The sequence below is a fragment of the Petaurus breviceps genome, unplaced genomic scaffold, assembly GCF_028583685.1.
Source record: "Petaurus breviceps papuanus isolate PSGF00001 unplaced genomic scaffold, PetGlider_PUasm1.0 176, whole genome shotgun sequence".
NCBI lineage: Eukaryota > Metazoa > Chordata > Mammalia > Diprotodontia > Petauridae > Petaurus > Petaurus breviceps.
Window position 1 is genome coordinate 16,212,540 of NW_027185771.1, and position 59,744 is coordinate 16,272,283.

Here is a 59,744-nt window from a genome sequence, read left to right on the forward strand (position 1 = left end):
AATACCTTAGGTGCCTGTCAGGAAAGATGACTAGGACTAGATCCGGAGAAGATGGACTTAAAATGCGAATGCTCTGGTGTGGAAAGAAGACCTTTGAAAGAAAAGCTTCCCAATAGAATCTTGGTCTTGCTTAGAATCAGTTTTAGAGAGCAGTTCTGTTCCTCCATAAGCACCCTCTGATGTAGATTTGGTTCTTTATCCTTTACCACAGTGAAGTCCATTTGCTATCCAAAACAACCTTATAGATTGCATTGACTTATGTGTATGAATGGAATAGGGTTTTAAATTCTAGGATATTCTGAATTACAATCTGGGGTCTCCATGGAAGCCTGGGGAGGTAGTTAGGTGATCTGTATATAAAAGGAAACATTTACATAGTAAGTAATTACATTGTAGTTACAAAACTCCTTATCTCTTTTTGGTGATACAAGCTGGAAATAGAAATTTGCATACAGTTTTGGGCCTGTTTTGTGGTTTCTTTGGTGTTGATCTACTATTCATTTGTAATTTAGAGATTAAGAAGGAAGGTGCAGCAGGATGTCAGGTGACCTGCCCCTCATATGTTTCAGAAGCACAGCTTTTAGCTCCAAGGCTTGCCTATCCCTTAGACCCTACTGGGTCTGAGGTAGAAAAATTAAGGTAAATTCAAGAATGAGAGATGCTAATGAGAGTTACTAAGGGATAATTGAGACTTAAAGTTACAGGCCCTCAAACCCTTAAGGTGGATGTTAGGAAAAGGACCTCTTAAACCCCTCCCTCTGTCTGCTTTCAGAAGCAGTATTAGTCTGCATGAACCTTGTCTTTACCATTTGTATTTTGTATCTTTTGACCATTGCTAAATGTCAGTGGCTACTTTGTGTCTTCAGACAAACTTGGGAGGGAGGCGTTCTTCTATTCTAGATGCTAGAGATGTTTTCTTTGTGATGAATAAAGAAAAGACTTTTACAGAATATTTTCCTGGTAAGCAAACAGGGCTCAGCCATTGCTGCATCTTTGCCTTGATCTCCCTTTCTCCACTTCCTTTGAATATGAGGAATAACTCTTTAACAAGGCCTGAATCAATTGTTGGCAGAGTAGACCAAGCAGAGCCCCATGTAAGAAGCAGTGTGATAGAGAGGACAGAGTACTGGACTTGGAGGCAAAAAGACTTGGGTTCTAATCTTACCTTAGATACTTACTAGCTGTGTGGCCTTGGCCAGGTACTTTAACCTTTTTCACTCTAGTTTCCTCTTTGCCAACCATTTGCTTCCCGCAGGGCTGCCCAACTAAAGCAGCAAAGTGCTCTAGGGAAAGACAGAAGGCAGAATGTTCTAGGTAAGTGAAGTCACTATTGCATGACCACCCTTTCTCTCAGGCTGTGATGGAGACAGTCCAGAACCCTGAGCCCAAAAATCTTGGGAATAACCCAGTGCCCTCAGCCATCATCCCCAGAAGCCACTCTTATGGAGAGGATTTGCAGGGGCTGCAGCCACAGTCCAGAAGAAAGATACTTGCTATCAAAGGCCTTGACTCTGTCAAATCATTCAGCATCAGAAATGGATGCCATTCTGTCAGTGGAAATGACATCAAAGAAGAGGCATTAATATCTGCTTTGTTGCTGTATCTCTCCCTAATTTAGACCTGAAACCTTCCATATGTTGCAATAATAATAATAACTAACAATAATTTGTGTGGACAGCTAGGTGGTAGAGTGGATAGAGTACCAGGCCTGGAATTAGGAAATCCTGAGTTCAAATCTGGCCTTAGACACTGACTATGACCCTGAGCAAGTCACTTCATCCTGTTTGCCTCAGTTTACTTATCTGTAAAATGAACCTGAGAAGGAAGTGGTAAACCAATCCAGTATCTTTGCCAAGAAAACTCCAAATGGAGTCATGAAAAGTTGAACACAAAAAACAACAAAACATTTGTGTAGCCTGGCCTGTGATGTGCCAAGCATGTATTAAGTGCTTTACAAATATTTAATCCTCATAACAACCCTGGGAGGGAGGTGCTACCATTATCCCCATTTTGCAGTTGAAACTGAGTTGCTCAAGGTCACACAATTTGAACTGGGTCTTGACTCCAGGGTCACACTCCAGCCACTTAGTTCCTCCTATTAGAATGTGAGCTCCTTGAGAGCAGGGACTGTTTCATCTTTCTGTTTCCAGATTTGTACATAGAAAGTGATTTATTCAAACATTCTTCCATAAGGTGAAGGGAATGGGCTTGATGATCTCTAAGAGCCATTTCTGTTTTATAGCTGTGATCCTTTGAGTTCAGTAAGTGCTTCATTCCATCCTATCCTTCACACCGAGATCCTACTTCGATATCTCATTGAGGCATGAAGATAGCCTTGGATTCTCAGAATGTCTGTAGTTGATTGTAAATTCTGGCAAGTTCTAGTGAGCTGAAATAATTATTGTGTAAGTCTAAGGCCTTGGACTGTTTTGAATAACTTAGTTCAGTTGAGAGAGGCTCGTTATTGAATGAAGGTTGACCCCCTAGATGATTACTATTTTTTAACCACAGCCTCTGATGAAAACAATCTACCAAGGTATTGCAGGGTACTAGTGTTAGGGGTGTGGTGTGGTAGGGTGTGGTCATCAATCAGCAGGCTTTCATTAAAGCTTTTGTTTGTGCGCCAGGTACCATACTAAAGACCAGAGTTACTGAGATAGACGAAATAGTTCCTTCAATTAAAAAGTTTGTATTCTATCACAGGAGAGAGCTTCATCTTGGAAGTATTGAGGAAACCAAGACCTGATAATGTAAGCCCTGTAAATCAGTTAGAAAACTCCTAGAAACAGCTGCCAAATTCAGTCTTTTTTTTTTTTTTTTCAGAACATTTTGAAGGCCCGATTGGGACCTCTGGTATTCTCTACTTATTTACTTCTTTCCTTTGCTCAGGCTAAAATAACTCGTCTCTCTTTTTTCGTTTGATCCTTATAACAACCCTGTAAAGTGGGCAGAACAGATTATTCCCACTTTACAAGGGAGTAAACCGAGAATATTGGTTTTTAATATTGACTATCTAAACTTGGGGGGAGGAAGTACTCTGCATACAGTAGGCACTTAATAAATGTTGGATGAAAGACCCAAGACCACACTGCTGCTTAGTGGCAAACTCTAGCTTAGGACTGCACGTATGTACAGCAGTGAGTATTAGGAGAGACCTGGGTTCATGTCATCTCTGTCACTCAGTTAGGGGGTGAACACAGACAAGTCATGTAGTGCTCTGAGCCTTGCTTCATTTTCCTCAGGTAAAAAATAAGGATGATAGTACCCGGGGGACTTAGCTCATAGGTTGTTGTAAGACTTGAGTGCTGTCGTTCCTCATTTCTCATCACACAACTCTGGGACTTCTCAGACTTTCTACTATGCCTCAGGAAGCTCATTATTGGGAAAATATCATCCTGCAAGATCTCATCAGCTGTGGAATTCTGCCTCATCCCTGCCCTCTGATGGGGGTGGAGCCAGGAACGCCAAAACCTCTGTTTAAGGAGGGAGCTCAGCTCAGAACATCTTAGGGGGCTGAACCACTCAGATGTCTCTAAATTAACTCTGCCTGTGTCTCATTCCTGCTTTTTCAGTTTCTTTTTGTTGTCTTCTCCCATTAGATCGAAAGCTCCTTGAGAACAGGGACTGTTTTCTTCATTTGTAACCGCCGCACTTAGCACAGGGCCTGGCATTTGATAGTCACTTTGTGAATGTTGATTGACTTTACACTGCCAGTCATGGAGAGTGGAGATAGAATGTCATGTGCCAGGGATAAGCAAGCAAAATTGGCTAAATTACAGAGGATATGAAGAGGAGGAATATGTAATCATCTAAGATATGCTGGAGCTTAATATGATGGGTTGTAAGTGCCAAACAGGAGTTTCTATTTTAACCTAAAGGCAATAGGGAGCCATGGACACTTCTTGAGCAGATAGTGATGTGGTCCGATCTCAAATTTTTAAGTAGCTGTATGAAGAAAGGTGATTTAGAGAGGGGAGAAACTGAATGTAGGGAGACCAGTTAGGAGGCTATTATAGGAGTTTGGGCATGGGCCTGAACTAGAATGGTTATAGTTTTTGTAGAGAAGAAGGAATGAATGTAAGACATGTTTCTAATCAATATCTATCATGTATATCTGTCTTTTATACAGCCTTCATCATGGTATAGACCCTCATCCCTTCTTTGGACCATTGAAAATAGTCTGATAACTGATCCCCCTGTTCAAGTCTCTTCCCACTCTATCCTATCCTTTGCTCAAAGCCAAAGTGATTTACCTAAAGTTTAGGTCTGATCATGTTACCTCCTGTACTCAGTAAGCTCTAATGCCTTCCTGTTATCTTCAAGACCAAATGTAAAATCTCTGGTATTTAAAACCCTTTACAATCTAGACCCTTTCAACTTTTCAGTCTTTCTGCACTGACTTCTCTTTATGAATTCTGTGACAACTATATTCTCCTAATTGCTTTTCCTCACACAACTTTTTTTTGGAGGGGGGAAGGCAGGGCAATTGGGGTTAAGTGACTTGCCCAAGGTTACATGACTAGTAAGTATTAAGTGGATTTGAGGCTGGATTTGAACTCAGGTTCTACTGTTTCCAGGGCTGGTGCTCTATTCACTGCCCCACCTAGCCGCTCCCCTCACACACAACTTGTTTGGAAGGCTTTCCTTCCTCATCTCCCAGTTCCTGACTTTTCTGGTTTCCTTCAAAGACCTAGCTCAGATCTCACCTGCATCTTTCCTGGTTCCCCCTCAGCCTTTGCTCTGATATTACATTCTACTTACACTGTTTGTGTTGTCTCCTCTGTTAGCATATGAGCTCCGTGAGGGCAGGGACAGTGTCTTTGCCTGTCTTAGTATCCCCAGAACTTAGCCCAATGTCTGGCACTTAGTAGATACTTAATACATGTTGTGTTGACTGACTAAAGAGATGAGATTGACAAAGACTGATTTTGTATGGGAGATGAGGGAAATTAAAGAGTTGAGTATGCCTTCCTCCTGAGTTGTAGACCTATGTGACTAGCAGAATGGTGATATCCTCATTAGAAATGGAAAAGTTAGGAAGAAGGATGGTTTGGGGGGGAAGATAACGAATTCTATTTTGGACATAGTGATTTTGGTAAATCTCTGGGGCATATAGGTGGTGTCAGAAAAAAAAAACCCAGGCATTTACTGAGTACCTTCTGTATGCTAGGGCTGTGCCAAATGCTTTACAAGTATCTCATTTGATCTTCACAAGAACTCAAGGAGGTGCTATTATTATCTCTATTTTCCAGTTAAAGAAATTGAGGTTGATGGAGGTTAAGGGTCACACAGCTAATAAGTGAAAGGATTGAATTCTTCCTGACTTAAGAGGTATAGGACTTGATTTCAGATGGGGACTGGTTGTAGATTTAGAGGTTATTTACCTAGAGACAAATATTGAATCCATGGGAGCCATTGAGATAACAGAGAAAGAATGTAAGAGAGGAGTGCATAGCGAAATCTACTAAAGCAGACTGAAAAGAATCATACTGACAGAAACATGAGGTAGCCTCTCCCAGCTCCAGCCCCAGAGCCGATAACATGGCTAAACGTACCAAGAAGGTCGGAATTGTTGGTAAATATGGAACACGTTATGGTGCATCCCTCAGGAAAGTGGTGAAGAAAATTGAAATTAGCCAGCATGCCAAGTATACCTGCTCCTTCTGTGGCAAGACCAAAATGAAGAGATGGGCTGTGGGTATCTGGCACTGTGGATCCTGTATGAAAACAGTAGCTGGTGGTCCATGGACCTACAATACCACCTCTGCAGTCACAGTCAAATCTGCCATCAGAAGACTGAAGGAATTGAAAGACCAGTAAAATCTTATCAAATATCTGTAGCCCATAGTCCAACAATAAATGGGTTAATTTATTGAATAAAAATCACTTTGGTTTTTAGTAATCAAAAAAAAAAAAGAAACATGAGGTAATTCCACAAAAACCCAAGTGAGAGAGAATATTTTGCAGATAGGAGTGGTTAGCAGTATCAAGTGCTGCAGAGAGGTAGAGAAGGATAAGGACTGAGAATAAAAAGATCATTGGTGACCTTACAAGAAGTTTCCCTTGAGTTTTGGGGATAGAAGCAATATGACAAAGGTTTAAGAAGAATGGTGGGTAAGAAAATGGAAACAAGAATATTTACAAAGCTGTGAATTAACCAGATAAACAGCAGGAAATACAATATTTAAGAAACCCTATCTTAGAAAAAGAAATTAAGCCAAAAATGAACTCCCACAGGGGAAAAAAACAAAACAAAACAAAATGTAGGACTAGTTGGACCAAATAGCAAATTCTACCAAACATTTAAAGATTTATTTACTATGTAAATTGGAAAAAAAAAAAAAGAAAGGGTCCTACCAAAATCCTGCTGACACAAATTCAGTCTTAATACCAAAACTAGAAAGAATCCTAACAAAATGAAAACTATAGACCAATACTCCTTTTTAAAGTTTTTTCTTTTTAAAATTTTATCAAATGCTTTATTAACTTCTAGTTTACATTGTTTGTTTCTGCAACATTTTGAGTTACAAATTTTCTCCCCGTTTTTCCCCTACCCACCACCCCAAAATAGTGATCCCACTGGATATCCCCTCCTCCAGTCTACTCTCTCCCACATCTTCCCCCATCCCCCCTCCGATTTTCCAGTAGGGCATGGTGGATCTCTATGCCCCAGTGCCTGTATATCTTATTTCCCAGTTACATGTAAAATAATATTAATTATATATATTTTAAACATTTGGTTTTAAAACGTTGAATTCCAGATTCATTCCCTTCCTCCCTTGTCACCCACCCTTACTGGAAAGATAAGCAATTCAGTATAGGTTGTACATGTGTAGCTATGCAAAACATTTACATATTATAAAAGACTGACTATATTTCCCTCCCTCCTATCCTACTTCCCACTTGTTCTATTCTCTACTTTGATCCTGTCCTTTTTCAAAAGTGGGTTCTTCCAACTTCCCTCCCCCCTCCAGCCTGCCCTCTATTCCATTCATCCCCCCCTCATCGCCTTTCCCCCTGCTCTTCTGTAGGGTGACATACCCTATTTAGTGTGTATGTCATTCCCTCCCTAAGCCAAATTCAATGAGAATAAGGTTGACCCATTTCCTTTTACCTTCCTGCTCTTCCTTTCCATTGTAACCATTTCCCCTTGCCTCTTCTGTGTGAGATAGTTTAACAGCAAGGACCTCAGCATCCCCAGGATGGCTGCCAACACAGGTTCTTAGATCTGCTTTAATAAAGGAAAGCAACTCAGAATGGGTTAACAGTCTTGCTTTAATCAATCAAACATCATTTACCTAGTTCAGGGGAAAAAGGTCAGCACCCTGAACTTCAGAGTACACAGACAGAAACATTTCAAGCAGACAGGCCTCTGTCCAGCCATTACATCCATACCAAATCACAGTTACCAAAGAGGGAAACATCAACATCTGGGTTTTTCAAAGCTGGGGGGCTTGACAATGGCTTCCCAGAGTCTTGTCTGGTCAAGTCACACAACACTTCTCAAAGTGAGCCCCAAAACAAAGTCTCACATCAAGGTTTATATAGCCTTCTCCAGGCTCAGAGAATGTAACGACCCTCTTGACCCACTGCCCAATCACAAAGCACCAAGGTGTGAGTGTTCCTGAAAAATAAGTCTCCCACCACAGGTTCCAGGTACACTTGACCTAGGAGCAGGGAAGATCTTAAAATTTACATTCCTATAACAGATAAAGTTTACCCCATTCTATGTCTCCCCATCTCTCATTATATTCCTCTCACCTCTAAATAGCACCTTTTAAGTATCATCCCTTCCTATTAAATTGGTTCTGTGCCCTCTTTCTATGTATACCTGTACACATTCACATATGTAGTCATATGCCCATACACCCTCCTATATAGACATATGTTTGTATACATATGTATAATGTATATACAAATATACATTATATACACACACACACATATTTCTGTTCCCTTCAACTTCTCATACTGAGAAAAGTTTCATCAGTTACAGTTATCGTTTTTATCCTATTAATGTAGGAATGTAAATAGTTCTACTTTGATAAGTTCCTCATGATTTCCCTGTTTACCTTCTCATGCTTCTCTTGCTTCTTGTATCTGAATGTCAAATTTTCTAATGAACTCTGGTATTTTCATTAAGAATGCTTGAAAGTCCTTTATTCCATTGAATGACCATATTTTCCCCTGAAACATGATACTCAGTTTTGCTGGGTAGGTGATTCTTGGTTTTAATCCCAGCTCCTTTGAGAATATCATATTCCAAGTCCTTCAATCCCTCAGTGTAGAAGCTGCCAGATCCTGTGTTATCCTGATTGTGTTTCCACAATATTCAAATTGTTTCTTCCTGGCTGCTTGTAATATTTTCTCCTTGATCTGGGAATTTTGGAACCTGGCTATAATATTCCTAGGAGTTTACTTTTGGGGATCTTTTTCAGGAGGTGACCAGTGGATTCTTTCAACCTCTATTTAGCCCTCTGGTTCTAAGACATCAGGGCAGTTTTTCTTGAGAATTTCTTGAAGGATGATTTCTAGGCTCTTTTTTTGATCATGGCTTTCAGGTAGTCCAGTAATTTTTAAATTATCTCCCCTGGATCTATTTTCCAGGTCAGTGGGTTTCCCAGTGAGATATTTCACATTGCCTTCTATTCTTTTTTTCATTTCTTTGGATCTGTTTAATAGTATCTTGATTTTTCATAAAGTCACTAGCTTCCATTTGCTCCAATCTAATTCTGAAGGAATGATTCTCTTCAGTGAGCTTTTAAGATTCTTTTTCCATCTGGCAAATTCAGCTTTTTAAGGCATTCTTTTCCTCATTGCCTTTTTGACCCTCTTTTGCCATCTGAGTTAGTCTGTTTTTATAAGGTGTTATTTTCTTCAGTCAGGTTGTTGACTCTCATTTTGTAATTTTCTTGCATTATTCTCATTTCTCTTCCCAGTTTTTCCTCCACTTCTCTTATTTGGTTTTCAACATTCTTCTTAAGGTCCTCTATGGCTTGTAACCAGCTCATATTTTTCTTAGAAATTTTTGGTGTGGGGTGGCCAGGTAGCACAGCGAGTAAGAGCACTGGCTCCAGTGTTGAGAGAGACCTGGAGATCGAATCCCGGGCTCAGACACTTAGCACCCACCCAGAAACACCTGGCCGTGTAACCTTGAGCAAGTTACTTAACCCCAATTGCTTAGGGGCGGCCAGGTGGCTCAGCGAGTAAGAGCACCGGCTCCAGTGTCGGGATGACCTGGATCAAATCTGGGCTCAGATACTCAGCACCACACCCAGAAATAATAACTGGCCGTGTAACCTTGAGCAAGTTACTTAACCCCAATTGCTTTAAAAAAAAAAAAAAGAAATTTTTGGTGCAGGAGTTCTGACTTGGCTGTCTTCCTCCTGTTCCATGCTTTAATTCTTTTTGTCCCCAAAATAGGAGTATAAAGTTGGATTGCTCTCCTTGCTTTGCTTCCTTTGCTTGCTCATGTTGGCACTGAATTACTTGACTTTTGAGCTTTTTGCCACAGTAGGACTCTGCTACCAGACAGTGGATCTTTGTCCCAATCACTGGGATTTTCTTAGCTGCCGTAGCTGTTAGTTGAGTGCCCTCTCCGAGCCTCCACATGCTCTGGCAAGCTGGTCATGCAGCCTGGGACGTCCACCCTCTCACTTTGTCATTGGCACGTATGTGTTGATAATTCTGGAAACTGCCACTGCTGCTGGTGATCTGAGGGCCCTCCAGCCGACAGCTCCAGATCAATATTCCTAATGAATATTGATACGAAAAATTTTAAATATCACTGGAGAGACTCAAGCAACATAACACAAAGTTATACACTAAGACCAGACTGTATTTATATTAGGAATGCAAGATTGGTTCAATATTAAGAAAACTACAAACATAATTGACTATATTATTACCAAAAGTCATACAATTATATCAGAGAACAGGAAAAACCTTCCCATCCATGTTAAAAAAAACACTAGAAAACAGGAATAAGCAGAGCTTTTCTTAAAAAGATATGTAGGAGGGCAGCCAGGTAGCACAGCGAGATGGAGCACTGGCCCCAGTGTCAGGATGACCTGGGGATCGAATCCGGGCTCAGACACTTAGCACCCACCCCGAAACACCTGGCCGTGTAACCTTGAGCAAGTTACTTAACCCCAATTGCTTAGGGGTGGCCAGGTGGCTCAGCAAGTAAGAGCACTGGCCCCAGTGTCAGGAAGACCTGGGGATCGAATCTGGGCTCAGATACTCAGCACCACATCCGAAATAGCTGGCTGTCTAACCTTGAGCAAGTTACTTAACCCCAATTGCTGTATTAAAAAAAAAAGATCCGTAGGGGTGGCCAGGTGGCACAGTAAGAGCACCGGCCCCAGAGTCAGGACGACCTGGGATCAAATCTGGGCTTTGATACTTAGCACCACACCCAGAAATAACTGGCTGTGTAAACTTGAGCAAGTTACTTAACCCCAATTGCTTATTAAAAAAAAAAAAAGATACTTAACATTTATCTAAAACCAAGAGCCAGCATTATTATAATGGGAATAAGCTAGAGGCCTTTCCAATAAAATCAGGGGTAAAGCAAGGCTATCTGTTCTCACCATTGCTAATCAATATATTGCTAGAATTGCTTGCTATCACAGTAAGACAAGAAAAAGAAATTGAAGGAATAAACATCAGCAAGAAGGAAAGAAAATCACTTTTTGCACGTACTAGGATGGTTTACTTAGAAAACAGAATCAACTGAAAAACTACTTGAAACAAGCAAACTTCTTTCAAAAATTAAAACAAGCAAAGTTGCAAAATATATGATAAACACTAATTAGCATTTCTGACTATTACCAATAAAATCAAGAGAGAAGAAAGAGAAAACTTCCATTTAAGAGAACTACAGACAGTTTAAAACTTTTAGAAGTCTGCATGCCAAGATGCACTTGGGAACTATATGAACAACAGTTACAGAACAATATTAATTGCTCATGGTTGGCTGAACCAATAAAAAAAGACAATACTACTTAATTTACTCATAGAGTGCAAATACCATTTGAACTGCTAAAAGATTATAGAGCTAGGGGAAAATAGTAAAATTCTTCTGGAGGAATAAAAGATCAAAAATGTCAAGGGAATTTTCTTTTGAAATGTCAGCAAAGGGACCTAGCAGTACCAGATCTTAAACTATACTACAAAATTATAATCATTAAAACAATTTCATACTGAGTAAGAAATAGAAATATTGATTTTTGGAACAGTTTAGGGGGACACTATACAGATGCAAATAATCATAGCAAGCTGATATTTAATAAACTTAAAGATCCCAACTTTGGGGGCAAGAACTCACTTCAACAAAAATTACTGGGAAAACTGGAAAGCAGTCTGACAGAAACTAGGTATAAACTGATATTATACACCATATACCAAGATAAACTGCAAATGTATGTGATTTAGACATAATGACATAAAATTAGAAGAGCATGGAAGAAATTACTGTTGGATCTATGAATAGGGGTAAAGTTCATGACCAAATAAGTGCTAGAGAGGTAACAGGAGGTAAGGTGGACAGTTTTGATTAATAAAATTTGAGAGCTTTTGTATAAATAAAGCCAATGCAACTAAAAGTAGAAGAGAAGTAGGAAATTGGTGGTGGTGGTGGGAATCTGCCGCAAATTTTTTCTGATAAACGTTTTGATTCTAAGATATATAGAGAATAGACCAATAAGAATAAGAGCTATTTCCCATATCACAGGATATGAACAGATAGTTTTCAGAAGAAATTCAAGCTTTCCACCCCCCCAAAAAAAATTTGAACCTGTGATTCCTTTAAAAATTCATTTTTTAATTTTTTAAAATTGAGTTCCAAATTCTCTCCCTCCTGCCCCTTCCCCACACATTGAGACAGCGTCAGTTATACATGTGAAGTTATGCAAAATATTTCCATATCATCTGTTGATATGTGTGTGCACATATATACACACATATATGCATAAAAATTGAAAAGGGTATGTTTTAATCTGCACTCAGTTCATCAGTTCTCTTTCTAGAGGTGGGAAAATGGGGGACCATTTTTCATCATGGGTCCTTTGGAATTGTCCCATGGAATCATTTTCCTAATCAGAGTAGCTAAGGCTACAGCCATCCTTACAATACTACTATTACTGTGTACAATATTCTCCTGGTTCTGCTCACTTTATTCTACATCAGTTGCTATGAGTCTTCCCAAGTTTTTCTGAAACCATCCTACTTGTCATTTCTTTCGGCACAAAAGAATTTCATCACAATCCTACTCCACAAGTTGTTCAACCATTTCCCAATTGATGGGCACCCACTTAATTTCTGATTCTTTGTCAACACAAAAAGTATCCTTTCCCCTTTTCTTTGATCTCTCCTTAGGACACAGACCTAGCAATGTATTGTTGGTCAAAAGGAGATGGACAGTTTTATAAACCTTTAGGGCATAGTTCCAAATTGTTCTCCAGAATGGTCAGACCAGTTCTCAACTCCACCGACAGTGCTTTAATGTCCTTATTTTTCCACATCCCTTCCAGGACATATCCTTTTCTTTAATGTTAGATAATCTGATAGGTATGAGGTGGTAATTTGTATTTCTTTAGTAGTGATTTGAGCATTTTTCATATTGATAGCCTGAATTTCTTCTGCTGAAAACTGCCCTGTTTATATCCTTTGGCCATTTATTACCTGTGGAATGGCTCTTCTTTTTATAAATTTGGCTCTCTTCCCTGTATAGTTGAGAAATAAGACCTTATCAGAGAAACTTGCTATTTGAAAAATTCCCTCTCGGGAGGCAAGATGTCAGAATAGAAACAGGACTTCCTCAAGGCTCTGGCTTTCACCTCCCCCCTCCCAATTCATGTAAAAGGTTACTCTAAAGCAACTTTGGAGCTATAGAACCCACAAAATGACACAGAGAAGCTAACCTCCTGCTGAGGTTAGCTTGGCAGGCTGGCAGGTAGCGGCCAGTGAAGTGCTCTGGGAGCTGACCCCAGCCCTATCAAGCCTGAGGTTTTAGCCCCAGGGTGGGCCTGACCAGCCACCAGCTTGAGGGACTTCAGATCACCAGCAGATGTGGCGGTTTCCAGAATTATCAACACATGCTAAGGACAAAGTGAGAGGTCAGTGCAGTGTGGACTTTGGAATCTAGTAGTTGGGAGTGTGATCAGCTTTTGCTCTGGAGGCAAGAAGTGGCTGAGGCACTGGACTGTGCAGCCGCAGCCAAGTGGCTGCTTCAGCTCCTGGCCAGCAGATTGTAGGGGGACCAAGTGACCAGTCTGAGGGGTAATCACTTTTGCTTCAACCTGCTTGGATATGGATTGTGGTCTAGGGTGGAGGTCCTGGGGTGTGCGACCAGCTTGCCAGAGTGTATGGAGGCTTCAGAGAGGGCACCCAACTAATGATACCTTCGGCAGCTGAGAAAACCCCAGCATTTGGTACGAAACTCCACTGTCTGGTGGCAGAAAGCCCAAAAGTCAAGTAATTGAGTGCCAACATGAGCAAGCAAAGGAAGCAGAACAAACAGAGCAACCCAACTTTACACTCGTATTTTGGGGACAAAAAGATCAAAGCATGGAACAGGAGGAAGACAATGAAGTCAGAACCCCTGCACCAAAAGCTTCCAAGAAAAATACGAGCTGGTTACAGCCCATAGAGGACCTTAAGAAGGATTTTGAAAAGTAAATAAGAGAAGTGGAGGAAAAATTGGGAAGAGAAATGAGAATGAGGCAAGAAAATTATGAAATGAGAGTCAACAACCTGACTGAAGAAAATAACACCTTAAAAAATAGACTAACTCAAATGGCAAAAGAGGATCAAAAAGGCAATGAGGAAAAGAATGCCTTAAAAAGCTGAATTTGCCAGATGGAAAAAGAATCTTAAATGCTCACTGAAGAGAATCATCCCTTCAGAATTAGATTGAAGCAAATGGAAGCTAGTGACTTTATGAGAAATCAAGATACTATTAAACAGATCCAAACAAATGAAAAAATAGAAGGCAATGTGAAATATCTCACTGGGAAACCCACTGACCTGGAAAATAGATCCAGGGGAGATAATTTAAAAATTATTGGACTACCTGAAAGCCATGATCAAAAAAAGAGCCTAGAAATCATCCTTCAAGAAATTCTCAAGGAAAACTGCCCTGATGTTTTAGAACCAGAGGGCTAAATAGAAGTTGAAAGAATCCACTGGTCACCTCCTGAAAAAGATCCCCAAAAGTAAACTCCTAGGAATATTATAGCCAGGTTCCAAAATTCCCAGATCAAGGAGAAAATATTACAAGCAGCCAGGAAGAAACAATTTGAATATTGTGGAAACACAAATCAGGATAACACAGGATCTGGCAGCTTCTACACTGAGGGATTGAAGGGCTTGGAATATGATATTCCATACGTCAGAGGAGCTGGGATTAAAACCAAGAATCACCTACCCAGCAAAACTGAGTATCATGTTTCAGGGGAAAATATGGTTATTCAGTGGAATAGAGGACTTTCAAGCATTCTTGATGAAAAAACCAGAGTTGAATAGAAAATTTGACATTCAGATACAAGAAGCAAGAGAAGCATGAGAAGGTAAACAGGGAAAAGAAATCATAAGGAACTTATAAAAGTTGAACTATTTACATCTCTACAAGGAAAAATTATAATTGTAACTGATGAAACTTTTCTCAGTATGAGAATAGTTTAAGGGAATAGAAATATATACGTATGTATATATGTGTATATACGTATACATACATATATGTCTATATGGGCATATGGATGCATATATGAATGTGTGTATATATGTGTTTTTTTTAAAGCAATTGGGTTTAACTAACTTGCTCAAGGTTACATAGCCACTTATTTTGTGTGCATGCTAAGTATCGGAGGCCGGAACCGATCCCAGGTCTCCTGACTCCGGGGCTGGCGCTCTTACTGCGGCGCTTGGCTACCCTATATATATATATGTTTACAGGTATACATAGAGGGAACTGAACCAATTTAATAGGAAGGGATGATACTTAAAAGGTGAAATTAAGAGGTGAGAGAGGAATATAATGAAAGGAGATGGGGAGAGACAGAATGGGGTAAACTATCTCACATAGAAGAGGCAAGGGAAAATGGTTACAATGGAGGGGAAGAACAGGAAGGCGAAAGGGAATGGGTCAACCTTATTCTCATTGAATTTGGCTTAGGGAGGGAGTGACATACACACTAAATAGGGTATCTCACTGTACAGGAGAGTAGGGAGAAGGGGATGAGAGGGGGGGTGATGGAAGGGAGGGCAGGCTGGGGGGAGGGAAGTTGGAAGCACCCACTTTTGAAAAGGGACAGGATCAAAGCAGAGAATAGAACAAGTGGGAGGTGGGATAGGAGGGAGGGAAATATAGTGAGTCTTTTACAATATATCCACTATGGAAATGTTTTACATAGCTACACATGTACTACCTATACTGAATTGCTTATTTTCCCAGTAAGGGTGGGTGACAAGGGAGGAAGGGAATGAATCTAGAATTCAAAGTTTTAAAACCAAATTTTTAAATATATATATATATATATATATATATATATATATATATATATATATAATTAATATTATTTTACATGTAACTGGGAAATAAGATATACAGGCACTGGGGCATAGAGATCCACCATGTCCTACTGGAAAATCGGAGGGGGGATAGGGGAAGATATAGGAGAGAGCAGATTGGAGGAGGGGATATCCAATGGGATTGCTATTTTGGGGTGGTGTGTAGGGGGAAAATGGGGAGAAAATTTGTAACTCAAAATCTTGCAGAAATGAATGTTGTAAACCAGAAGTTAATAAAGCATTTGATTTAAAAATAAAATTCCCCCTCTCCAGTTTCTTGCTTTCCTTCCAGTTTTGACTGCATTAGTTTTGTTTGTGCAAAACCTTTTAAATGCCATCTAATCAAAATTATCCATTTTCCTGTGATCCTTCCTATCTCTTGCTTGGTCATATACTCTTCCTTTATCCATAAAAGAAATCCAGGTTTTCCATAGCATTTTTTTTTTTTTTTGCCTTTTGGAAGGCAATTGTGGTTAAGTAACTTTCCCAAGGTTACACAGCTAGCTTTTTTGTGTTTAGTGTCTGATCCCAGATCCGAACTCAGGTCCTCCTGACTCCATGGCTGGCACTTTACTCACTGCGCCACCTAGCTGCCCTGACCATAGCATATTTTTTTTTTTAAGCAATCGGGGTTAAGTAACTTGCTCAAGGTTACACGGCCAGTTATTTCTGGGTGTGGTGCTGAGTGTCTGAGCCCGGGATTCGATCTCCAGGTCGTCCCAACACTGGAGCCGGTGCTCGTACTCGCTGAGCCACCTGGCCGCCCCTAAGCAATTGGGGTTAAGTAACTTGCTCAAAGTTACATGGTCAGGTGTTTCTGGGTGGGTGCTAAGTGTCTGAGCCCGGGATTCGATCTCCAGGTCTCAACACTGGAGCCGGTGCTCTTACTTGCTGTGCTACCTGGCTGCCTCATAGCATATTTTTTAAAATGTTCTTAATCACTAATTGGGAAATGCACATTAAAAAACTCTGAAGTACCATCTTACATCCGTCGTATTGGTAAAGTTAACCAAATAAAAAATGGAATAACAAATGCTGATGAGACTATGGGGAAACAGGTATATTGATGTACTATTAATGGAGCAGTGAACTGGTCTAGCCATTCTGAAAAGACATTTGGAATTATGCCCCGCCCTCAACTCTTGAACAGTGCATATCCTTTTACCCTGCAATACCACTAGAACGTCTATAACCCAAAGAGATCAACGAAATAAGAAGTCAGATCTGAAAATAAAATAATTTGATAAAAAAAATTAAGCAGAGGTAAGTGTAGACAAAATATATGGAGAAATATTCATAGCAGATCTTTTGTAGTGGCAAAGAATTGGAAATTGAGGGAAATTCCATCAATTGGGGAATAACTAAACAAGTTAGGGTATATGAATACCATGGAATAGTATTGTGCTATAAGAAATGATGAACAGGATGGTTTCAGAAAAACCTGGAAAGACTTGTATGAACTGATGCAAAGTGAAGTGAGCTGAGCCAGGAAAACAATGTCAACAGTAACAGCAGTACTATTAGGATGATTAACTGTGAAAGACTTAGCCACATGGATCAAGATGAGGATGCAAGACAATTCCAGAGCACCCACGATGAAAAGCGCTATCCACCTCTGGAGAAAGAACTAATAGGCTCCGAGTGCGGATTTAACATACTCTTCCGTATTTTTCACCTCTGTTTTGTAGCACGACTGACATGGAGATGTTTTGCACAACTTTGCATGTATAACTGATATCCAGTTGCTTGCCATCTCAGGGAGGGGGGAGAGTAAGGAAAAAAGAAGAAAATGTGTAACTCAATTTTTGAAAATGAATGTTAAGATTTTTTTATATGTAATTGGGGAATATTTAATGAAATTAAAATATATTGAAAATATGATGAAGGGAATGGTTTCAGAAAAACCTGAGAAGATTCATATAAACTGATTTGAAATGAAGTGAGCAGAACCAAGGGAAGAGTGTATACATTAACAATATTAGAAAGATAAGCAGCTTTGAAAGACTTCAGAACTCTGATCAATACAATGGACCAACCACAATCCTAGAAGATTCCTGATGGAACATGCTATGCACTTCCAGATAGAGTAGTGATAGACTCCATTCAAATTACGGCATTAAAAAAACATGACTGGGGCGACCAGGTGGCTCAGTGAGTAAGAGCACCGGCCCAACGGTCGGGATGACCTGGGATCGAATCTGGGCTCTGACACTTAGCACCACACCCAGAAATAACTGGCCATGTAACCTTGAGCAAGTTACTTAACCCCAATTGCTTAAAAAAAATTAAAATTAAAAAAAAAACATGACTAATGTAGGTATTTGTTTTGCTTGACTGCACGTGGATTTGTTTTTTCTTGCCTTTTCAATAGGGGGAGGGAGAGAAGTCATATCTGAAAAAATAATTAATGATTGAATTAAAATTTTTTAAAAAACGAGAGGTAAGAAGTGTTGGTGACCCTAGTGGTTTAATGGGGGAAAGGAAGAGATATAGAATGGTAACTTAATAGCCCATTTTGGGAAAAAATTAATGAGGAAAGTATTGAATACATCAGAAATAAGAGGACATTCTCAGGGTAGTTTGAAAAGCAGAATGGAAGGATTGGAAATATAGGATTGTAAGACATTGAAAAGATGGCACACAAAGCCATAAGAGTTGATCGAAGTTCTTTAGGAATGAATGGAGAGAACTTACTATTTACTGTTACTATTATTTATTATTAGTATTATTGAGTATTTAAGAGTACTCAGTGAATGAACATGAAGATCCAAAAGTAGAAATGATAATATTTAAATTGAGCTATCAGTTTTACAAAGTTCTTTCCTTACAACCTTTCAGGGTAGTTAAGTGTAATTGTCTTTCTTCTTTTTTTTTTTTTTTAAAGCAATTGGGGTTAAGTAACTTGCTCGAGGTAACATGGCCAGTTATTTTGTGTGGGTGCTACGTATCTGAGGCTGGAACTGATCCTGGGTCTCCCAACTCCGGGGCCGGTGCTCTTACTCATTGCGCCACCTGACCGCCCCATTTGTCTTTATTCTATAGATCAGGAAATGGAGGCATTGGCAAGTTAAATCAGGTGCACAAGGTCACATAGCTGGTAGATGTCAGAGCCAGGACTTGAACTGGTTTTTTGACATTACACCAGCATTCTCTTTCAGGCAGTTGGGAAGCAGGAATAAGACTGTGCAGTGTCACAGAAACCAAGGGAGGACAGAGTTTCAAGAAGTAGGTCACCTCTAGGATTTTGCAAAAAGGATAAATAGGGCAAGGACTGAAATAAAGCTCTTGGAACTGCTGCTTCATCTGCAGAGTGAGGGGATTGCACTAGATCTTCAGGGTCTCTTCCAGTTTTCAGTCCTCTGATCTGACTAGTGAGGAGGTTATGGTGATCTTCTGACTGGCTGTGGCTGCTCCCTGTTGGCTAGTCCCACTTTAATAATAAATGATAGTATTTACGACTAAATAAAATGTAAGAAAGGGTATTGGAAATCATGTAGCCCCATGCCTGTCTTTTACAGGAGAGGAAATTTTGAGGCCTCAAGAGATTTAGTGACTTGTCTGGCCACATGGTGAATAGCAGAGCTAGAAGCTGAATGCCAGGCTGCTGATGCTCAGCCCCTCTTCTCTGCCAGGTTACAGTGCCTCTCCTGCTTCTGGCCCGCACACTTATTTTCCTCATTCCTGTACCCCATGCATTAACTGACCCACTGAGGTTTCCACTCACCCTCTGTTAGGTATTATTGCTCCTCAGACAGATGTCCTCCAGAAATGACCTCATCTCCATGTTCTCTGGTAGTGACTTCTTCCTGGAAATACCCCTGTTTTCTTGAGAGGGTCCATGACCTCCTAGTAGAAGGCTCCCTGAGCAACAAGGCTTCTTCACCTGGGTCCTTGCTTTACTCATTTTTTCTCTCTCAGATTGACTCAAGTCAACAGTGACCTTAGAGGACCCAGGCTTGCTTCTGGGTTAATATGTCAGACCAATAATTTTTGGTTTTTGGCCATGGATATTGCAAAGTGTAACCTTCATTACTAGGCCACTAAGGGGTCAATTTGCATTCCTAATGACTGACATTTATAGAGTTTTGTCATTTACCAGGCACTTTGCATATGCAGTGTATAGAGCTGGGCTTGGGGTTAGGAAGACTGAGTTCAAATTCAGATATAGACAGCATTTGGGTGGCCCTTACCTCTTCCTCAGTTTCTTCATCTGTCAAATGGGGATAATAATATAGCAAAGCATGAAAAGAGCCCTCCACACCCTAGAGTGCCTAGTACAGTGCTGTGCATTCTAGGCACTAAGAAATGTATCTGGTGACTGATTTGAAAGCAGACAGGAAAAAAAAACAACCAGATAATCCCTATCTATTCATTCTCCCTTTAGCTCCTCCAGAGGTGATTAGATTAGGTCCTGGAAGAGCAGCTCCCAGGATTACAGGGATCAAATGATACAGTAATTGTATAGCACTCAGCACAGTACATAGTTAAGTGCTGCATAAATGTTAGGTGTTATTATCATTATTTGATCCCTAAAAGGTATATAGTCTGCCCATTTTGGGTCCTGAGGTGACTTACCTAGCTGCTTATGCAACTGTTACAGGTATTTGGAGCCCTTCCTGACCCCACCTGTCATCCTAGGTGGGTAAACTGCTGTTTGTTTTATATGTTTAGTGACCCCATTTGGGCTCTTAGTGGTTTGCCTATCTCCTCCAGCTTATATAACAGATGAGGAAACTGAGGCAAACAAGGTAAAGTGACTTGTCCATGGTTACATCCCTGTGTTTTGAGGCCACATGTGAACTCAGGTCTGTCTTCCTGACTCCAGGCCCAGCACACTGCACTGCATTTCCAGGGTCTAGAGCTGCTGTTCCAGGACCTTGACTCCCCTTCCTCACTTACATTTCCTGGCTTCCCTCAAAGGAGGCCTTTCCAGTTCTCCCAGCGGCTCAGTCCCTCTCCTCTTAGATCATCTTCCATATACTCTGTATCTTATATCTGAGTAGATAGTTGCCATTGGACTGTGAGCTCCTTTTGAGGGCAGAGACTATTTTCTCATTCTTTGTATTCTCAGTGCATAGCACAGTGTGCTTGGCATATAATGAGCGCTTAATAAATGCCTGTTGATTGATTGACTGAAATAGCTGGGTGTGGAAATGGCAAACTCATTGGATTGGTAGCCAAGTCTTTCATTCACCTGCTGACATCAGGCAACATAAGAACTACCCATGCTATTCCTCTTTATGAATTTTGTTGGGCAAAAGGGAAGAGCATGCCATATCTCTCCTTTCTGGAAACAAATTGACTTTCCAATCAAGAGATTCTGGGTGGAATCAGAGGACTGTCTCCTTGATTAATCTGCTGTGATGGGGACACATTAAAGCAGTAGGTCACATTTTTCAGCAGGGTTCTTTTGGCTTAAATGTCATCAATCTTATTAGCTGGTGACTGGAACTTGATTTGATACCTGATTTCAGGTGCCTGGGGTGGAGGTGAGGGTGAGAGATGAGTAGGAGTTGTCCGGTGGGCCTCTCACAGGGCAGTGCAGGAAAGGCAAGCCGGAGTCTGGAAAGAGCATTTGATTAGCCTTCAGAACTCTGGCCAGTGGCCAATTGTGACCTCAGAGCCCCGATGGGGAGGTGCCTGTGGCCTCTCAGCAGAGAGTCGAGGAACCATATGTGCAATACGAGGCTGACATTTTTAGAGGTGACCAATGTTTTGATTTATTTTACTTGACTGTACTTGTTACAAGGGAGGGAGCTGTTGGGATCTTTGGAAAGTTATAGTAATGTAAAAAAAAAATACAGTAAAACTTAAAAAAAAAAAACCCAAAAACCAAATGTTCACTTAACAACCCCGCCACCAATAATAGCTAACATTTATATAGCACTTGTGTGCCAGGCACTGTGCTAAGCCCTTCACATTTGTTATCTCATTTGATCCTCACAACAACCTTATTGATAACAAAACCTTATTGAACTGCTATTTTAGGGACATGGACTCTATTTCTAGGGTTTTGCTGGACCAAGGTAGAAAAAATTGCCTTGAGCCTGGGGTGCAGGAGGTAGATCTGCAGTCCAGAGCTGTCAGGGCCTTACCCCAAGGCCCACTGTGCTCAGAGCAGCCCTGGCCCCTGTGGGCAATGAGACGTTTTACGTGCTTTGGGATCGTTCTCTGTTTTGTGGTTTAGCACACATTCATGAATTCACTGCACTCCTGAGTTTATTTTTCTCTCATGCCTCATTGCCAGTGCTCATTTACATATGCCCCTGCTGTGCTTCTTCCTCCCACATACACATAAGTCAAGTCTAACTTTCTCTTGTTCCCAGCTACCCTTGCTCCTAACCGCTCAGACCTTCTTCTAGCCCTCTTTTCCCCAACTCTATCCTGCTTCCTCCATAGCATTTATGGGCAGCTAGGAGGTGCCGCAGGTAGATGGGTGGACTTGGAATTAGGGAGCCCTGAATTCAAATCCAAGTTCAGACACTTACCAGCTGTTTGACCTGGGAAAGTCACTTAACCTCTGCCTGCCTCAGTTTCCTCATCCAAAAAATTAGGATGATAATAATAGCATCTCCCTCTCAGGATTGTTGTGAGAATCAAATACAATCATGTTCATAAAGTATTTTGCAAACCTTAAATCTATAAATGCTGGGTATTATTACTATGAATTTTGAACTAGAAGAGATTTCAGAAATTGTCTAGTCCAGCACCTACTTCATCTCTGCCATTTTACACAGTAGGTAGGTGACTTACCCAAAGTCACAAGGTGGCAATTAGCAGAGGCAAGATTTGAGTCCAGGTCCTCTGACTCCAAATCCTATACTCTTTTCTTAACTTTTAGCCTCTTCCCTACCTCCACCCCCTTATGCCACTTCAGTGATTGCTTTTCCCATCTTTTCTGTGCTTTGCCAAGACCCCCTGGTGAGGGGGAGAAGGATTGAGTAGTCTTGCCCCTCCCCACCTCTTTGGAGGTGTTGGGAGCTGCAATTCCCAGGAAAGAGTTCTGGCTTACACTGGAGCTGATATCAGCCTTAGGGTTGAATTGGTACGCTAGAACAGCCAGAAATGGTCCCTTCTTCCTCCAGTTTCCTAGCCCCTCACCCTTAGTGATTCCCACACTCTCCCATACCCCAAGATGGAAGGTAGTTTTTTCCTGATACTTCCACAGATCCCCAAACTCACTGGTCCCTTTTCTAGGAGCTTCTAGACTGAGAGACAACCCCCAGTCTTGGGCTAGCAAATCTAGTCTGGTGGTCCCTTAATATTTAGTGTTTCTATTCTGAGGAGTTTCGACTTCATACCATCATGGTTTTAAATGTTCATTATTCTTTTGAGGTGCTTCTTGCCATTACCAACATCCACTTTTCTCTGCCTTCCCTCACCCCTTCCCCAGCCCATTACCACTAGTCTCAGTTATACACACATACGCTTTCCATGGCCACTGAGGGTACTGAGAGAAGACTCCTCAAAGGTAGACTAAAAACCTGAAGGACCCACCCATCACAGACTTCATGTTGGCTCCCCCGTGACCTCATTTCCCTGCCTCAGCTAGACTCGTTGAACCCAGGGACCACTCTTGCATCCTGACAACAGGTGCTTCCTGTGAAGGTTCCTGTTGCCATATTATTCTATTCAACTTCCCCAGCAAGTGGTTAGGGTCAAAGCCAGCCCCCACCCCTTTCACTCCCTCCAACTTTTCCACCACAATTCTTTTGAGTTTGGAGAGGATCAGAATGTACTGGAGGGGTCCCCATGAGGGACATTATCACACAAAGAGGTTACCCTGATGATGAGTCTGGAGTAGAAAGGGTATTGAACGCTGGAAACAAGTCATTTACAGTAAACACACAGTATGCATGTGTATATTTGCTATTAGTACATGCAGATTTTTCAGCTGGTCTCTTTCATTGTAAAGGCAGGGGAGGAGATGTCTTATAATATTACAACATGTAAAGGAAGAGAGAATGGAATGCTCTGAGTATGTAAGGGAACCCTCCTCCCCAAATGTCTTCCTTCTTCCCCCATGACAGATGGGGTAGACCTAAGACAAACCCAGGAGTGAATAAAATATGGAATGATTTGGGATTAGGTATTAGGAGGAATTGTGGTTTGAGCCCTGAGGTCAGAGGGCTCATTGGGCTGTTATTTCCCAGGTCTTCCTAAGTGCTGCTGGATCTTTGAAGTGAACTGGCACATTCTCCTTTCTGGCCTCTGTTGCCTCAGCTACACCCCCTTCCAGCCCAATTTCTGTAACTCCAGGTCTCTGGAGCTCTCACCTCCCCACTGCCATTACAATGCTATCCTTCCCCAAACCTCCCTTTGTAATCCTTTCAGGGCCTCCACTGGACCTGGAGCTGGGAGCTCTAGATAAAGGAATACCTTGGCTGCCACTTCACCAAGTACTCAGGTGGAACTTTGGTAACATAAAAAGGGTTAACTGCAGAGACACCATAGTTCTAGGCTCTTCATAGGAACTGGGAGCTCCATTCCTCTCTGCCCCTGTAAGAATCTAGCTTTTGTTTTTTATTCAAAAAAATCTTTTTGAGTTTGGCCTTCCCTGTCTTGCATTGGCTTGAAGTGCTGTGATCACTCATGAGCCTGACTCCACCACTAATTGGTACAGAAGATAGAGCTGGGCCAGTCTGCTTCTGGCTAGCAGCCTGGTGGCCTTCTGCTCTTGGGAGAGGGGGAGTTATATTGGTGGGCCACCATCCCTGGCCTTTAGTTCTCTGTTGTCCCCCTTCCCTCACACATCTCTGACATTCAGTCTTTGGTATTCTCATGATGGAAACTGGAGCTGGAGCAGACATCAACTTGTCCAACCTCAACGTTTTGCTGCGGAATCTAAGATCCAGAGGAGTAAAAGCAGTTACCTAAGGTCATAGAGTAAGTAGCAAAGGCTGGATTTGAACCCAGGTCCTTATGACTTGAAATAAAGTATGTTTCCACTATACAGCCTTCTGTTATCTCCATCTCCCCATAGTCCTAATCTTTGGCCTCCCCCACTCCCTCTATCAGTTCCCTCATAAACACAGCTCCTTCTCTTAGTGAGAAGGGAAATCCTAATGAGACTCTTAGGCTCAGGCTCTTCTCACCTGATCCTCCCCGGGGCTGCGAGGCCCTTCCCTTGCTCTGAGTTTTCCTGTCATCTCTGCCTGGCTCAGACACAGACTTTGGCGCCCTCTGGAGGAAGCTCAGATGTTCTAACCTGCTTCTGTCCTCACCTGCTTCAGTACCCAGACCCATTTCAGCTTGTTTTCTCCCCCCTTTTTGGTTTCTTGAGGCTCTCCTTTATCCTTTAGTCTCTACCTTGCCCCTTCCCTGCCACCCCCATCCCTACCACTTCCAGTATTTTCCCCATCCTCTCAAGAGTCCTCCAGCCTCCTGGGATCCAGCCTTGTCCAGGGTCCTGAGCTCCCAATACTGGCTGCACTAAAGAATCTGGAGGCTCAGGCCGAGCCTCCAAACAAGTTCAAAGACAAATTGCAAGCAAAATTAAAGACCCATAGTCTGTGACCACCCTTCCCACTAGCTTGCTGGGCTGAGGGAAGGAGGAGAGCTCAGATCTCCATGCCTGTTTATACAATTATTTTATGAGTGCTTGTTAGCACATCATACTTCTGGAGGCATCAGGTTCTAAAGGAAGCAGCCCTGGACGTGGAGTCAAAGGATTCCTGATCAGACAATACGGTTGGACAAGGTTGGCCAAGATGATCTTTGTTGGCTCACATGATCTGGGTTCAGGTTCCTTCTCTTGAAAAATACTAGCTGTGTAATCTTGGGTAAATTAATCTCTGAGCCTCTGTTTTCCCATTTGCAAAATGTGGATGCAATACCTATCTCAAAGGTTGTGTGTGTATGAGAGGGGGGGCAGAGAGAGAGAGAGAGGGAGGGGTAAAGAGAGAAAGGGAGAGAGATAGGGAGGGAGAAAGTGAGAGAGAGGGAGAGAGAGAGAGAGAGGGAGGGAGGGAGAGAGAGAGGGAGAGAGTATGTGAGAAATGCCTTGCTAACTATACTGTTAGTTTTTATCGGGTATACACTCTTCTGCCTGTATCAACACACTTTTGATGCATAGGCAGAAATGCATGCCAGGGTCCTCAGTGAAATAGTGACACAATACGGCTGAAGCCAAGGACATAGATTCTCCAAGTCTCGTCTCTCCCTTGATGAGTTTAGAGTTGGAGGATGGGCGAGACAGGGTGATCCACAATGACAGTGACAAGGCTGCTCAGCATAGGAAAGAGATTTTGCCTTTTATTTTCTGCAAAACTCTGTAAATAAAATACAAAATCAGACATGAAGGGGAGAGGCAGGGTGACCAGGGACTAGAAGGGGATCCCAGACACCAGTGTGGTGAGGGAAGCCTGATGGAGGCTGGGGAGGCACTTGACTGCAGGTGGCGGTCTCTGCTGGGGGTAGCAGAAGAATATATTAAAGAGATTTATATTTATAGGAATCTGTAGGATGGGAGGGAACCCTGGAACCTGGGTCCTGACACCCAGCCTACCCCTGCCAATGTCAGTTGGGCCCATCAGGTTAGGGGCTCCCAGGGCAGGGCCAGCCCTGAAAGGTGGTAGGAGGGAATAGGCAGTAACTCCTGAGCCCCCTGTGCTCCTGGGACAGAGAGCAGAGAGGGAGCTCAGAATGCAGTGCTGGCCATGCTTCCTGGCCCAAAGATCCGGGGCAGAGCTTCCAGAGACTCTTCCAGCCGTCGGTGAGCTGACTGCCCATCCTCCCCTAGAGAAGGGCACAGTGGGTCAGGGCCAAGCAGTGGCCCCTTGCCCAGCAGCTCTGCCCCTTCCAGGTTTGCCTTCCCCATCTTCCCCCACCTCCTGGACTCCATGAAGAGTAGCAGCTCAGAACTGTGACACACTCACCGCATTGCAGGAGACTCTGCCGAGCAGCTTCCCTCACAGCCTCCTTGTCTGTTTGGCACAGGTACACCAGTGGTTCAATGCCCTCTGGAGCCTGGTTGGAGAAAGGGCAAAGTGTGGGAAGAGCTGAAACATTTGTGGGAATGGGACCCAGCTAGGAGAAAGCACTGGGGACAAAGAGGGTCAGTGGTGAGTAAGCATTCCAAAACAGTTGGGATCCAAGCCATGGGGAAAGGACAAAGGGTGGGCCAGTGGAATGGTCACAGACTAGTAGAGTGGTCAGTGCAGTGCAGGGACTTTGGAGGGCAGGGCAGGAAGCCTGGAGGGACATTACCTTGAGACAGCCCAGAGCCACGCACCCTGCCACCCGTGTCTGTATATCCTCATCCTCAAGTTGTTCCAGAAAACAAAGCAGGGCCTGGAGGAGAGGGAGAGAAGGCGGAATGAGCCACTGTGCCCACTGTGTTAAGCCCAGGCCCTTTGGTCTGTCCCTGACCTTCTTCCGGAAGTCCGAGCCCAGGGCTAAACTCCGAAGCTGGGTGCTGACAGCAGCCATCACTTTGCTGTTACCATGAATGAGAAGGGAGCTAAGGGCCCGGAGTCCATCCCGGTGGAGCCGCCCCTCGGGGGCCAGTCTCAGGGCCCGGAGCACCACGGCCTGGTCATCTGAATTCAAGTTCTTCACAAGCAACACTAAGAGAAAGGTGGGGGGGCAGGGAGAGGTGGACTAGAATGATGTTGACAAAAGGGGGTCTGTTCCCTGCCCCCCACCCCATCACAGCTGTGAAGGGAAGAGAGGACCCTACCAGTACAGGCACAGCCACCAATAACTACAGTGATACAACAGGGACACTGTGTGTGTGTGTGTGTGTGTGTGTGTGTACACGCACATGCACTCACGCACTTTCTCAATCTGTGAGTCCAAGGAATGACTACTCACCCTCTTCAGCTGTTTCTGTGACATAAGCCTCCATGGAGGGACTATTCAAGGCCTCGATGTGGCTCCAGAACTGGAAGATTGTGAGCTGTTCCCCAGGCCCCGATCGAGGCCTCCTGGGCAGCCTCTGTCCCATGGCATCCTCTAGGAGCTTAACACACACTGGGAAAGGAGATATGGGTGGTGGGTGTGCTCATGAGGGATGTCATGGGAGACTCTGCATGTGGCTCTCCAGCCCCCGTGAGTGCCTGGGGGCAGGTCGGCCTCGTCTGCCTGCTGCACATCGCGGAGCACATCTCTGCCAGGAAATCTTTCCTGATCAGACCTATCACAGAGCACTTGATCCCTTCTCTGAACTGTGATAGCACTTGCTCTCTCTACCCCTCATCTGAATGTGTAAGCTGCTGTTAACAGCGCAAGAACGCTGAGATTTGTAGGCAAGAAACTTGGGCTGAGTCTGAGATTTGTTACCCACTACCCAGGTCAACTTGGCAAGTCATGAGGCCTCTCGAGGCCTGAGTCTGATCCCCTAATAAAACAGGGAAACTGGCCAAGGCAGCCTCTTCTGTTCCTTCCAGTTCCAGCTCTTTTCCCCTGATCTGCTAGGCTGGCTCCACCTGTACTCTGAGGTCAGGCAGTCTGCCATACATTTTTTGTGTGTCTCAGTTTATCCTTCACCTTTAACACAGTACACACTAAGTCAATATTTATGAGTTGGTTGTGAGAGGGTTTGACCAGTACTTGGGGAGAGAGGGATTCTCACTCACCAGCCTCAGCCAGGCCTGGCTGGCGCAGTGAGAGGCGGGCTCCATACTGGCTGCAGAAGGTGAAGAGGATGCGCTCCACGGGACAAACCAAGAGATTGCCTCCCTCAGTGCACAGGTTCCAGAAGGGCAGGAAGCCCGGCCGGGGAACAGAGAACTGCAGCACTGAGAGGGCAGGGGGTTTGGAGGGGAGCAGTCAGTGGGATGAGGAGAGCCAACAAGGGGCAGCAGTGGGCGGGTCAATGGAGGGCTTGTTGGACTGGGTGGAGGGGGGGAGGTCTCTAGGGGGAGGGGAGGGCAGAAAGGCAGAATTCTGGAGAAAAAGGATGGAGGCAGATTTCCTAGTTTTGTTCCAGGGTAGAAGGAAGTGGGTGCCTTTACCTTCCTGAGCAGAGGTGGCCTTGCCCACTTGCCCCCCACAAAGTTGGCACACCACCTCCAGCACCAGGGCCTCCCGAAGCAGCCGCTCCAATGCTGATGCTTCCTGGCATCGTAGGGGCCCAAAGGTGCCTAGTTTCTGAAGAGCAGAGACCAGCCAGGGCCACCTCAGACACAGGGAGTAGGAGGGGTTCTATTTAGCCCCTGTTCAGGGTTGGGGATGGTGGGTAGGACATGGGGCCTAGAAATATAGTGTGGAGCCCAGGGATTGCAACTCCTAGCATGCAAAGGGCAGGTGTGTTCATGTGAGGTTACAAGCGTGCAGTGGGACAGTGGAGACTGAAGGTCCTAGCATGCTAGACTCTTGGGGTCAGTAAGAGGTTAATGTATTGGGGGGAGGGCTGTTGGCCTCACCAGCAAGAGGTGGCCACAGTGCTGTAGGTGCAAAACCAGGGCTGTGTCCAGGGCAGGGCAGCCAGTGCTGAGGGGGCCAGGCGTAGAGGAGTCCAGGGCATCCTCAGACACACTGCTAACCCCAGCCTCAGACTCAGGCCCTGGGCTGCTCAACGTCCTGTAGGAGAGACCTGAGTAGTGAGCACCTGCTGTCCAGACCATCAGAGGCAGAGTATCACCATCATGGTGCCCAGTGTACGTTTATTGAGATGCAGACCCATCCTCAGCCCCCTCTCCCACCTCTAGTTATAGACAGGTTGGATGGATGGGGGAGGACAACAAATGGATGGACAGATGACTTCACATACACATACATGGCTCTGATAACTGGCCTTCCTGGATGTGGGGCCTTTGAGCTGGGGCCAAAGTGGCTTATAGTGATGGGAGTGTATTTGAGTGGGTGAGATGGGTCTCAGGGAGGGCAGAGAAGAAACCTAGGTAGAGGGGCAGCAGACTGGCGCTGGCATTTTGAGTGTTGGGAAGAGAGGTCACCAGGTTGCAGATGGGAAGGCCATTGATGAAGTGACCGGACAGAGCCCCAAAGGAAGGAATAGGGGCTCTGGTGGGAGGACAGAGGTGCTGAGGCCTTGGACTGGAGCAGTGGCGAGGGGAGGAGGGACAAAGCTTGGTCATGGAGGCGGACAGTACGAAAGCTGCTCCGAGGGAGTTCGTCAAGGGACCAGAGTCTCCGCCTATGCTGGGCAGAGCATGTGAGGGCCGAAGGGGAATGATGATGATGAGGCTGGTTTCTAGCCATGCATGAGTGAGGAGACGATGGGGGGGCATATCCAGAAAGCAGGTCCAAAATGAGACTGAGGGAGAGAGGCAGAACTAGAGGTAAAGAGAATGGGGGTGCTGGGAGGGGGTGTTCTGAAGATTAAGGAGGAAGGCACTTGAAGGCGGGGGTGGGGGGAGAGTGACACAGAGCCCCAGGAAGGGGGCACCGGGGGCAGATGGAGACACAGAGAGGGGAGAGCTGGAGGTGAAGGTCAGATACAGGTCCCCTTCCCACTGAATCCTAAATGTCCCCCCCTCAGCTCCCCTCCACTTTTACTCTTTTGTTTTCTTGATCTCACTCAATGGTCCCTCCCTCACCTGTACCCCAGCCCCTTCTTCACCTGTCCTCAGGCCCCTCATCCTCGTCTTCATCATCATTGAGGAAGCTAAAACTCTCCAGTGCGTGCTCCACAGTTAGGCTGAGGCTGGATGCCCGGCTTCGGGACATGCCTTGTCTCTGCTGCAGACACAGTAGAGAAGGGGGTGATGGATCATTTCTTCCTCCTTTCCCCCCTCCCTCTCCTCGCCATGGCCACTCCCCCTCACCATAAGTAGGCTCTCAAGCCGAGTCACCTCCTGCTCTAGTCCTTGTAGCTCTGGAAACTGGCCCCTATAATCATCCAGGGCAGAGCTCAAGGCCCCCAGGGCTTCTTCCAGCCCTGTGTCCCTCGGCCCTGCTCCCTGCTCCAGCAGCCCCTTCTGGGGAGGAACTTTGGCCTCCGTTAGGGGAATATCAGCTGCCTCCTGGACTGGAACCTGAGGCACTACAGGGGACCTGGGGGAATTGTCTGGGAGGGGTGACTGTGTGGGATCTGTGTGTGACAAGGCAGGGTATGAATGGGGGTAAGATGTCTCTGAGTGTGGGGGTGCAGGGTCTGAGTGCAACAGGTTTGGGGCTGGGGAAGGAGAAACCTGGTTTATGTGTTCAGGGCTGGTAATTGGGAAGATGGGGGCAAGGTCTGAGTGTGAGGGTGAAGAGTCTGGATGGACAGAGCCATGGGCAGAGTGCAAGGGGTCAGGCTCTGGATGGGAGTGGATGGAGTCTGGGCAAGGAGAGATGGGATTTGGGTAGGAGGGGATGGAGTCTGGATGGGGAAAATCAGAGTCAGATGGTCTTGGGTGTAAGGGAAAGGAGTTCAGATTTAAAGTGACTGGTTCTGAGGGTAAGGGGGTAAGGCTTTCATGCAGAGTGGTTGCGTCTAAACAAGAGAGGGTAGGGCTTGGGTTTAAGGGGTCTGGTTGTGCTTCTGGGGCAGGGAGTGGGGTAGGGTCAGTAGAGTCTGGGTGTACAGAGGTGGTGAGGCCCTGAGCACGGCTCTCTGAGGCCACAGATTCAATGGCAGCCTCTGCCAATGCGGCATCCACACTCGCCTCGCTGATATGGCTCAGAGTTCGGCTGTAGGGGATGTGCCCATTGGCCAAGACTGGGGGTTTGGTCCCCTCCTCCTCCAGGGCCTCCCCTGAGGGATAGGGGACCTCTGGACGAGAAAAGGCAATGTGGATTGGAGGAGCCTCGGGCTGTTGTACGAGGGGCCGAGAGGGTGGGGTGAGACGGGCAGCCCCTGAGAGCTGGGGGCTGGAGGAATCATCTGAAGACTCTGAGGACAGGGACCAAGCTGTTCCATTCTCTAGCTCATCCTGACGACGGAGCATGTTCTGGCAAGGAGAAGTGAGAGAGAGAGGTGTATAAGGAAGAGATGAGACAGGACCCAGTCAGAGCTCCCAGTCCATCCATGGAGCTTCACTCCATTCCTTCCAATCAGACTATTGCCTAGGGCTGGGTCAGAGGAGAAATAAGGGCAAGACTCTTGGGGTCTTGAGGTGATATCCCCGCCAAAGACAGTTACATGGACAGCCCAGTTTGAGGAACTGAGCAGCCTTGCACAATGGGTAGACTTGGGAAGGAGTTGGTAGGGTGGCCCTCACATGGAAGGCCTAATCCCTCAAGGAGGGGAGGTTAAGGAACACTCACATAGAAGGCCTGTTCCCGCAGTGAAGGGGTATCTGGAGGACTCTGACTGTAGGTGGAAAAGCGCTTGCTGACAGTGGAGGTCTTGGTGACGGTGGAAGCCGCTGAAGGTTGGTCATCCTTGTCAAAGGGGCTGAAGGGAAAGTCAGGGCGTTGCTTAGAGACAGGAACAACTGTCCTCACCCCCATCTGACAGAGGCTCCTTCTCTTCCTGTATATGGCAGCCCCCTCCCAGGCACTCACCTCCAAGTGACCTCAAGGCTAAGCTTGATGGTGCCCAGGTCATTAATATCCACAGCCACAACTTGAGGAAGAGCAGCAAACAGGTCTTTGGTCTCACAAGAGACACTGCCCACAACCACGTGGTTTGCCAAGCTCTTGAGTTCTGTGACCTGTAGGGCAGGCCAGGGGGACAGTGAGCCAGCAGCAGTGGGGAGAGCCCACTGGGTAGACACAAGCTCAGGAGAGCTTGTGTCTACCCAGAAGGACTGTGGTTGAGGATGGAGAGGACTGGGGTACTGGGGAGAAGGGAACTGTAGTCACCTTGATGGAAAGGAATTCTGTGAGCAGTGGTAGGAAGACCATGTCTTCACTGTCCCAAACCTGCTTCCCACTGCTTTCAATGCGTCCTCGTAGCTTCCAGCGCTGACGTCCATATTTCATATAGATCTGAGGAGGAGGGACAATGAGCAACTCCATCCTCAACCCACTGCCTGAGAAGTGATAGCGACTACCAGAGATAAGGATGACAACCTGTAAATCACTCCCCCTGAGAGACAGAGATAATCTGTAGCTAGAAACAACTTCCTCCCTAATACCTTCCTCCCCATTCACTGTTTCCACAGTACCTCATATTGGTCTCCAACACACAGCCGGGCAAAACCAGCTAGTCCTGAAAAGAGAATGAGAGAGAGAGGGCAAGAGAGAGAGTCTGAGAGCTTTCAAGTTTCCCTCCCTCTTCTGGGGCTCCCTATGTCCCCCTGATATCTTTTCCCTAAGCTAGGATGTAACCTTCCCCACCATTTATACACACCTTTCATTTTGAGGTGGAATTCACCTAACTGTCCTTCAAGTTCACTTTCCAGCAAACACATGCTCTGGGAACAGGAAAGGAGAGAGAATCAAGAAGCATGATCGCCTCCCAGACCCCTCCAAAAAGTCTTACAAAGAAGCCTCGCCCCACTCCCCTTCTTTGTTCTCCAGTTGCCAATCAACCTTCTCACCTCAGTGTATTCTCGGTGCCCACGAGTAGCCTCAGCCAGGCTGTCCCTAGCCTCACGACTCCCAGGAGTCCCTGAAGTATAAGCCCGAACCATGTTGTGCGCTCCATCCCGTAACCGCCGCTGAATGCAATACCCATCATACAGCTCATCAATCTGTAGGAGACCAAGAAGGGATCAGAAGAGGGTGGAGATGAGTGAGAAGCATCTAAACAGGCAGCCCTAGAGGACTGAGCAGCCTCACCATCATTGGTTCTGTAATCTGGGAACCTCCAAAAGCCACCCCTTCCACCCCAAGGAGAAAGGCACCAGCCCTGGCATCTTCACTCAATATCTCAATCTTTCCCTTGCTTCCCTCTCCCAATCCCCTTCATGGTTCTGTGTTGCTCTACCACCACTTTTACCTTGCTGACATGGAACTCCAGGCGCCGGAGGAAACGCTCAATAGATTTCACTTGCTGAGGAAATAAGGTTTTGATGAGAAAAGGGCTGATTAGGCTGGGGGAAGTGGGGATGGGAGGAAGGGGCTGCTTCTTTCTGCTCCCTCTCCCCAGCCCTCTGACCTCTCACACCCTGATTTACTTATCCTCTTGGTCAAGCCTCCAACTTCTGTCTTAGATTCACTTACCTTGTCCAACTCGTAGAGAAAGCCCTATATGGGGGAAAAAATTAAGACAAGATGAGAAGCATAAGAGATGGGGGTCCTGGGTAGCAGGGGTGTATAGCACTGGGAATGAAGGACTTATTACCCTACTGTTCCATGCATGTGAGGAGAGAAATGATGAAAGGGAATGGAGAGGGGGATAGAAACCTACTGGACTTAAGTGGATATGTGAAGGACTCCCTCTTCCTGGAAATGGCTGTGAGAAGAGGAAGGGCAAAGGGAAGGGGCAGGGATATGCTGGAGCCACCTTCAGCCCCCTAGCTATAACCTGTTGTTAATGTTCTGTGTGAGCATTTACTCCTCAGAAATATGGGCATGCTGCACATCAGGGTAGGATATATTGTTCTGTTGATTGTCTAGACTTGAAGAAGTGATGGAGAAAAATTTTAATAATGCAGATTAAATTTAAAAGTATGTCTGTTTATATTTCCACTCCCTCTCCCAAGTCCCCTAACTAGTTGCTAAACATTTACTAAAACACTGCTGGCTAAGCTCTTTCTTATCCTGTCATTCTTTATTCCCTAACCCATATTCAAGATTGAGAGGGGCTCTGAGAGTTAGGGATGTTGTGAAATGACCCTATGTGAGTTTTTCTTTTAAATTAACATTCTGTTCTGTGTAATTTACACTAGAGAGGCCCCTTTTACCGTTCTGTAAGACCTGTGATCGATGTAGGATTGGGGAGATGGGGAATGGCATGCTTTAGGAACACCTGGCTACTTCCAGAGTCAAGAAGTGCTCTAGGAAGAGAAGGGACTGAGAGAGGGTCGAGAAGAGAGCCAGAGATGGGCCAAGATGGAAAAAATAGTACTGAAGTTGAAGAGACAGTCCTGAGGCTGGAAGGTGAAACTTTGCTAAGAGTACATATTTGATCTGCTCTGTGGGACAAGAATAACGCTGGTGGCTCCGGATGGGTTTGCAAAGCCAATCCTTGGATTCAAACCACATCAGCTGCAAGGAACCTGAAAGCCCATGAGTCCTGGTCCCTAATCTTATAGAGTAGCAAACAGGACCAGAACGAAGCATCTTCCAAGAATTTCCACGGAGTCAGTGGCAAAGCCAAGCCCAGCATCCAGGTCTCCTGATTCTTAGTCCAAGACCCTTTCTACTATTCCAAACTCTTTTTTTACAACCTTGGGTACTTTGTACCTTTTAGTTTTCCTTGATTAAATCCTTTCCTTTAATCTACAGCTATAGTAGGAGAATCTATGGGTACCTTGGTGAAGAAGATAGGGGAAAAACCAAATAGATTAGATGAGGGAATAAGTCCTGGATGAATTCAATTAAATTTCTTCAACTTTGATTAAGCAATAGATAGAGCACTGGGCCTGGAGTAAGGAAGACCTGGTGACCTTGGGCTAGTCACTGCACTCTATTTGCCTCCGTTTTCTCATCTGTAAAATGATCTGGAGAAGGAAATGGCAAACCACTCCAGTGTCTCTGACAAGAATACCCCAAATGGGGTTACAATAAGTAGGATATGACTAAATGACAATGTTCAAGGCACGGTGCTAGGATATTGGGAATATGAAACCAAAAATGACACGGCCCCAGACCTCAAGGAACATACATGAAATTAGGGGGATACAATATGTCAGTGTTGTTTAGGGAAGGAAAGAATACTAATAACTGGGGGCGAAGAAAGGTTGATTAACAGAGAAGTTGGTAGCAGTCCCTGAGTAAGGCCCTGAAGGAAAACAAAGGTTATGACAAGGGATGCAGAGGGAGGCTGAGCTTTCCAGGCTTGGGAGAAGGCCTGCAAGTATGAATGCATGGACATGGAATGCTGGATTTGGGGGAGAGTTAGTAGTCCCACTTGATTGGAATGCAGAGGGTGTGAATTGGAGTAATGTGAAATAAAACCCGACTCGATTGGAACTGATTGGGGAGGGCCTTGAAGTTAGATTGAGAATTCTGTATTTGATATGGCAATAGGAAGCCCCTGGAGGAAGTTCAAGGTCACTCCTGTGTTTAGGGAGGATTGTTTTGGCAGAAATGTGAAAGAGAAAGAGGAGAGGAAAGAGTCTGGATGCAGAGACCATTTAGAAGACTATTGCCAATAGTTCAAACTTCTGGAATCAGGAAAGAGTCCAAAAATGTCCTAGGTACATTATGGATCCCATGAGTGGCCTCTCAGGAGCTATCTTGGACAATGGCAGGGAGAGACACCTCCCACATGAGAGCAACCAGGAATCAGTCCAACTACATTCCAATACAGAGAAATTTACTCCCCCACCTCCCTGAGGATCTAGATCTCTTCCCCAGCTCATGCAAGTGGTTTAAAGGGAAGGATGGGTCCCAAATCACTCACCAGCCTAGAGTTTCTCTTAGATTCTCTGATCTGAACTTGAAGTTTCTCCTGTTCTAACTGATGCACCTCTAGGTAGGCCCTGGGGAGAAGTGTGAAAGTGTTTAGGATGGTGGTCTCACCAGTTCGTCCCAGGCAGATTCACACACAATCCTCAAGGAGGAAACCAAGACAACTCAGTCTGTCTGTAGTTGGCCTTCAGTCTTGGGGGTGACTAGCTGGGGATGTGTGATGGAGGTAAGGCATGGCTGGGAAATAGAGGGGGTAGGTAGGATTCTTGATATAAGAGTATATGTGTGGTATAACCTATATCAAATTGCTTATTGTCTCAGGGGGAGGAAGGAGGGAAAAAATCTGGAATTCAAACATTTTGTAAAAAATGAATGTTAAAAATTGTCATTATATGTAATTGGAAAAAATAAAATGCTACTAAAAAGAGTATATATGTGGGAAAAGGGGCTTGGGGACAAGTAGAGGGTTGGATGTAAAATTTCTGTGGATGGGGGGTTCCTATGAGGAGGTCCCCCAGGATTATGATGTGAGAGGGTCCCATAGGTCACTTGGGGACTGGCCTAGGAAGGAAGAGCATCCTTACGTTAGGCCCCTCTTCAGGGCTTCATACACTTGGTCCAGCCGCTCTGGTTGAGGCACCTTTGGTGGTGGATGTGCCATGGAGAACATCCTGGAGACTCGGACAATGGCAGGTGTTTTTCGGGGGGCGACAGGGGGGCTGAAGGCTGCTAGGCTCCTGCAAAGAGGAGGCAGCAGTAAAGAATGAAGACAGGAAGAGTCCTAACCGGCAAATTCACTGGCACCCATTACAGCCCCTCTCCATAGATCCCATCCTTATCAGCTGCCCACTCCAGACCTTCCCCACCCTCAGCCTTCCCCTCAGTACCTGCCCCCCCGGTCCTGGCCACTCAGGACACCTGCAAAGGACTGGCTCCTATTGATCCTGGCACTGAGAATTCGACGTTGGGGCCGAACAGACAAAGACATCATCGAATGAGTCCGAGAAGGGCTCCCTGATGAGAAGAGGAAGGAAATAAAGGGAGGAGTAGGTGGATGAATTCCCAAACCTTAGGGAGCAAAAGGCCAAGCTTGGAGTTCAGCAAAGACACCCTCCCAGGAGGGGGAATCCCAGAGTTTCTTCCAGCTCTTCCCTGAAGCCGGGGTCAGGGCAGAGATGCAAAACAAATGGCGCAGAGGGGTCTAGAACTGAAGCCAGGGGTCCAGACTCCCAACCCCCGACTGTCACAACTTGTACCACTTGGCTGAGCTCTAAAGGATGGAGTAAGAAGGGGGTCCTGCCCCCCTTCTAGCCAGTCCTTCTGTCTCTGTAACAACAGCCTTCCACCCCTCCCCCTTCACCATTGGATTACAGATGTAATCCGATCAGGGAAGATGAGGAGAGGGAGAGGTCCTCAGCTGGACCCCTAAATCCCAATCTGAGGGCGCCTTTCTTGCTTACTGCCCTGGGGCTAACTGTTCCAAACAGGGTAGTCCCTGGGGGAAAAGGGAGAGAAGACAGCCTCTCTGAGACGCCATCTCTCAGCAGGGATGTTCCCAGTCAAAACATGAGGTAATGACAGAAGCTTAGGACAGAGGTAATCACAGGGCCTGCAAGGCAGGTGGAGTGGGGACTCTGCTTGGCAGCTACCCAGTTCCCTTTCCTGCAGTACTTCCAACTTCCAAAATAACAATCCCGTCTCCTCAGAGCTTCCACCTTCTGCCTACAAAGCCTGGGGCAGAGAGCCTTCTTTGCCCTCAGGGGCCCAACTCCAATGATACCCAGGATCGGGGAGGGATTAGGAAGGGTGGCTGGGATAGGTAAAGACTCCAGGGGGTCAAGGTAGTGGAGGGGAGGAGGTGGAGAAAAACCTTGGCAAAAATGCATGGCAGAATCACAGCTTGCGGGGACCTGGGACTGACTCAGCCCTGGAGTTGGCCCTCCCTCCATTATCTCTGGGAGATTCCCTCCCTAAACTACCCCCCCCCCAACCCAACACACACACACGAACACAAACCAAGTCTAGTCCTGGGAGGGGGCAGGAAAGGGAAGGAACAGATTCTGAAGAATGGAAGGAAGCGAGTGTTTACCCCAGAGACACAAGTGGGCGGGACTGCCCCTTCTGGCCTCCTCAGCCCTCCATTTCCAGTCCCCCTCCCCTCACTGAAACTATTTCCCCTTCCCTAAGATCTGAAGGCTTGGAACGGGAGGGAAAAGTAAAGGGTCTGGACCATGGGTGCTGTGGCCTGGAGGATAACTTTGCCCTTAAGGATTCTGGGGGCTGGGGAGGGGGAGAGGGAAAGGGGGGCAAAAAGGCGGAGCTTCTCCGTCCCTCCCCACTAGAAGTGGGGGAAGGGAGGAGAGGCCCTGAGGTCAGAGTCCTTCCAACCTTAAAGGGCTATAGAAATGTAAGCTATTAATTATTATTAGTAATAATAATAATGATGACAGCCACGAGTCGGGACCAGGATGGAGCACAGGACAGAACACAAGGGCAGGGCAGGAGGTAGGAGGTAGCCAGACCCAAGAGGCGTTGAACCTGCTTCCCCGAAACCAGCCTGACCTCTCCCTGATCCCCGGCCACGGGTAGCACATACGCACCTACACAATCTGTCATTCTGCGCCTGCCCCCAAACTCCCTCTCCCGCCCCCAAAGCAGAGCCCAAAGGCTTGGGTTCCGGGGAGACTTTGGGGCAGCCTAGGAGCTGCCAGCAGGATCGAGAAATAAATGTGGCCACCCAAGGGGAGGCAAGGACTCTCCTCGACTACCTCTGTCCCCCTCCTTCTGGGCTCTGCCCTATCCCCTAAGTCAGTCTGGAGAAGTCCCGGGTTTTAAAGCCCAGAGCACAGCAGGGGATTCCCGGATGGGAGGCGGGGGGAGAAGGAGAGAAACGTTAGAAGGAGGGGTCTCGGGCTCTGGGGGTTATGACGGGAAAAGCCCCGCCCCTGCCGGTCTTTCTGAGTTCCACGAAGGGAAACCGAGTCACAGCTAGACTACCATCCTCTCTATATCCCTATTCTGTTCCCCCCCCGTCTTCCAGCCGTAGAAACCCAGAGCTGACCACCCCGCATCCCTGCCAGTCTTCCTCAAGAGGAGGTGGGGGAGGAGGGGAGACGGTTACCTCTCTTTCTCGAGTTCATGGTGGCTGGGGAGCGGCTCCTCTACACTGGACCTCGGCCCGGCCGGTGGAGCTGACCTGCTCGGGCCTAATAAGCCCCAGTGTCCTGGTCCAGCTTGGCTGGGCTCTGCTCGGGCTTCAGCAGCAGCTGGGGCTCAGGCTCACTCTCCAGCTCCTCCCCTCGGCCCTGGCCCGGTCCCCCCGCCCAGTTCCTGCTGTTCAGAGCCTGACTCAGAGTCCCTCCGGCAGGCAGGCAGGCGGAGGGGCACTGGGCCGGAACTGGGGTGGGCTCCTAAGACCCCAGGCTTCAATATTGACCCGGGGTAAGGGTGGGCCTCCTAAACTTCTCCCAGTCCCCTTCAGGGGGTCTTAGATTGGGTGAGCCAGCTAATGTAAGAAAAGGGAGTGGACACACACTCATCCCTGCCTCCCAGATCTTCCCCAGGGGACCAGGGCCCAGATTAGGGGTATGCAAGATTGGCGGCCACCTACTAGGCAACAAACTGGGGGCTCTGAGAGTACTACATTTTGCCATGCCTTTTTATGCTGCACATAGGGACATCCTGCCATAGTGGATAGCAATCAGGCCACAGAGGCAGGAACACCTGGATTCCAGTCCCACCTCCGGACCATATACAGGCTGTCTGACCTTAGGCTAACCTCTTACGCTCCAGGCAATTCTCTCAAGACAAACTAGTTGAGAGTTGGATGATTTGACTGGTGGAGGGAGTTTTCTCACTGAGCACTCTTTACACCAATTAATGAACAAATGGGGGTGGGGGGAGGGAGGGAGATTGCATATATATCTAATACTAGAAAATCGTTCCTAAACTGTTAACCTAACTAGCTGAGCCTCAGTTTCCTCATCTGTAAATTGAAGGGATGGATCACTAGATGATTCCTTTCAGCTCTGAGATTTTATGTCTATATTTTGTTCCTTATTTGTTATAACTTGTTACATGTCAGTGAAGGCTCAAAGCCTCCAGGAGAACAGTTACACCTTTCCCAGGCTGAAAATGCCTTGTTCAGGTTTGGTTGGGAATCATCCACTCCCACCCCCAAGCCTGGGACCTGAGGACTCCAGCTGGTTCCCAATAGGTGAGGAAATGGGAGAACAGGGGAGATTAAAAGAACTTCTCTGTAGCAAGTTTCAGAGGTGGGAACTGAAACTGAGTCTTTCCCATGGGCTTCTGACCTTCACCAGCCTGTTTCCCCTTCTGGAGGAGTGAGGCTGGAAGGTCCTTTGAGTCAAACCCTACTAGAGAGGCTCACTCCTCTGCCCCTTCCCCTTTTCTCTTTGTTATCCAGGGGAAATTGGGTTAAAATGAACAGCCACAGTGGTGTGGAAAGTCAGGATTCCTGGGTTGTGTTCCCAGCTCTGCCACTAACCAGCTGGGTGACTTTGAGCCTGTCACTTCCCTTGGCTAGCAAGGCCTCAGTCTTTTCTTATCTGTAAAACGAGAGGGTTAGATAAGGTGATCTCCAAGGTTCCTTTCAGCCCTAGCTTTCTATGATAAAGCAAAGAAGTCTTGGATGATGGGGGAAGGACCTCACCTAGGAGATTAGGAAGGATGGGGGCTTGAATGCTCCTCCCCAGGCTAGCTTCCTCTTAGTCATTGGAGGAGGCACTTTCTGAAGCAATCTCAACAATTTCCTAAAGGGTATGCCCCCTGTACAGAAGGAGAAACTGAGGCACTGGGAACTGAAAGCTAAGGCTAGACCTATAGAAACAGATGGGGTGAGGGGATGTGACTGGGGTGGGAGTGTGCAGAAAAGCCCAGGTTATCTACCCAAGTAAACACTAGGCTCAGGAAAGGGCAGCTAAGGTTCAAAACCTCTATTACGTGATCTTCTTGGGGTGGGCTTTGCTGGGCTGCTGGAACGATGGGACAAGGGGGAGGTAGGACCCTGGAGACTCAAGCAGAGGTGTCAGCAGAGAGTGTGTGTGTGTAGCATTGTCCATTGTACAGAGTTCTTTCTTTAGAAGGCTAGAAGTAGGTGAGATGGGTATAATTGGTATTATCCCTCCATAAAGAGGAAGTACTTGGCAGCCAGAAGGACCCAGTGATTGTGAAGGCTTATAGGGGGACATGCCATGGGAACTGTCTTCATATTCTTCAAGAACAAGCAAATAGAAAGAGGGATTAGGTCTGTGCTGCTTGGCCCCAGTGGGCAGAATTAGGAGCAGTGAGCAAAAGTTGAAGTGGTAGAGGAAACTTTGAAATTATTTAAACAGTGGGATTAACTGCTTCTAGAGAGAGCGGGCTCCTCCTCACTAAGGAGCTACAAGCTGTTGGATAGTCATGTGTCAGATATGGAGAATATTCTTACTCAGGGAGGGGGTGGGCTATTATTATTGGTCAGCTGGGGCTTAGCACAGTGTCTGGCTGCACATAGTAGGTGCTTAATAAATGTTTATGGATTGACCAAAGTGCCTGCTCCTGCTATGTGCCAGGTACTAAGCTAAGCACTAAGAGATACAAAGGAAAGCAAAGGGCAGTCTTTGATTTCAAGGAGCTCACAAGGTTCTTTCCAATTCTGGCAAAATTCTTTCTATGATTGCACAGCTAGGAAGTCTGGGAACTGGGATATGACCTCTAGTCTCATAGAAAAGGGGAAGGGAATAAGCATTTATATATAGTCCCTACTGCCTGGCTAACCTTAGCCTCACAACATCTCTTTGAGGTAGGTACTATTATCTCCATTTTATAGTTGAGAAAACTGAGGCAGACTGAAGTCAAATGACTTGCCCAGGGTCACACAGCTAGGAAATGTCTGAGACCAGATTTGAACTCACCTCTTCCTGATTCAATGGACCATATACCCTGCCACATAGACTGTTAGATTTGGCAGCGACTTTAGAGATAGGTTTAGTGGAAGGAATTTTCTGTTGGAATACATTAATCCAGGAGGTGGGGAACCTGTGACCAACCTAGAAGCCACATGTGGCCCACTAGGTCTTCAAGTGTGGCCCTTTGACTGAATTCAAGTACTGCACTTGAGGACCTAGAGGACCACAAGTGGCTCTGAGGCCCCAGGTTCCCCACCCCTGCTAATCTGTTACTTACTATCGTAGAATATAAAATAAACAGCAACCCCAATAAAAACCAGATAAAAGCAAGTCGCTTAGCCTCTCTGGACCTCAACTTACCCATTTATAAAATGGGGGAATTAGACTAAGTGACCTCTGATATACCACTCTTTAAATACCCCAGTTCATTTCTGCAGAGGATCAGAGATATGATATGATTTGTTTAATGTCTCATAACTAGTCAGGGGGCAAAACCAGGACTAGAACCCAAACCTCTTGTTGCCATGAATTGACCCCGATTCCCATTCCATGTCCAGGATCATCAGCCCCAGGCACTATTTCCATCCAAGCTATCCTTCAGACCCAAAGCCAAGTTAAGTGCCTGAGTCTGAGGTTGGATGGGGGTGGTGAGGGGCCAAGCTGGAGGAATGGGAGACTGGGTAAAAGTGAGATGGGTTATAATAAGGACTGTAGACCTTGATTTCATTGGTATTGGTCATTCTCAGATGAGAAAACTGATGACACAATGGGTAAAGTGTAGTTCCCTGGAGTCAGGAAGACCTGAGCTCAAATTTGACCTCAGATACTGCCTAGCTGAGTGACCCTGGGCAATTCATTTAACCTCGGTCTTCAAATTCCCTCAAATTTCAGTATCCTCAACTGTAAAAAGAGGCTAATAATAGCACCTATCTTCCAGGGTTGTTGTGAGATCTTAACTGTAACATTAAAGGAGATATTAACTGTAAAACTGCTTAGCACAGTACCTGGATCATAGCAAATGCTTAGTAAATATTTGTTCCCTTTCCCTTCCATCCATCTTAATAAGATACCCCTTCTTTGTAGCCCACAGAATCTGAAACCTAGAGTTACAGAAAGTTGCTTGGGGAAACAGAGAGTGATTTGCTCAGTCACCCAGACATTATGTATGTGTCAGAGGTTGGATTTGAAGAAGCACAGGCTGACTCAGAGACAGGCTCCCCTTCCATTATCACTTCCCAATGCCACAGGAAACAGATTAAAATGTAACTGGGAAAGAGGTAACAAAATCACTAAAAAGACAATAAAGCACAGACAATATCACATTTAGGGGGCAACTAGGTAGCTCAATGAATAGAGCACCGGCCCTGGAGTCTGGAGGACCCAAGTTCAAATCCAACCTCAGACACTTAACACTTACTAGCCCTGTGAGCTTGGGCAAATCACTTAACTCCAATTGCCCTGCCATCTCCCCCTCCAAAAGCCAAAAACAAAACAAAACCCTAAGGCAGTGTGGGGTTGCAGAAATCTGCTTCTATCTGAGATCGATACCATACAGACTTCTCAGAGGAAAGGTGACAATAGGAAAATAGCAGTGACCACTCATATTTAAATAATACCAAAAGGTCTTCATGCCTAGTAGTTAATTTGATCTTCAGGACAATCCCTCCTTCTTTGGGATGGGCAGTTAGGGCAGTATTGTCCCCATTTTACAGAAGAGAAAACAGGACTAGTGAAATGACACAGCTAGTCAGGGGCAGGCCCAGGACTCCTGATTCAGATTTCCTGACTTCCAAGTCCATCATTCCTTCCTTTTCCCTTTCTATCATACCACCTCTAAGGGGACCTGGGCTAAAAAGCCAAAGAACAGGTGGATAAGCCCTGGAGTCTGTGGAAAGCCCTGAGGCCCACAACTCTATAAACCACCAGGCTTTCCCCAGCTGCCTTTAAGTCCTAGGGAAAATTCCATCTTGTACAGGAAGCCTTTTCTAATCCCTCCTAATTCTAGTGCCTTCCCTCTGTTAATTATTTCCTATTTAACCTGCATGTAGTTTGCTTTGAATAAATTATTTCCTATTTAACCTGTATATAGCTTGCTTTGAATAAATTGGTTTGCATATAGTCTCTGCCATTAGATTGTTAACCCCTGGAGGGCAAGAGGTCTTTTGCCTCCTTGGCTCATTTTGTTGTGGTTAAACCTTTTCAGTGGTGTGGGACTCTTCATGACCCCATTTAGGTTTTTCTTGACAAAGTGGTTTGACATTTCCTTATCCAGCTCATTTTACAGAGGAGGAAACTGAGGTAAACAGGGTTAAGTGAATTGCCCAGGGTCACATAACTAGTAAGTGTCTGAGGCCAGATTTGGACTCAGGAAGAGGAGCACATAGTAGGTGTTTAATAAACATTTACTAACTGACTCTAAATCACAATCCAGGCAAAGCAATGGTACTCTTTCCCTTCTAATATCATATACTTTTTCTTTAAAAAAGATTTTACTCTTGGTCCCAAAAAAAGGGTAACCATGTGTGTCTCTCTCAAAGAAGGAATGAAAAATGTCTCCTCTCTGAAGTTCTTGTTCCAATTCTGTCTCTCATACAGTTGAGGCTAATAGTATCACACACACAATACACACACACACACACATATAAACATATCTATTTACACACATATATATTTTTTTTACTCCAGTTTCATCTGGGAGACCCACAGTGTGATTCCTCCAGCACTATTTCAGACAAGCTCTAGTTATGTAACCAAAGTCACTTAAACTTTGAGTCTCAGTTTCCTAATCTGTAAATACTCCCTACCTGGACAGTTCCAATAGCCCCTTAGTTGGCCTCCCTGCCTCAAATCTTTCTCTTCTGACCCATTTAACACCTAGCTATCAAAGTGATAGCTTTCAATTCATCTTTTTCTTGGAGGCTTTGGTTGTAGGAGCTTTGATTTTGTTTTCTTCTTCCGGTTGTATGTTTTGATCTTCCTTGTAACCAAAGTAAGATTCCATAATCTGATTTTTTAGCAGTTTGTTTCCAGAATGGAGAGTGCACTGTCCCAAACTTCAGGGGTTTTGCACAGCTCTTTTTAGTAACAGATTAGCAGAAATGTATTTCCCATATTTCTAGGGATCTATAAATTTTTAGTTCTTCTCAAAGTGATATCTTTTTTTTTTTTAAAGCAGTTGGGGTTAAGTAACTTGTCCAAGGTTACATGACCAGTTTTTTTTGTGTGGGTGTTAAGTGTCTGAGGCCTGAACCGAGCCTGGGTCCTCCCGACTCCTGGCCGGCGCTCTACTCACTATGCCACCTAGCCACCCCACCAAAGTGATATTCTTAAAGCACAAGTCTGATCATGTCACTCCCCTACTCCAATAAATTCCCTATGTCACCCAGGATCAAATCTACACTCTCCCATTTGGCATTTAAAATCCTTTACACCCTGGCCCCAAACTCCTTTTCCAGGCTTCATTACACATCACTGCATTTCATGTACTCTGGGGTCTAGCCAGACTGACCTTTCTGTTCTTCACATAAGACATTCCATCCTCTCTCTCATTTTTTGTCCAGGCTGTCTCCCATGCCTGGCATCCACTCCTTCCTCACCTCTGCATCTTAAATTCCCTAGTCTTATTTAAAGGTCACGTTAAGTGACAGATGCTATGAGTCCTCTGCTGATTCCCCCAGAAATAAATGCCTTCACCCAAATAATCACCATGTATTTATTTTGTATATATCTTCTATATACTTATATGTATACATCAGTTAGTTGGTCAACAAACACTGAATTAAGACATTACTGTACGCCAGACACTGTAGTAAGCATTAGAGATAGAAAGGCAAAAGGCAAAAGTCATTGCACAGTGCCTGGCACAACAAAGTCAATTAATAAAAGTTGATTAATGGAATTTGAGCTCCTTCAGGGAAGGAACCAATTCATTTTTGTCTTTCTATCCTCAGTCCCTAGCATAGTGCCTGGTACATATTAAGTCCTTAATGCTTACTGGTTGATTCCATCAGAGGACTTTTCTAAGAAAAGTGCTTTGTAAACCTGTAGAAGGCCAGATGGTTCAGTGGATAGAGCACTATACTTGAGCCAGGAAGACTTGAATTCACATCCAACTTCAGACACTTACTAGCTGTGGGACCTTGGGCAAGTCACTTAACCTCTACCTTCCTCAGAAGTTTCCTCATCTGTACAAAGGAGAAAATAATAGTATTTCCCAGGGTGTTGTGAGGATTAAATGATTATGTACACACAAGTATATATACACATATCTGTGAGGTGCCTTTGATGTCTAACAGACATGTTAAGTTCAAAATGTTCTGAACTGAACCTATTCTCTTTCCCCCTAAATGCTTTCCTCTTTCTAACTTCCCTATTACCTCTGAGGACACCCAGGCTCACAAGCCAGGCATTTTTTATCCTCACTCCTCTTCACTCTCATCCCTCCCCAATATGTCACGAAGTCCTATTGTTTCTACCTTCCTAACATCTCTCATATACATCCCCTTCTCTCCTCTCATACTGCTGCCACTTATTCAGGCTATCCTACACCTGGACTACTGCAACAGCCTGATCATTGGTCTTCCTGCCTCGGTTTCTCTCCAGTCTAGTCTATCTTCCAATTGGCTGTCAAATGGCTCTTCCTAAGGTTTGATCATGTTATCTCCACCTGCTCAATTAACTCCAGGGATTCTGTCACCTCCAGAATCACCAAAACCCTCCATACCCTGGCCCCTTGCCACATTCCAGTCTTCTTGCACCTTGCTTCTCTCCAAATATCTTAGAGCCAGTGACACTGGCTTCCTTGCTGTTTCTCACACTTGATACTCATCTCTAGCCTTTGGACATTTTATCCCATGCCTGGGAACACTCTCCTTCCTCATCTCAACCTACTGACTCCCTTTAAGCCCCAACTAAAATTCGACCTTCTTTAAGAAATCTGTGTCCCTTGGGGCAGCTAGGTGGTTCAGTGAATAGAGCTCCAGGCCTGGACTCAGGAGGACTAGAGTTCAAATCCGACCTCAGACACTTAACATTTACTAGCCCTGTGACCTTGGCCAAGTCACTTAACCCCAACTGCTCTACCTTCCCCCCCCAAAAAAAGCAAAAAAAATTGCATCCCCATTCTTTAATCTCAGTGCCTTCCCTGTAAGACGATTCCATAGAAAATTTATCCTTTATAAAACTTGTTTGAAAAAAAGCACACAAAAAACCCTTGTTTTCAGAGTTTGCATTAAAATGTGAGCTCTTAGAGAGCAAAAACTACCCCCCTTCTTTGTATTTCCAACACTTAGCCTCGTGCTGGCATGTTTGTTGACATGACCCTAATGTGCTATATAAATGCTAGCTATTATTGTTGTTATAAAGCCCTATAGACATGTGATTATATTTTCACACCTGGCATAGGGGGCAGGAGACAAAGGTAGGTTGCCAACTGGCATAGGGGAAAAAGTGCCAATCTTTCATCCAGACCACCTGGATTCCAGCCCCAGGCCTGTACCCCTGACCTCTCAGCCTTTTCCCAACCTGAGGGTTTTCTCAGTTTTCCCCACCTATAAATTGCAGTAGATGCTACCTACCTACAGGGGCAGGCACAACATACCTTACAAGGTTGGATTTTTTTTTTACTTGACAGATGATTTCATTGGTGTAACAGGGAGCTCCCAGTGGGGAAATTCCCGGTTCTAAAGCAGATCCGTAGGCAATTATTATGCAACCTCAAGTTTTATAGAGTTGCCTGGGGGGCTCTAAGAAATTAAATGAGTTGCCCTGGATCTCTAGGTCAGTGTGTTGTTAAACGCAGCCGTGAACCTGAGTTCCACACAAAGGCCAGACCTTTAGCCCACTGCCTTTCCTTGTGAGGAAACCTTAACTTGTTGTTTTAATGTTTGCTATTCTTATTAAGAGCAGTCTGGGCAAGAATGTCGCGCTGTGGGCACAAGCCGGAAGAGAGAGCCCAAACTCCTGGCTCCTATTCGCAACTCATCCCGTCTTTCTCCAGGAGCCTTTCTTGGACCCCTCCCCGACTACCTTTCGGACTCGGAGGTGACAGTGTCAAGAACCCACGCCAGAGGCCTTCCCTCCCTTGCCTTCCCAGTCTGGCAAGGGGCCCACGCTGCGGCCACTGCACGCGCTGAACCAGAAGCCCTGCCACCTGCCGCCCGTCCCCTGCACTGGGACCGAGCAGCCAGCTGGCAAGGCCACCCGCCCACACCCGCAGCCCCAATAGCTTCTCCGGAGAGCCCCCAGCCTCAGGGCGGGCCTGGAGTGAGCCCCTCCCTGGGAGGGGCGGAGGACAGGATGTAAACAGTGGCCCGGAGGACTTGGAGCCGGTGAGTGGAGGAGCATGCCAGACGGCGGCAGCATGACCTGCTCTTGGGTGTCTGGGTGGCTCCTAGGCCAGCGCTGCAATCCCCCGGGGTGCCCCCCCCCCGCAATCCTCCTGGGTTAAACCTCCTCCCCTCTCTCCAGGGCCCAGTCAACCCCTTTGTCCCAGAGCCCCGCCCTCAGCCCCCTCCTCCACATTCCCCATGACAACCGCCCCAAACCCTTCAGCTGACGCACAGCCCGACTTGGCGCCTCCGACTCCTCCCCAGCACCCCCCTCCCTTTCCCTCAAGCAGGGCGCTCTGGCTGAGGGTCTGCCAACCTAGAGGCGGAGAACCTCCTCACTTCCTTCTCCTCCCAGTCCGAGGAGGTGCCATGTAGGCGATCAGTGCTGACCCAGGAGAGGCCAGAGGTCTGGGAGAGAGTCGTCCTAGTCAGGCTCAAAGAGCTAATTTCCACCAGACCAGAAGCACCCTCAACCTTCACAAACAGAGTCGTCTTAGATTGCTTTGGTGCCTTGGCATGGGTGGGATGGGGTAGGGCACAGCGGAGGAGACAGGCAGGCTGAAGGTGGCTTTGCTTTCACCATATGGGCCTCGATTTTTTTTTTTTTTTGAACTGCCACCCTTTCCGGCCATCACCCCAGGCACCGGGTCAGTTGCACATCCTGGTCAGGCCCCTCCCTCCCAAGGGTCAGCTGGTCACATTCCCAAGGCTGTAGGCTCACTGAGTACTTGGGGGCGGAGGCGGAGGGACCCTGTGGCTAACCCCATTAGGAGACAGGGAGGGAGTATGGGAGGGATCTTGTTTCCCCTCCTTAGGGACCGGACTTGAGGGACTATATAAGCCTCCCCCCCCTCCAAGCAAGAGGAGGGGTGCCTGCAAAGAGTGACTCAACCTGGGACCCCTCCTGTCTTCCGTCAGCTTTTCCATCTGGCCAGAGAGCCACCTCTCCCAGGGCTGGGCTTGGGTGCTGGAGCCTCGGGGATTAGGCACAAACATTACGTATAACTATCTCACTGAGCCCAAAGAGTTTTGGGGGCTGCATGCCCCCTCAGCAGCTGCCTTAGTTCCTTTTAGCCCTCTAGCCCCAGACCTCTTAACCTGAGGTGCAACCGGTGCCCTATTCCCTTCTACCCGTAGCAGAGATACCAAGCAGAGGGATAGACTCTCATAGGAGCAGTGGGGGCTGGGGCACTGCAAATAGAGGGGGAATGTTTCCTCAATTTAATCTCCAGCTCTGGCCTGGATCTGATCTAACAGAGAGGGTCAGACTGGTAATACTGGCCCTTCCCTCATCCCCAAGGTTCAAGGGAAGGAGTGGGCTACTTTCTGGAATTAAGAACAACAAAACAACCAAGCAAACAAAAAACCTAGGGGTCTCAGTGGGAGTTATTCTCTCAGGAAGAGAGACTGCAAGAAAAGGGGACTGACTGATGACATTCCAAGTTAAGGTTGTCCTTGATCAGTCCCCTCTCCACATTTTAAACCACATCTGTTTTGTTCTCAGAACAGACTGAAATGGGACCTGCAGACCGACACAGTCACCAAAATCTAAATTCACACAGACACATAAGAAGGAGTAAGGGGGAAAGGCAATCTTTTCCTAAAGCTAGCAGAGCAACCATGTAACATTCTATTGCTGATGCAGACACTATGCCTGAGGAATCAGGAGTGTGGGCAAAAACAGGATGGGGGGCGGGTTCTAGAACAACTTCCAACTCTTTCCCAAAGCCTTAAAGATCTCCAGCTTGGATTATTGGTTCTACTTTTGACCTCCTGGCCTGGGCCCCCTCCATTTGCTTAAAACCTGGTTGGGGAGTGATGTCAGAGTCAAGTAATCAGGAAAAGTCTCCAAGACCTCAAACTCTCTACTCCCATTCCAATTGCCCTCCCTCAGAGAACACTAGCTGCAATAAGAGTGGGGAGATGTAAAAGTGGGTGCCTTCCTCAGTTTCTCCATCATTGCCTCCCCTAGTTCCCCATCTTGCTTCTACCAGAACCCACCTATCTTCCCCCAGAAGCAATTTTCTCAGCCTCCTTTATCTCTTTTTCCATCAAGTCCCTTTCTGGTCTTTGCTTTCTTTAGTTCCTTCTTCTGTCTCTTCCCTTTCCAAATTGCTTCCTGTGGCTCAGCCTTCCCCACTCCCTGTCTCTGCCTCCCCCACTGCCTTCTATCTCCCTCCCTCCCCCCAATCTCCAGGTCTCTGCCTCCCACACGCCCAGAAGCAGCTGCTTCGACAAGCGGCAGCGGGTGGGGGCGAATGCGGAGACAGAGTGGGGGCCACCAGCCCTAGACTCCTCTCTAGTCTTTCTCTCACCAAGGCAGAGCCTTTGTAGGGCTCACGTCCCCCCCCCCCCCTAACCCTAGGGCAGGGGGAGGAGGCCGAGCCTAGGGAACAACCCGCTGGTCTGAGATCTAGGGCACTCGAAAATGGGTCCCCACCCCCACTCCGGCTGCGCTGCCGGCCTGGCGGGGCAAAGGGAGTTGTGCTTGTGGTTGGGGTGGGGGACATGGACCGGGCCCGAAGGTTCTGAGTTTCGTGAGGTGCCAGAGGAGTCCCGTTAGTCGCCTGGTTTGGGTGCCCAGTAACGCCAAGGGGAGGGATTCTAGGGTGCCCGCGGCCCAGGAAGCCCGCCCAGGGTGGGGTGGGGGGAGGCCAGGACCAGGCTGCAGATCCAGGTCCCAGGCTCCCCTGCACAGATTTCTCGGGTACTAGAACTGAAGGTTGCTGATGGCGCGGATCGCAGGCCCTGGCGCTGGAGACCCTAATGGCAGGGCCCGAGTCGGACAGGGGGACGTGGGAAGCACGGACAGACAGGAGGGTTTAGAGGACAGATAACCAGACCCAGACCCACGTTAACCCCTGCGGCGCCGGGGGAGGAGGCGGGGGCAGGACCTGCCGGACCTGCCAGACCAGACCCCCCCCCCCCCCCCCCCCGGCCCCCCCCCTGACCCCCCACCTCCCCCCCCCACCCCCCCCCCCCCCCCCCAGTCCGTGCTTCCCACGTCCCCCCCCCCCCCCCCCCCGCACTCCTCCCCCGCCATCCACCCATCCCCGAGTCAGGGACAGAGGCCTAATCCACCCTCCTCACTAAGGGTCTCTGGTCCCCAGATTAGAGGAAAATCAGCCCCCTCCCATACTCTGAAATCAGAGAAAGGGAGAGGATCATCGCCTTCCAGACCCTGGAATGGGGGGAAGACCAGTCCCTTCCCCAAAGCATTGGTATTTATGGGAGACCTCCCAATAGGGGGTGGTGTTTGCCAGACCCACTAGCTGTGCACCAGAGACATCCCGTTGCCTCTAGGTCTATCCACCAAACAGCCGACCCTTCTGAGGTCTTCTAGGGGCATGTGCTTTTTTTTTCTAAACTGATCCCAGCTGGGTTTGTGGACTTGGTGGAACTCTCCCTACCTTGGATTCCCAGGAATGAGGGAACAGGGAGGAATTCTCCTTAGGACTCAGCCTGACCGTAGGGTGGGGTTGACACAACTAAAGGATTTGGCCACCTCATCATGAGGCACCATCTAGTGCTGGACTCTGCCACTTACTAATCTGGGTGATCTTGAACAAATAACCTCTCTGGGCCTCAGTTGCCTCTTCTTTAAAATTAAGGGTTTGGATTAGATGACCCATTAAAGGACCATCAGGTCCTTTCAAATTCTAAATCTGTGACCCTGAATTCTGCCACACACACTTTGGGGGGGGGGGGAGAGGTGACTCCCTCCCAATCTTTGACTCAGTCAACTGTTACCTTAAGACTGTTCTCTTCTCCATCTCTGGCCCAGTTTCTCTCTCTGTCTCTCTCCCCTTTTTCTCTCTGCCCCATTCTGGTTTGTCTTCTGTCTCTGCCCGCCAGTCTCTCTCCCTCTCTACTCCTATCCAACTAGTTTATCACAGTAAACTCCACTTCAGACCTTAGGAAGAGGAAAGACAGGGCCCTAGGATCAGAGCCTTGGGTGGCCCTAGGGTCCAGGATGGGGTAAGGTGCAGAATTCTGAAGTTGGGTGAACTTCCTTCCAGGCCCCCAGGCAGTTTTGTTCTGGACTCGGCTAGGGGCCCAGATGGCTGGAACTCCCCCAAGATCCGGATGTTCCCTGACCTCCAGAAGGTCCTTTGCTCAACCTCAGTTTCCTAATCTGTAGAAGCGGAGAAAGAACTGACACTTTGGCTTGTACAAGTAGATTCCTGCCTAGGGGTGAAGGTGGGGGGGCTTCAATAACTAACGGGTTGCCCTAGCACCTCTGTGATTCCCCCCGCCCCCTAAATGTGGTCTTGGGCCAAACTTAACTCGTGACTCCTGGAAGGGGGTGAGGGCACGTGAGTTATAAAGATATCCCTCCCTCCCATCCTATTTATAGAGAGCTTTCCCCCAGAGAGCCTTAGCGGAGCTGCTCTCTCAGTCCCGCCCCAACCCCTGCTCTGCGCAGGCGCACAGGCAGACAGTCAGTTCACATTCTGAGCCCGTCAAGACGCCAATGTATAATACTGTCACGGAACAGGCGATCGTCAGGGCTAGAAGGGGCTAACTTCCATCTAGTCCAACCCCTTCATTTTAGAGATAGAGAAACTGAGTCCCCATTAGGTTGTCATTTGCCCACAGTCACCCTGGTAGTAAGGTGGAGAGCTGGGGTATGATTCTGGGCTATGAATGCAGGGTCTCTTGACAATGCTCCCCATACAGTGTTCTTGCCACTGAACCATCCCACCTCAAAAATAATTTAATCCAGAAATTCTTAACTTGGGTTTAACGGATAGATTTCAGGAGGTTCTGTAAACTTGGCAGGGAAAAATTACATCTTTATTTCTGTATAATTGTCTTCCTTTGTAACTTTATGTATTTTGTTTTAGAATTCAAAAACATTCTGAGAAAGGTCCCAGTCAGTTAAAAAAGCATTTATTAAGTTCCTACAATGTACCAGGCACTGTGCTAAGGACTTCTACCCACCAAATAAATGGATGGACCATTTGTAAGCACTTACTGTATGCTAGGCACTGTGTTAAGCCTTGGAAATATAAATAGAAGAGTAAAAAAAAAAAAAATCCCTGCTCTCAAAAAGCTCACATTCTTAGAGGGAGACAACACACATGGTTTGAGCTGCAAGTCAGATGGAAAACTCCTAGTGTCCTTAGGGTGCACCAGGAAAGCAGATGTTAATGCCTCTTCTGTAATGTCATTTCAACTGATAAAAAGATATCAGTTTCTGATGTTGAACCATTTGACAGAGCCAAGGACTTTGGTGGCAAGAACCCTCCTTTGGGGATCTTTAGGATTTGGGACTGCAGCCCCTGAAGGAGCAGTTACCATATTGCATCTCCACAGGGGTTGCTTCCCAGGATTATGGTTGTGGTCACTGGGCTGGATGCATTGCTATTCCAAAGGCTCTTGGGTCCAGGCTCCTGAGCTGTCTCCGTCAGGATCTGAGGGAAGATGATGGTCAAGGTAGTGAGGGTGATTTGACTTGCCTGGGACATGCTTCCTCCTGTTTCTCCCTGGGGGTGCCTTGTTGCTTCAGTTCAACTGGCTTGCCTGCCCTGGCATTTCGCTGGCAGTTGGGAATGGCTGGTCCTTTCTCCAGGAGTTGCTTCCCTGAATGATGTCTGTGAGGGCTAGGCTTGGCTGGAAACCAAAAGGGTCCATGACACAAAGAAGATTATGAATGCCTAATTTAATCCAGTCTTTTAAAGTTTGTTATTTTAATTTTTAAAATTCTGAACGTAGAAGGTATTTGTAAATCCTATGTTTGATTGCATGCCACCATGGGGAGGAGGGGGAGGAGAGGGAAGGGGAGAAAATTTGAAACTCAAGGGATTGTGGAACTGAATGTTGTAAACTAAAAGTAAATATTTTTTTAATGTTATTTTTAAAAATTCTAAACCTAAATGTCTGTAAAATAAGGAAGTTGGATTTGATGACCTCTGAGGATATCTCAAGCCCTGAGTCTATGACCAATTAAAATTTGGACTTCCACGTTTACAATAGAACAGAACCAAATGAATTTTTGAGAATTTGACAACACGAATCACTGTGACATATAGCTTGCTTTTTCAAGATAATAACAAATTCAAAATGTAACTTTCAAAGCTGTTCTACATGTATGTGATTCTTTCTGACCTTCTTTTCCTCTTCTGCAAACAACTCTTCATTTTATAGATGAGAAAAGTAAGGCCTAGGAAGAGGAAAGGGACTTACTTAAAGACAAGCCTAGTTTTTTTTTTAATCCCCAAAATTTTATTTTAGACCCAAGTGCCAGAACACAAATAGAGAATAGAGAAAAGAAACAAAAAAAATATCATAAGCTTCAATATTGGAACTTAAATACAAAGTTAGAAAGAAATAAAAGGCATATCATGTGCATAGCAGAATGTGAGAGGATTCAAAATATGTAACAAATTTTCATTTCAAGAAAGCCTATATGATAAATAATATTCGTTGTGTTGAGAATTGTCCATCTTTTCTTTGCTTCCTTGTGAGTTTTCTTTTGTTCTCTGCTGTCCACTTTTTTACTTTGTTCTTTTTTTCCCTCCCTCTCCCAGAAGGCTACAATAAAGTTTAGATAAGTTTCTCCATAGCTATATATATATATATATATATACACACATATATATACATACATATATACATACATATATCATATATAGACATATACATTTCCAAACTTATTCTACTCCTGATCTTTGTTTTTAATGTATATGCATATCTCTTATTTCCTATCCTTCCTGCCTCCTCTGCTTTACTTTTACCTACTACCTTGTCCTCCTATGACTTGCCCATCCTTCTATACTCCTATTTACCTATTCTCATACCTTCCCCTCTAAAGACCCCTCCCTTGTCCTCTCCCTGCTCCCTATGCCCCTACTATTTTATTTCTTCTGAATTTAGAAGATTTCTATACTCTTAAATATATATATGTATTGTTCCCTCTTACACCCATTCCCAATGAAAGTAGATTACCAGAACTACCAGCCCTTATCCCCCATCTAATTCCTATTTATCAATTCTTCCTCTTGCACCTCATTTGTATAAAATAATTATTGTTTTTAGATCTCACTAGATGGTTTTACTTTTTAAATTCATATCGTGCTCAGGTTTTCCTCAATCTTTCTTATGAACTACCCAATTATTAATAAGAATCTTATACATAAATTTTATATTTTACATGTATAAAAAGTAAACACTCTGTCCTTATGGATCCCTTATAATCAGTCTTTGTTATGTACCTTATGTTTATATTGGTTCTTGTATGTCAAATTGTCTATTAAGTTCAGGATTTTTTTTTAAGAAAGTCTTGAAAATCTGAGAGTTTATCAAACGTCATTTTTTTTTCATTCAAGAAAATAGTTAACTTTGCAGGGTATGACATTTTTGGCTGGAGCTCCAGTTCATTTGCTCTTCAATATGTTGTGTTCCAAGACCTATGATCCTTTAGTGTTTCTGCTGCTAGGTCTTGTATAATTCTAATTGTGGCGCCATCATATTCAAATTGTTTTAATCTTGATGCTTTTAACATTTTTTTTTCCTTGAGCTGGGGATTTCAGAATTTGACTATGATATTCCTATGTGTTTTCCTTATAGAATCTCCTTTTAAGTGGTGATCAATGGATTTTTTTCTATTTCTACTTTCCCCCTTTGTTCTAATGCTTCAGGACAATTTTCTTTAAGTATTTCTTGTATTATTGTATCAAGGTTATTTTTTTTGTTCATAACTTTCAGTTAGTCCAATTAATTTTATAAGACAAGCCTAGTTAACATCAGAGTCAGAACTAAAATAGTCAACAATACATACTTACACTGTACCATGCTAAGGGCTGGAGAATTGAAGAAAGGCAAAACAGATGCTGTTCTCAAAGCACTCTGAGTCTAATGGAGAAGACAACATGCAAACAATGATGTACAAACCAGATATATACAAGTTGAGAATAATCAAAGAGGGAAGGAATTGGAATGAAGCTGGACTTGGAAAACTTTCTTGAGGAAGGTAGGATTTCAGGTGGGTCTTGAAGGGAGCCAGGGAAGTACCAGAAGGTTGAGATGATAATGGAAAAAATTCCAGGGATAGGGGACAGCCAGCAAAAATAGTTAGGAGATGGAGCTTTGTGTGAGAAGAGGTCAGTGGCCCTGGATCACAGAGTATGTTGAAAGAAATAAGGTGTAAGAAAGCAGGAAAGGTAGAAATGATCCAGTTTTTTTGAATCCAGGAATTTTGAAAACCAAACAGAGGATTTTATATCTAACCTTGGAAGTGATAGGGTATCATTGGAGCTGATTTGAATGGGGAGGGGGGTGTATATGTGTGACACAGTCCAACTTTTACTTTTAAGAAGATCAATTTTCCATGGGAAGGATTGATTGGAATGGGGAGAGACTTGAGGCAGGCAAACTCACCACCAGGCCACTGCAATAATAAAGCCAGGAGATGATGTGGACCAACATAGGAGTGGTGGCTGTGTCAGAGGAAAGAAGTGCTTAGGACAGATGCTATGGATGTAAGAACAACTGGATTTAGCAATTGATGGGGAGGGAGTGAGAATGAGGAGGTAAGGATGATACCTAGGTTGTGACTCTGGGTAACTGGGAAAATCCAGGTCATCTGACTTCTAAGTGTTATCCATCATAAGTCCAAATATAAGGAACAGCCAAATACATCCCTGAATAGCCAATGTAACTTCAGAGATAGGCTTAGCTCCCCACACAGTGTGTACTGAGGGCTCACGGGAGTGGGAGGGATCTCTCTGGGAGATGGGGGATGGGAGAGGCTAGCCAATTTACTATTCTCTTTCCCATTTCTAGGTACTCCCTTCTCACCTCCACCTCTGAATACCTAGCTGCCTTTAAATTCAGCTCAAGCAACCATCTCCCACCTTAGGCCTTACTTGATCTCCCTAGGGCTGTGCCTTCCCCCTGGAATTACTTCATTTCATTGTAACATTTATAATATAATGTTTTACTTATAGGAGTACATGTTGTTTCTCCCAATAGAATGGGAACTCCTTAAGAGTAGGGATTATTTTGACTTTGGTCTCTGTATCCTTAGTGCCATTGTGGATAGAGAGCCAGCTTTGAAACCAGGAAGTTGTTCCTGTCAGTGGTGTCTGGTTCTTTCTGACCCCACAGAATGCCATAGAATTCTAGGCCCTTTTATCCTCCACTATCTCTCAAAGTTTGTCTGAGCTCATGTTCATTTTTTCCCTGACACTATCCATCTCATCCTCTGCCACTCCCTTCTCCTTTTGCCTTCAATCTTTCCCAGAATTTGGGTCTTTTCTGGTTAGTCTTGTCTTCTCATTATGTAGCCAAAGTATTTAAGCTCCAGTTTCAGTATTTGTCCTTCCAATGGATAGTTTGAATTAATTTCTTTAATATTGACTGATTTTGCCTTCTTTCTGTCCAAAGGACTCCCAAAAGTCTTCTCCAGGATCACAATTCAAAAGCATTGATTCTACAATGTTCCAATTTCTTATATAGTTCAACTCTCACAGCCATACATTGCTACTGGAAAAACCATAGCTTTGAGTATATGGACCTTTGTAAGCAAGATGATGTCTCTGCTTTTTAGAATGCTGTCCAGTTTTGCTATAGCTTTCTTTCTAAGGAGCAAGTATCTCTTAAATTTCATGGCTGTAGTTACCATCTGCAGTGATTTTTGAGCCCAAGAATATAAAATCTGACACTGCCCTGGGTTCAAAACGTATCTCTGACACATAGGCTGCAAGGCTCTTAACCTCTCAATGTTCTAGGTAACTCTAAGATTTTAAATCTCAAAGAAGATACAGACCTCTACTTGTAGAGGGTATCTCTTATGCCAGTAAAACCACTAGTCCCTATCCCCTACCCCTATTCCCAGTACTTGGAACATAGTAAATACATGTTGGAATTGATGTGAGAGCATCACCCAGACACTGTTGGCATCCATTCCCAAACCTTGTTAATGACACTTGACCTTTATCCCATTGGAGTCACAGAGACCTGGTACCCTCCTGACCTCACCAATATCTTAAGTTGAGGAGCCCTACCCACTGTAGAGAATATAGTGAAAATCAACCAGGGCAGGAAGTCAGGAGGTCTTGGTTCTAGTCACAAGGCTGCTGGGTGACTTTGGGCATTGCCAGCCTAGATCTCATAGACTGAAAGTGAGTAGGGACCTTATAGATCATCTTGTCCAATCTCTTCATTTAACAGATGAGAAGACAAACTCAGAGAGGTTAAATTAGTTGCCCAAGGGAGTACAGCTCAGAAACAGCAGAGCCAAGGTTTGAAACTAGGTCCCCTGACTAAAGATGTTTTCATTAGAACTGGAATCGTGGAGGGCTTAGTCAGCTGCATCCAATCACTTGCATATATAAAGAACCTTCTCTTCCTTCTGGAACTGGGGATGTTATTGCCCACCCTTTTCTTGAATATTTAATCCTGGAGTCCCACTCCCCACCCAGAATCCTTTGCAGTCGCCTCTTAATGGTCCTCTCTTCCCTAGGAGTGGAGCTGCCCTCTCTTGCTACTTTGGCTGCTTTTGCAGTGGGAGCCGACCCTCCATGTTAATTAGTCAGATGGCCCCAGTGTGATTTGGCCCCACATGGTCCCCAAAGCATATACCTCCCAAAACAATGCACGAAATGCACACCATTAGAATTGCCAACAGGTTTGACAATAATGTCAAATTATTGTCTGGAGAAGACACACTCACTTCTGGAACTAGTCAAACATGGAGCTCTTCTGGGCCTCTTTTATTAGCCCAGATCACGTCTCTGATTATCGAACTGTTTAGTTAGAACTAAACAATTCAACTTAAAAAGCAAGTATTAAGTGTCAACTGTGTACAAAGTACCGTACTGTGAAGGGAGGACTATAAATCCTGACCTGGGGGGGGATGGGACACACAGGATGTATGAGTAAGGAGCTCAGAGGAGCCTGGGGTCAATGTGAGGGTAACTGAGCCACAGGGGAAGGAACATATGATAGGACCGCCAAAGATGGGGGATGAGGGGTGAGAGGCAGGAAGAGGAAGGGCCACACACCAAGGACCAACTGTGACTGGCTCACTGCCTGTGTGTGGAACAGTTGTGATAGGAGCATGGCACTTGGAGTCAGAGTCCTAGAGTTTACTCCATTACAGCTTATTAATTGTGTGACCTTGAGCAAGTGATTTCCACTTTCCAGGCCTCAGTTGAAGATGTTGAACTAGAGACATGAAGATAGCCAAGGTCCCTCCCAGCTCCAAATGGTATGATCCTATGTGAATCTGCATATTTCTGTACCTTTGTGCTTACATATGTACATTTGTGTGTTCCATGTAGTATTTCTGTATATCGTATTTAGCCATTAAGAGATGATTGGTACCTTTGAAGACTGCAGTTTCTTCTTAGACAGGAATGTTTTCATATGTGTATCAATGAGTGTGTCACACAGCACAGTGCTTAGAGATAAATCACTGGTGGGGGCTCAATGAAGTTGGTCAGTAACAGAGAGGGATAATGCCTCTCACTCTCTCTCCAGTCTCTACCATATCTCCTTCCTTTCCCCAGATCCTCACTGGAGGTGGGGTGTGTGTGTGTGTGTGTGTGTGTGTGTGTGTGTGTGTGTGTGTGTG

The 59,744-nt window shown here is 45.6% G+C and overlaps 2 protein-coding genes across 4 annotated transcripts; one reads left to right on the top strand and one right to left on the bottom strand.

Moving 5' to 3' along the window:
• The first annotated feature begins 1,575 nt into the window (after window positions 1–1,575).
• LOC138159416 (large ribosomal subunit protein eL43-like) lies at window positions 1,576–5,920 on the top strand. The gene has a single exon (XM_069085740.1). The coding sequence runs from the start codon at window positions 5,542–5,544 to the stop codon at window positions 5,818–5,820; it is 279 nt and encodes a 92-aa protein (XP_068941841.1). The 5' UTR covers window positions 1,576–5,541; the 3' UTR covers window positions 5,821–5,920.
• A 19,878-nt stretch (window positions 5,921–25,798) lies between these two features.
• Window positions 25,799–39,231, bottom strand: RIPOR1 (RHO family interacting cell polarization regulator 1). 3 transcript variants are annotated; one of them, XM_069085741.1, is made up of 22 exons: window positions 39,047–39,231; window positions 36,813–36,939; window positions 36,510–36,662; window positions 35,918–35,996; window positions 33,571–33,594; window positions 33,347–33,400; window positions 32,946–33,098; window positions 32,756–32,819; window positions 32,571–32,614; window positions 32,266–32,391; window positions 31,966–32,114; window positions 31,726–31,855; window positions 30,300–31,409; window positions 30,095–30,213; window positions 28,938–29,094; window positions 28,527–28,662; window positions 28,149–28,310; window positions 27,385–27,543; window positions 26,941–27,137; window positions 26,779–26,862; window positions 26,448–26,538; window positions 25,799–26,307 (listed from the first exon to the last, which is right to left on the bottom strand). In XM_069085741.1, exons 1-22 carry the CDS (start codon window positions 39,063–39,065, stop codon window positions 26,210–26,212), a joined length of 3,435 nt encoding a protein of 1,144 aa, XP_068941842.1. In that variant the 5' UTR covers window positions 39,066–39,231; the 3' UTR covers window positions 25,799–26,209. The 3 variants fall into 3 exon arrangements, with proteins under 3 accessions (XP_068941842.1, XP_068941843.1, XP_068941845.1); XM_069085742.1 differs by lacking the exons at window positions 35,918–35,996; window positions 36,813–36,939; window positions 39,047–39,231 and having other exon boundaries at window positions 36,510–36,644; XM_069085744.1 differs by lacking the exons at window positions 25,799–26,307; window positions 26,448–26,538; window positions 26,779–26,862; ... (3 more) ...; window positions 28,527–28,662; window positions 28,938–29,094 and adding an exon at window positions 29,141–29,788.
• Window positions 39,232–59,744: the final 20,513 nt, after the last annotated feature.

What these genes read in the sequence shown, in the direction of transcription:
- LOC138159416 (XM_069085740.1), top strand. Translation starts at nt 5,542, where the DNA reads ATGGCTAAACGTACCAAGAAGGTCGGAATTGTTGGTAAATATGGAACA.
- RIPOR1 (XM_069085741.1), bottom strand. An exon ending in GCCCTGAAGAGGGGCCTAAC is followed by an intron (nt 35,997 to 36,509) that starts GTAAGGATGCTC and finishes ACTTCTCCCCAG; the next exon opens with GGCCTACCTAGAGGTGCATC. An exon ending in GATGAGGGGCCTGAGGACAG is followed by an intron (nt 29,095 to 30,094) that starts GTGAAGAAGGGG and finishes TCTCTCCTACAG; the next exon opens with GACGTTGAGCAGCCCAGGGC.